The sequence below is a fragment of the Halichoeres trimaculatus genome, unplaced genomic scaffold (assembly GCF_033239565.1).
Source record: "Halichoeres trimaculatus isolate MK-OKI-2021-1 unplaced genomic scaffold, fHalTri1.1 fHalTri1_scaffold_15, whole genome shotgun sequence".
NCBI classification, from domain to species: domain Eukaryota; kingdom Metazoa; phylum Chordata; class Actinopteri; order Labriformes; family Labridae; genus Halichoeres; species Halichoeres trimaculatus.
The window spans coordinates 22,566,318-22,620,289 of NW_027437193.1; the positions used below are offsets into that span (position 1 = coordinate 22,566,318).

Here is a 53,972-nt window from a genome sequence, read left to right on the forward strand (position 1 = left end):
TCACATGTGAGTCAGTTTTTAAGATTCAATCAGGGGGCTCTAACATCTAATTTTTTTCCCTTCTAAACAAAGAGTAAAATGAAGGACTTAAATTAAGAAAAAAATAGTAATTAAAAAAAAAAGAAGAAGAAAAAACAACAACAATGCTGGAACAAAAAATCACTATTTCACTATCACTATAACCCAGCTGAGAGGCTGGGTACACCCTGGACTGGTCGCCAGTCAATCACAGAGCATTATTTAAAATTGTTAAACAAAAAATACCGATACTATGATACATCGATTTTTTGTCCCCTTAGATACATTTTTAGGGTTCAAAGGGAAGCTGTCACAATTTAATACTGACAAAAGAAAATGTGCAGCATTGACAAGTGAGCAGTCTGTTTCCTACACAGCTTCTCCCAAACTGTAGATTTTAACCAAAAATCTGCCTCCAAAAAAGCAAACAGAAGAGTTTAGTGTCACGGGTTGGAAGTGAAGGTGGCTAATCTGAGATCAGTTGTGGCCTTTGTGGCTCATGGTCATCCTATGACTATGACAACTATGACTGTGCATTTGTCTTGACACTAGTGCAAGGGTCTTCAACCTGTGGCCCTCAAGCCTCATGTGGCTCTTTTTTATTTTTCTTACAGAGGGTATTGATGATTGAAGACACTGACACTAAATAAAGTCATGTGTTAACATTTTGTTGGACTAATTATTCATCACATCTTGCAAATAACCTTTAATATTGTTTTATTTTTTTTAGATGTTTACTTTTTGGAACTTTTGCAAATTGTTTGAATGCCAATTTTTTTTTGTTGACATTTTTGCAAATTAAAAAAAATGATATCTTGCACCTTTTTTAAAAGTTTTGTGAATTTAATTCTTTTGAACTTGTGAAAATTTTGCAAATAATTCCAATTCCATTTTTAAACTTTGCAAATTTTCAAAATTACAGATTTTTTTTTTTTTTTTTTTTTTTTGCAATTTTTATGAATTTTTGGCAAACTTTAATAGTTTCAAAATTTTGTACTTTTTGCTAACTGTGGCACATTTTTCTTTATTTGTTTCATTTTTTTTTTCAATTTTTAACTTTCTGAAAGATTTTGCAACTCAATAAAATTTAATTGGTTTTGCAAGTAACGGACATTTTCGACATAATTTTTTTTTTTTTTTTTAATATTTGCAAATTTTAAAAATAAAAAACTACAACATCACATGTACATTTATTTACTAGATTTTACAATGTACAAAATAAGATAAAGTAGATTTTGTGGCTCCTGAATGACTTCAATCCAGGTAAGCTGAGTAAAAATGACTGCTATGAAAGTAAAGTTTACAGACCCCTGCACTAGAGGAAAGGCTAAAATAGATTAAAAAATGACATCATTGTCGTTACCTCCTACTGTTTTGCCACAGGTTGCTACAGTCAGTGCTCCCTGTGCTTTTCTGTCCTGGTTATAGAAAAGGGAAGATTCCTCTCGAAGGTGACTCTTTTGCAAATTCCACTCAAGGCAAGGTCTCATATATAGTGTCATGTGTCAGACGCTTGACTGATTCTGAATCTTCACCCCTGTCTAATTTCTCCATGCACATGTGCTGCTCATCTGAAGTGGAGAGATAGTTCGGCTGCCAGAGTGTGAGTGCCGCATGAGGCTGCTGGGTTACATGTGGTGCACAGGCTGTATAGGTAGCTAGATGGACAGAAAACAGGTGTACTCCAAATGCTGTCCCTTTGTACTGAGACTGCTATAACTACAAAGTAAGAGAAAAAGACATAAAGATGGAAAATTGAGGTTAAACAGGAAAAAAAATGAGCAGAAGACTATTGCTGGAGGACAGAAAGTGAAAAATGAGCTGTTTTTAGGTTTTTAGGTCATAGCATCTGGAAACATTTCTCACTTGTTATGAACTTTCGCTGTCCTCCACTCCCTCGGAGGTGCCTTATCATTTCTATGCTCTTTAGCACAAGAATAGTTTTAATTCAGGATGCAAAAACAAGAGAAAAAGTGATATTTTAGATCAAAGTCCCCCATATTTAGCTGTCTTGATTGATGTATTTCATTTTACTAGTTAACATAAGTGCAAAATCTTATCTTATAAACTAAAAGATCATCACAGAGTAAGTTGAAATGTTCAGCTGTATGAAAGTCATACAGAATATCCTTCAAAACATGTATGAAATCCTGGTGCAGCACCGCCCCCTGCAGGACAAAAAGACAACACACGTTTCATGTTGGATTTAAGTTTATTCCTGTGTACTAAATGTCAATACGACAAGTTCACAATCCTTCATATAATTTAGTTTTCTGCTATATGACAACACAACCAGACATTTTAGCTTTAACATGACTTTAATAACGGTTTAATTAAAATGAGCTATGATATGACTTCATACATGATGCAGACGGTGTGTCCGGTGCTGCGATTGTTCTTCAGAGATTACACAGAAATACATGTCTATTTTTGTTTTAACTATCTATCTGTTAGTATGTATTGGTCTTAAAACAATACGATCTCTAGGTTTCACAAGTTCATCACAAAGAACTGTAGATATGAGTACATTTAACAACTGTAAGTGACAGGTGAAGACCTGGAGGACAGGAGTTGTCTAATAAAGGGTGTCAATTTGAAAGGCAGCATTTCAGCTTTGACTGAAAAAAAGTGTACAAACTGTCTGAGTTAAAAAATCCCACATAACAAACAGGGATGTGACTACAAAAAGCCAGTACTGTGCACTTTAAAGAGATTAGAGCTCTGATTAAAGTTACATCGTACTAATGATGATTAAATGTGATAGTTCGGCACTTGCGTGTTGAGTGTCACAGCAAAAAAGAAATTGCATTGTTTTCATTTCATATAAGGCGATCTTTGAGGCAAACAGGAGTGGCTTTAATAAATGATGATGATGATAAAATGAGAAATAAATTCTTGGCCTAATACCAGAGGTCACATGAGTCAAGCAGCTAAGACCTTTTCATGTTTACAGCTTTGGTTTGAGTTTAAAAAAAAAAAAAAAAACAAGGTACAAAAATTACTGTACAGCTGCCGATTGTGGAAAAGGGAGATTTTGCACAATGAAATGATTTTTTTACTGAGTGTAAAGTTCTTGGCAAGTTCCTGGTTCTTCAGAGACTATAAATGTAAGTTAACCATGTGTAAAACACTGCATAATATAGTAACAAGTTGTTTTTGGTCCATGCTGCAGAGAGAAGTGTCTCAAAGACTGAGAGAGATGAAGACAAACATGACAGGCCCACAGAGGGGATGAGATAACTAGGGATGGGAATCGAAAACTGGTTCCTGTTGAGAATCGATGAGAAACGTTTCAATCCATCGATATCGTTAGCATTTGTGCTTAACGATTCCCTTATCAATTCTTTACATTGTGCCAGAGCCACTGGGCCTTACGTTACTGGGTTACTAGTCTGCTGCAGCTATCTTAGCTTAGCAGTGAGATAACGTTTCCCAAGAAAACTCTGATTCAGGATTTTCAGCTTGAAGTTTTACTGAAGAACTGACTTCATAGAGAAATGTACATTACTCTCTCTCAGGAGATTCATTTTCAGTACATTCCAAATGGTATAAATCACCTTATTTACCAAAATAACAAAATAGTGCAAGTTTGATGTTAGCGCATATGGAAGCCTGCACTGATATGCTAGCAGTTAGCATACATCAGTATAGCTTCAGCTTCAGAATATAATTTCAACTTTCATCACAGAAACATATCACATCAACTCTTTGTAAAAAATACTTGAATTTCAAATGTTGAAAGCTAACAGACAATTTAAAGGCTCATGGCTGACTTCATAACTACGGAAAGGTTCCAAACAACTTAAACCATTGCTATAACCACTTTGAGACACGAGATGACCTACTTGAATTATTAATACATTACAACACAATACATCAACGTCACATTGTGTAATATTTTTACCTGTTTCTGTTTCTCATGCCCAGAAATATCCAGACTCAGGGACCAATTACATTTTATTCACTTACAGTATAAACTCAATTAAATGTTGACACATCTGTAAAGCTACTTTTTGTACCAAGAAAACTCACAACAGGAATTGATAAGGAAATCGATAAAGAATCAGATCGATAAGCAGAATTGATAAGGGCATCTGTATTGACAAAATCTTATCAATTCCCATCCCTAGAGATAACCCGGTAAAAAGAGGATAAAGAGGAAAATGGATTACTGGGTGTGTGTAATGTTGGTTAATAAGGTCTGCAGGGAGAACGTGAGGAAGAAGTGAGAAGTTTTAATGCAAGATCTGTATGAGGAGGCGTTTAAAGTCTCCACCACAATCTGAATCCAGAGCGTCCTTCAGGGTGACGTCGTATTTCTCCAGGTACATGTCCTTCACCGTCTCCAGGTCAATCTGTGGGTGAATAAGATACATTAAAATTATAATTTACACAATACACGATACATGATACACATTATAGTTTTTCTAAACAAAGATTTAAATAAATAAATCATTCTATTGTTCCTACAGTAGAACATACAGTTTAATGTATGTTTAACTGTTTTGTGGGACTAACACATGCATTCCTACTTCTGAATAAAACTGTTTTGTTTCTTGAGCTATAATGACGTGACAAAAGGTGTTAATTCCACACCACTTGGCACTTAACTCTTTCATGCCCCTCTATGAGGTTTAAGAGAAACTAACAGAGCTGAAAATGAATTTTAGTGACAGAAGCTTCATTATCTACTTTTTCTTCCTCAGAGAATGATCTTTGACTTAACACAGTTTTTTTGGTCTCAATTCATTTAAAGAAAACTGTCTAAACCAGTGATTCCCAACCTGTGAGCTGTGGCCCCCTGGTGGGCTGCAAAGGTACTGCAAGTGGGCTGCCAAAGCTTTTCCAAAATAGTTTGATTTTTGTGGGGGTGGGGATGTAATTATGTAAAAATATAATAATAATAATAATAATAATAATAATAATAATGATAATGATAATAATAATAATAATAATAATAATAATAATAATAATAATAATAATAATAATAATTTTATTATTTGTATAGCACTTTTAAAAACATTGTTTACAAAGTGCTTTTACAAGCATTCAGCACAAAATACAAAACAAACAAACTAACAATGAGCACAATAAAGTAAAAACAAAAAGCACAGCTTAAATTAAGACTTAACAGAGAAAGACAGTGTCAAAGGACATGAGGTAAAAAGGTCCTTTCTATAATTTATACTACTTAATAGGAACCCAGACAATATAAGAACCATCCAGCCTAAAAAGAGACCATGAGGACCAAACATAAAAAACATAAAATAGGAAACGCAAGTTAAAATCATAATTAATAGCACATGTAAACTTTGCATCATGTTATAGATGCTGTGTTAGTGACTGTGGAGCCTCCAACATGTTTCTCTTGTATTCAATTCAGTCCTTCATGTTCAATCTTTATTTTAAAAAAAAAGTGCTCTCAGAGCGCATCGTATGGCTGGGTTTCCGCTACATGTAAAGGATCATAGCGCACCGCCATGACAAAGTAAAAGCCGCCATGCCTTCTGAATTATGATCTTTTCTTTTTCCGATGTTTCAGACGTAAATTACATTGCACATGGCTCTTGTATGCAACAAGAACTTTAAGAGTGCAGTTATCTTTCAGAAGCCAATCATCTCTCTGTGTTCTCACATGAACAAACTCACACTCATGGTTGGATCATATCACGGTCTACAATGATAAAACACAGAGCTCTGGTGGGTATTTGCTGCTCACAGTTCTCAGCTCTAACTCTATGGTTTATATTTGCTTTAAACATCATCCTGATCAGTTAGTGCAGCCTGTGATGGTGATCAGTGCGGTGCTTATGCTGAGTTCACTCCCACATATTACACAGTAGCTGATCGCTATTCCTTCTCCCGCTCCTCCAGGAGTCACCTTTCTGCTCTCTTTGGGACAGAAGTTATATTTTTGCTGTTTTCCTCTCATTCTTTAAAAATCAGCAGAGGAGTTTTCCTCTAGCTTTTAGAGATCAAACCTGAAAGCCTTCATACCACACTGTACCTCTGTGCAGGCCAGGGGCACGTCCAGACTTTCAGACTGGGGGGGCACAATGAGAGCAGCAGCTTCACTCTCAACTTTAACTATGAGTAACTATGATTGCATTATAATCCAGTGTATGATTTTAGAATAAAATGTATTATATATTACTGTGCATCAGTCTGTCTAATAGATTTAAGATACTTTTTAAGCCCAGATAAAAAGATTGAGCTGACTGTAAACTGTGCCATTAGATAAGGCCAAACTATGTTTGTGTTAAATAAATAATTCATCTAAAAAGGTTTTAAGTTGCAACATGTTTTTATGTAATTACCAGTCGGGGGTGGGCCATGAAAATGTTTAAGACTTAAAAGTGGGCCCTGAGTTGGAAAAGGTTGGGGACCACCTTAAATACAGTCTTGGACAAAACTTTATTCTGAACATAAAAATGTTTTTTTTTCTCGCTCAGACTTGCCTCAGAGCGTCCTACGATGATGCGAATGAGCGTGTCTTCGTCTGTGCCTGCTCCCTTCATGGCGGCATTAAGACGTCGAGCGAAATACAGCTGAGGGTTCTTGGCACACCTGACTAAAAACACAGATAGAACAACAGCACCATAAATAAACTTAAGCTATTTGAATCTGAATAAAACTTAAAAATGTCTCATTTTGTAGACATGTCTGCATCATCATGATAAAATCTACCCAGGGTGATGTAGCACTCCTTCAGAGTCCCTGTTGCCTCAGAATCAATGGTGTCCAAAATGTCTTTTCCTGAAAGCTGTAAGACAAGGAGTCAAATGAGACACTATAATACAAACAATACAAAAACCAGTGATGTGATTTCACTGAGATGGATGCAGTCCTCACCGTCTCATAGATCTTAAACGTGGCCTGGAGCTGCATGTAGTTCCTGTGCGTCAGAATGAAGGTAAAGGTGGACTCATCAGTGCCGAATCTTTCCTCTCCTGCCTGACAGGGAAAAAAAGAGGAAATAACAGCAGAAACAGGCTGATTACATTTACCTGTAGTTAATTTTCTCTCTTTAAATTCATCAGGGGTGAAATTTTGGTTCATCTCATGGAGGAATCCTGCAGAAAGGAATCAAAGCACGACTCATGTATGATTATAATCTGGGTTATATTTTAAAAAATTAGACATGATTCCAGTTCATGTCTCACATCTAAGGTGTTATGTGTGTTACTGAATATATCAAATTTAATGATGGACGCTGGACCAACAGTCTGCAGACATACAAGCAGCTCAGGGTCTGTACTTGTCACATCTAAGTTGCTAACAGGAAGGATGTCAAATGTGCATCACAAAGGAAGAATAGTTTTAACCACAGGTTTTCCAAGTTCTCTGCAAAACTGAAATCTGAGCTGTTACGCTGTTACACTTCACCTGACAAGTTTATAAAAGTCTCTTGTTTATAATGTTGAAAAACAAAAAAGGTACAAGGATTGCTTAGAAAAATCTACATATGGGGTAAGAAAAAATGTTTGTAAAGTTTTTCAAAATGAGACAAGGTATCTAGACAAGAAAGTAAAGTAGGACTTTTTCCTGATCCCATTGGCAGTTCTCTTTTTTATCTGCAAGCAATTCAGGTGTCATCTGTGTCTTTTAAATACAAAATTAGACATTTGCTTTGTTTTCAGTTTTTGCAGTTTGAGTGTAATGACTGTCACCACCTTTGTTTTACAGCAGTGGTCCCCAAACTATTGTCCAGGGGCCGGATACAGCCCGCCTCCACATTTTGCCCAGCTCCCTGAACAATACCAGAGGTGCATTATGATTTTTTTTTTTTTAGTCTGGCTACGTGATCGAGACTTACACATGCACAGAACGTAACTTTCTATTCCACCCTTCTGCAGCTTGTGCCCTTTCTGTAACCCCTCCCTTAAAAAAATCCTCTTATACAACCATGCTGGTAGTGAAATGAGATGTGCTGGTAGGTGTTGTATCATTTAGTTTGGTTTCTTAGCCTGCTTGCTTTCTGGCTTTCACAGTAAAGTTAATGAGAGAAAGCTGCAAACAGTAGTGTCTGCAAGAAAGTTTTTATTCCATGGTCTTTTTTTCTGTGAAAAACTCGAAAAGGGTTATTTGGTTATTATTTATTTCATCAATAGTGTTATATATTTAATTAATAGTGTTATTATCTATTTTCTGTTTTTTTTTTTTTCATGTCAAGATCCCAGAAAACAATATTTTTTCCTTAGTGTTTACACAGTATTTCACTTTTTTGCACAGCTGTCTCCCTCTGCTGGCCATGAGGATGAAAGCAACAAGCCCTGGTCCAGTTCAAAGGTGGTATCCAAGCAAGTATTATTTTTTAGTAAAAATAGTCTATTTTTTAGAGTTAATATGAGCCACATTTATCTGACAACTCTAGGAAAATGTCTTATTTCAAGAAATCAAAGACAAAAATAACACCTGGGTTGTTTGTAAAGAGTGAAAAAAAATGTGCCAATGGGATAAGAAAACTGTACCTATTTAGTTTCTGTTATTAATATTCATATATCAAGAAACTAAACAAGCAATATTTCTTACCCCATAGCAGACTGTTTTGGTCTTTATAATCAATTCAGGCATTGTTTTTGCCTTTTAATTCTTGAAACGAGTCATTTTCTAGACTTTCGGGGAAATGTGGCTCAGATTAAGTCTTATTAGACATAAAAAAGACAGATACCTGCTTAGATTTCAGTTTTTGCAGCATTTTGAAAGATTTAACACGTTTCTCTTTACATTTATTCATATTTGTGTCATTATGCAACTTAAATGTAAGATTCTGCAGAGATCCAACATGTCTGTCAGCAATTAAATCCACAGTGCAGCACGACCGCAAAAACATGCCTTGATTTTAAATTCTGTTTTTGTGAGACACTGGCTTCTTTGCTTAACCATTTTGAGTCCTGGATGACACTTCTTTGCTAAACACGGGTGGTTTTAAGGGGAAAATGTGAATAAGGCCTCAAATTTGATGGTTTTACCCTGTAGAGATATGATATGTGGAGGTACCTCAATCAAAGCTGCAGCATCCCCTTGGGCCAACTCTTCATCCACATCAAGGCTCTCGTCCCTGGCCGCCTGCAGAAAAAGGATAGAAAAGAAGACGAAGGAACATGAGGGAATAAAAGAGCAAGAGAGTAGTTAGGAAGATGTATAAAGTCAGCAAAATTTGTTGAAAGAGTGAAGGAAAACATTGAGCGAGAGAAGACGAATCACAGTAAAAATAATCCAAAGCGTTTAGTTGGATTACAATCATCTGCTACACATTAGGGAAATATGTGAAGGCCGTGGAAGTGGCGGCGCTTTGTAAAGACATTGCTATGGAACATGAGTCACACTGTTTGTCTTTATTTATGGGGAAGGAAAAGAGAAGGGAAGCAAAGTAGGGTGGGAGCGCTGAAAAAAAGGCTAAAGCATGCCAGACAATGATGTGATGTGTGACCAATGTCTCAGTGGGCGAATCACAGCCGGGAGAGCAAGTCAGCGAGCAAAAAGACAATAGAAGAAAAGTAATGTCCTCCCTCTTTTCACAGCCTTCATCCAAATTCAAGACAACAAAACTTAAAAAGAAGCAGCTTTGTTTTCTGACTCTGTTTTTCACTAATACTTCTGAAGAGCTTTCTTTGTGAAATCAGGCCTGTATGATAAGTGTTCAGTTTACCTGCAGCAGCGCCACCATCAGGTTCCTCACATCTCCACTAGTGTCGCCCTCAACGTCAGCCTCTAATTCACGCTCGTGCACTGAAAAATCAGGAGCAGAAGAGTCCCAATTTAAGTAGCTTCTTCCTACATTTTTAAAGCATAAACATGTGCTTTACAGTACAGGATACTCTGTGATTGAAAGAGGCGGCAGAGGATGAGGGGATCAGGCTGTATTTGTGGTGAGTGAGTTGGGAAATCATGTCTCACTACAACATGATTCACTCCATGAGGGAAAACACCCTCTGCATGAACACTAACATAAAACTCTGACTGACCACAAATTCCAGTATGAGGCTTAAATATCTTTATGAATGACTCATCGTGGGTGAGGACTCACACTCAGCATAGGCCTCCTTGTACTTCACGATGTCCTGGAGAAAAGAAAATAGTAGATTAGATTATTTTTGTTTTTGCAGCAAGTGTTACTGCTTAAATTTACTCCTGCTTCCTTTCAGCACTATTTACAGCAACAGGGAATGCTTTCAATTAAAACACTGACAAAACATGTAAATTGTCTCCCTGGAGAACAGTCAGTGTTAGCAACTAGCAGCTGACAATATAAGCGGGTTCAACATCTATACAGACTGTCTTTCCTGTCAGAGCCGGTGACATACTATCGTCACACTGCAAAAAGCTGAAATCTTACCAAGTGTTTTTGTCTTATTTTCGGTGAAATTTTTTTTTAAGACTTAATATGAGCCACATTCACCTGACCAGTCCAGAAAAATGTCTTACTTCAAGTTATGTAAAGACAAAAAGGTCTGAATTGCTTGTAACAAGTTGCCTATGGAACAAGAGAAAAGATACTTGTATTAAGAGATAATTCTAGATTCAAGCAAAGTTTTCAGCAATTTTTTCTTATTCCATTGGCAGAGTTTTTTTACTTGCTACAAGCAATTTAGAGCCCATTTTTGTGGCCACAGTTTAATCCTTTTTGACCATGACATGTCTGGGGCTCTTTAATCTTTAGTTTCATCAAGAAAAACTGCTGTTTTTTTGTTTATTATTATATTATAGATTAGTAAAGTTGTTCATGATAAAAAAACTGTTGGGTTCATGAAAATGCAGCTTGTTTACATCTGCCACACATGTCACATAACTTGTTTATATGTTTTATTGACTGCTCTTGCTGAAGACAATTTCTGCAGATCATTGAGACCAAGACCCTATAGGAAATGATCTGTAATTGAGTAAGTTTAAAGGTCCCATATTATGCAAAAATTACTTCATTAAGTTTTTTAGTGAAACTTGAGGGGTCTTTGACTTTCCTCCCAGCCCACAAAATATCATATTCAATGACAAAACCTGTACTTAGTAGAGCTTGTGAATGTAAAATCCTGACCTAAAACGAGCTGTTTGGATTTTGGGGATTTGCTGACGTCAGCAATTCCCTTTTTTGACCAATCAGGAGCAAGTCTGACCTGATTGGTCCACTGGAGCAGATACCCCAGGGAAATCTCTCCAGCAGTGGCTGTAAACATCCACATTGTTCCATGCACAAGCTTCCCATCTTGGAAGAAGATAATACTAAGTGGCTAGAGTTCATTTATCAAGGAAATGTGCCATCTACACTCAGTAAAACTGTGCATGTGTGTGCTAGTTACTTTACTGCCAACTGCTTTTCCAACTTTGGACAGTACAACAGAGGGCTAGTGAATAGACTGGTCCTGAATCCAGGTGCATTACCAACCATCCACCAACAAACCTCGGACCCTGGAAATGTGAGTATTTTAAATGCTGTGTGCTGTGGAGCAGATGCAAGAGCTTTTCCTCAGTGTCCCCCCTGTCTCTGTGTTAGCTTCAGAATGCTAACTTTAGCTGCCGTTAGCCTGTTGTTTTAGCCTGTTGTTTTAGCCTGTAATGTTACGGTAAACGAGCTTCGCTGTTTTCTAAACATTGTGCACTCGGAGCTTGTGGCGCCACTCTCAGTAACGCGGAAGAGCGGGGCGGTATCAGCGGTGGCTCATTTACATATGAAGGTCACGCCCACTAAATCAGACCTTTCTGAACAGAGGGGCTATGAGAGCCTAGAAACAATGCTGCTGTGCTTGATTTATTGGCTTTTTGGACCAAAACATGTTACTACCATTTCATGAAGACATCAATGATCCATATTAAAGTGCAGAAAAGGAGCATAATATGGGACCTTTAAAACAGTGACTGAGCGTCAATGTCTCCATAGTTCACCAGGGGGAGCTCCAAAAGATTTGGCTTTATGCAAGATAGCTGGTGTGTTGCCGGTGGTTAGACAGTCTATAGTTTAGTCTTTTTTTAGCCTCTTGTCTTAAAGTGGTATGAAAATAAGGCAGTAAAATCTTTAAGGACAAAAGTAACTCCCCAGTTTCTGAGATTGTAAATGATATGACTGAAATAAACCAAAGTTAAAGATGACATGGGTGACAGTAACTATAAACATCATCATCATTAGCATCATCACCATCACACTGACAGACCTCATTGCTGGCTGTGCACAGGATCTCAACGAGCACTGCTTCATCTGTCCCTGCGCCCTTCATGGCTCTTCTCAGCTCCTTTGCGTAGTAAACGTGGAGAGGGTCCAACATGGCAATGATGGCTTTCTCAAAACTCCCCGTCAGCTCGCTCTTCAGGACCTCCTCCAACTCCTGAAGGCAGGCAGGGTTAACACTGAAGTCACATAACACAACGTTTGCATGTGTTAACACTGAGGACGCTACAAGCAGGTACTCACATCGTCGTACTTCTCAAAGTAGGCCTGTTTGATCTCCAGACGCTGAGCTGCTGAACGATTGGCCATGATCTGAATGATGGCGTCTTCATCTGTGCCTGGAGAAGAAAGAGCAGCATGAACATAGAGTTCAGGATTCTGACACAAGAGCTTAGGTGCCAAACCACAAAAGCAATGCTATGCGCTAAGTTTATCCTTGACAAGATTGCAAGAGCATAAGAGCAAATTCAGTTAGTTAACCTAATTTAACAAAAAAAGGCTACTCTATGACTTACTGAAGCTTTTAACTGTCATATATTTAAATGAAAAGCTTATAGTAAGATAGTTTAAACATAACAACCTGTTCATAAACGCGCTCAAAATGCACTGTTTTTATAACTGGTGGCTGGTTTGGTTTGTTTGGTTTTTAAACCTCATCAACTCATTAAATGTCTGCAGTCAGAGGAAGGGAAGAGGCTGACGCCTGCCTTACATAAATTTTGTCTCTTTGTTCTCAAAGATCTTTGCAAAGCCAGATGACTTAACATGAAATGTCATTTCTGGATGATTGAAAGGACAAAAAAAGTGTAAAATTAGGAAAAAAATCCAACATATAGATAAAGCTAAAATTCTGGTAAGGTCCTAATGTTACTGACAGATTGCCTGTAAATCTTCTGTTTGATGTCTGCTAACACTCAGCACACATAAGAGACTTCTCAACACACAGAGCCAATTAAATATCTGGCTGGCAGAGCAGGAAGCAAATTCACAAATGTATGTGCACTTACCCAAACCTTTACATGCTTTTCTGATGGCCTTAATATCAGCTGTGACATCAAAGTCCTCATATGGGACGATAGTGGGCTGGGAGATAGAAAGTAAACACAAAATCAAAACAAGATGTTTGCAGATGTGAAAAACAGTTTTTCTATTTTCTTTTAAGTAAATCCCAGGAACGTTCAAGCTACAGGCCAGATATCTTATGTGGACGATTTATTCAGTGTGCCATGAGAAGAAAAGAGACTTATGATTTGGATAAAACTGACTGAATGACAACTCATAGATAAGCAGTGATAATTAAAGACGGTAGATAAGAAAATCTTAAGGAAGGCAATGTAGGTGTGCTACTGTGTTATGAATTAGTCTACTGTGGATCATATGGATCTGTGTATTGCATTTTTCACAAAAGGTTTAGAATATTGATCAATAAAATGTGTTTCTAAGGTCTTAAAATGTTCAGTGCATGTAAAAAAAGATGGAAAGTGTTTCTTCTGAAAGTTTAAGACTTTTTTTCAATTCCTGGAGCCTAGAAGATAGTTGAGACGATGACGTTGTCCAAATAAAAAAATTTTTTACCTCTTTTTTGTTGTCATTATGTAAATGCATCACACATCAATCAATGCACAACAGTAGCAACACAAAATGCTTGACAAAAGAAAGGAAAAAAACAATAATCATAAGTGACCTGATATCCCCCATAAACACACACAACAGTGTACAACCCACACCCCAAGTAAACACAATTTAATTAAAATCCGTGCAGATGACCCAAGGAACTGTGGGACATTACTCATATAAAATCTAACCTCACACTTTAAGAGACATGTAGAGTGCTTTGCAGTATAAACTGCTCATTTAATAAAATCAGAATCCAACAAAGTAATATATAACAGTTTCAAAACAATCTAACGCTATAATTAAAAGCCAGCCCACTCAGGCAGATTGGGTCTCTGGAAATGATCGTACGGTTATTTCATTGCATTAAGCCAGTTTATCCCGCAGGAAAGGGTGCAGCCCTGTGATCGAGCTGAGTCATGGAGCAGGAGCAGCAGCAGCAGCAGCAGTGTGTACTGTACAGTGTCTCTCCTCGTCTGGCCTCTAAAGCACACAATGCGGCCTTATTGATCAGAGCCCCTCTCAAATTCCTACTGCTGCTGCCTCCTCTCCTCGGCCTCACAGGGAACCTCCCTTTGACCAAGTTAACTGCGCAAGTTTTGCTCAAAACAGTCGCAGTGTTTACACAAAATGTCTTTTTTGGAAGAAATTTATCCCCTTGATTCAACCTTTCGACTCAGTCTGTCTTACTTTGAGAGCTTCCCCCTTGGATTTATAGCAGTGATTTTCATTTTGAAGCGACTTTCGTATTACATCACCGTTAAATCGCTCTTTTCGCGCTGTCATTTTTTGATAACGATGCTCCGGTTCAGAAATGGATACAGAAGTTTTCAAAAAGTTACTTTTCCTACCTGAACATTCCCCATGTTGGTGTTCCTGGCTGCTGTTAGCGGAGAGAGAGTGAAAGCGGAAAGCTGCGTGCAGTGTTTGGAGGTTCGGCTGCTCTGGAGTTGATGTGGTATGGATAAAGTCAGATGGGCTGTTCCTGCGGGACGCAGCCCTGTCTGCTGCAGCAGCGATGACGTCACTACCGCTTATTAAGTTAGCAGGATGGAGGAGGTGGAGCTGCTTAGGTGGATTGAGAGGGTAAAATAATATTTGATCCTGTCAAATTATCATTGGCTCGAGTTGATAGACCTGTTCGACTCAACGACTCATCACGTTTGCCTGTACTTGTGAATAGGGGTGGATCCACAGAGACACTGGTTTGGTCGGTTTGATTTTGACATTGGTGGGGACATAGCGAGCATCACAGCCCCCCACCCCACCACCAAAGTTTAATACAGTGACTTTGCATTATACATAGATTAACGGCAAAACACAAGTATAAAGGGATTATTTGTTTATCAACACTGCGGATGCGCGCGCAACTTGGGTACAGAAGCACTGCTGAGTGTAACGGTTTGTCAACCAATGTGGAGAAGTTAACCACCAAGAAGATATTTTTTAACTTAATGTCATCACATCACACATTTTTGACTTTCCAGTTTTGCCTGAAATTCCATGAAATATGTGTCCCCGTCGAAGCCCACGCCAACCCAGGTGACAAAAATGCATCCTGAATCAAGTCTGAGGGATAAAACCTGTGTTTTGGGTTTTCCCAAATTGAGCTCAGAAAGTAATGTCCAGACCTGAAATTTGGAGCCAAATTTTGACTTTCCAGTTTTGGCTGAAATTCCATGAAATATGTTTCCCCTGCCGAAGCCCATGCCATCCCATGTGACAAAAAATACATCTTGAATCAAGTCTGAGGGCTAAAACCTATGTTTTGGGTTTTCCCAAATTGAGCTCAGAATGTAAGGTCTGGAACTGACATTTGGAGCCAAATTTTGACTTTCCAGTTTTGGCTGAAATTTTATCAAATATGTGTCCCCCGTCGAAGCCCATGCCATCCCAGGTGACAAAAATGCATCTTGAATCAGGTCTGAGGGCTAAAACCTGTGTTTTGGGTTTTCCCAAATTGAGCTCAGAACGTAAGGTCCTAGAAGTTTTTTAGCCCTCAGGCTAAGTTTTGTGGAGTTGCAGCCTATTTGTTGAAAGGCTCAAAAGAGGCCTTATTCAGTTGAGAAATATCCCGCACCGACCTGCCTTTTTTCAAAAGTTGGACCCTACATCCAGTTCTGAGTGAACCCACTGGGGATGCTCCTAGGGACCTCTCGGACGCACCCTAGAATTTTCGGAGCCCTTGAGCTACGTTTTGTGGAGTTAAGGCCCATTTGGTGAAAGACTAAAACCAGGCCATATTTCCCCCGAAAAAAAGCCCGCAAGAAACTGCGTTTTTCTGAAAGTGGGACCCGAAACCCTGGTTCTGAGAAAACCCACTGGGGACGCTCCTGTGGACCTCACAGACGCACTCTAGGAGTTTTGGAGCCCTCGAGCTAAGTTTTGTACAGTTATGGCCCATTTGGTGAAAGACTAAAACCAGGCCTACTTAGCACTTAAAAAACTGGCCCATTTGGCCAGAAAACTGCATCACAAAAGAGAACTGCACCTAATTCATCAAGATAATACTGATTTTGTAATTTGGATGTACTTAGGATTTTACTTAGGTGATGACATAGGTTGTAAAGAGATCTGGGCCTGAAAGCAGTTCAGTTTTTGGGGATAACCACAGACCGTAAAATACAATGTTTTAAATACAGTATGATAACCATAACACAGCTCATTTCTCCCCCTAGTGGACAAACTAAAGAGCTACTTTTTTCCACAACTCACCACCTCGTTCCTGCTCATTCTGCCTGAGCTATCCAAACTCAAACAGTCACAAAAGGTTTAAATACCTTAGACATTTAAAGGGAACATTTAGCTGAGCTCTTTCTTTGTATGTGTCAAAATAAGACAAGAGACAAACACGGAACTGTTATTAAAAATGGCACATTTATTGCTACATTACTGTTATATACACAACAGTTCTCAATATCTACTTTTTATATAAAAAATAGGAAACTGGAGGCACTTTGAGGACATAACCTACATAGATGTCCTCAAACATGAGTGAAGACAAAGTTCTGAAGCAGGTCATCTGTTGTGGAGGACATGAAGGGTCTGTTAACAAACAACATCAGGCATATGTTTTGGTACGTTGATACCGCAGACACTTCTGTCATATAAAGAAATACAAAAACAAGTCCTTAGCAGTCGCTTTTCAGATCACAACACAACGCTCTTCCTGCTGAAAGGCTGAAGTTACTGACAATGAAAATAATATTTGGGGCGAGTCCATCTGGCAACATTTGTCCAAATGCTGAGCAGAAGTAAACCAAATACTGTTACATATCAACATCAACTTAGAATGATAAAGCCAGTAAAAACACACTCTACAGCTGCATACGCTTTTTTGATGCACATACTAGCCAAGGAAAAAATAATGAACAAAACGGGTTCATAAAAGATAAGAAATTTCAAATGCAGTTTTGTCAGTCAAAACTGCAGATCAAGTTATGAATCGTTTTACATTTCATGACCAATCATCAGCCTGAAACCCTGCATGTCGATGTTCTGATACTGAAGGATGTTGCTGAAGTATATGTGGCTTTACACATCTATACTACAAACATGATGCAACCCAAAAGTTGTTAAATGCAACTCTATCCATGATGAGAAGTAATCAGGCACAGGTTGAATAACCATTATTAAAATTTCCAAATCAGGTCAATGACTAAGGCCACCCTATTTGATTTGTTTTATGTTTCATATCATAACAAAAGTGAATCCTGTCAAAGACGTTCACACCGACCCCTTTACCCTTTCATTAAACTACACAATAGGCGAGATAGCAAAGAAGGGGGTTGAAAGAAATTCTTGTCTCACTTTAGGAGAAACTGTCTCAAATAGGACAAATCCAATTACAACTGGCCTGGCAGTTTTGTGTTTAAACAGGCATTTAAAAACAACAAATGAGAAATATCACAACATGTGATGTTACAGCCAGATAACTTTTCGTCATTGCTAACATTTCTGGCACAAATGAAAACCACACTTTGTTCCTGGAATCTTAATTGAGACTCATGTTGAAATTAATGTAAACACAAAAAAACAAGCATCCCAAATGATAAAAACAAAACTCATACATCTATCTTACAAAGTGTAAATAAAAAAACAACAATGATAAATCAATTCTACAAAAGGAAGGTCCTTATAACAGGCTTTGCAATTGCTCAAGAAAAGAAAAAACAAATTAAAACACCAAACACTGCTCATCACAGAGCAACAACCACAACAAGTCAGTCAATGATGATCGAGTAACTTCTCCACAAGGTGGCAGTAACACTCATGATCCCTTTCAATACTCATTATTTCTTTTTTTTCCTTTATTTTAGAAATCAAAATGTCAGTCACCACAACCAAAATGTGGTAAGAAAGTTAGTTCACAATGCTGTAACAGAGTCTTTTCGTTTGATTGGACAGGAGCAGGCTGATGTGACACTGGCTCCATTAGAAGGTTCAAAGGGACCACTCAGCTGAGCAGCGAGGATGCTGTCTGTATCTGCTCAGCAGCAGCCTCACAGAGGGGAAGGTAAAGAGTCTTTGCTCATGTGTGCATCGGTGGTTGGTCTCTCTTTAACAGCCTTTCTTTTTCCACTCACATGGCCACAATAACAGATGTACAGGACTTATAGAGATAAGACTCAGAGATCCACAGTTACAAAATAGAAAAATAGCCTGCAAAATGTGGAAGTCTGTCACTGTGACACTTTACAGCCACGGCAGGAGATTTTACAAACACAGCCAGAGTTACGGGCTTTTCAAAATGAGAAGACAGCTCTTTGATTGGCCAGTCGGTGGTTGGACATCCCCGAAGTTTGAACTCAGTCATCAAATGACAGGATTAGAAAACCCGGCTGATTTCAACCAAACACTGTTTTTTGTTCAACCATAAGGTAAAAACCCCGTCGTCCCTCTTTGCTTGTGAAGAATGTAAGACCTTCTTTTCAGATGGGAATGCCAATAATTATCCTACAATATAAATCCTAACTCTGCTCATGTGAGCAATTGATCCAAAAGTTTTATTTGATCCAAACAAGGTTTGCTCCCAACATGTAAAGCAACTCTCCAAAGTGTCTTATAAAAACATGATCAGAGGAGTGTCCTCATGTCCAATTTCCACGTTCTCCAAACTGATGTCCTTGGTTCAAAGTTTTGTAAAGATTAATTCATCTTTTCCGCTTTCAACAAGAGTGTGCTTGTTATTTGTGTGTCATCGTCAGGAATGTGGCCACCTGCCTTGTCAGTAATGAGGTGTGTGCATGTGTGCTTTCCAAAAGTTGATTAACACACACTGAGATGCATGACAATGAAAGATTAAGGCCACGTGTTCTTGGGCTGTACAATCACCAGGAACTGAAAGAGAAAGGAGACAACAGCTTAATTTCTTGATGCCTGGCAAAGCACTGAAACTAATGCATTTATTACACACTGACCAGAGCACTGCTCAGGCGGTGTGGACTGACCTGAGTATTACATATGTCCGTCTCCTCCAAGACCAGGGTGACCCCCACCAAGCTGCATCTGAGGGTCTACACCTGAAACCTTTTCCTCCTCTCTCCTCTTGAGGCAGGCAGCCTTTGGGTTCAAATTGCGCTCTTTGGAAATTGATGGAAACATAGATTAAAAACAGAACCAAATGATGGAAACAAATCTTAACTTCTCAGTTAGATAAAACAGGTTTCATGCGGTGAGGGCAGTAACAGAAAGAAGGAAATCAGGAAAACAGGAGAGCAGGACAGGAAAATTAAGGAAGGATGAGGGGTGGAGAGTTTGGCAGAGAAGCAGGGATGTTCTTCCTTAAACATTCTCCTTATTTCTTCTTTCTCAAAGCAAATGGAAAGCCAAAAGAAATGCTAAATACCATGTGAGAGTAAATTTAGGAAAGTCTCTTCCTGGCGATGGACTTTCGTCCAGCTGTGAGTGGAGATGGTTGGTTTTCTTTGTAGATCAGACCCTGCTTTATTGGCTGACATACCTCGCACCTGCTTCTCCAGGCCCAGTATGACCTGGACGGCCTGTTGCAGGATGATCAGCTTGGTCTGGGCCTTGTCGCTCTGCAGGTGGACCTGACACATCCTGCCCAGCTCTCTGAAGGCCTCGTTTATGTCCCGCACGCGCACCCTCTCCCTAGTGTTGTTAGCGTGGCGGCGCTCTCGCTCCCTTTGCTCCTTCTCCTCGGCAGTCATGTTCTCATCAGTCACCGTGACAATGCTGCAGCCAGGAGGAGAAGGAGGGGAGAGGGGGTTGGAGGGGTTGGATAACAAACCCAAATCACAACCCTCACTGAACCCGTTTTCCATACAGCTGCAGGTATTCTACTTTAAACCACTAACACGGTGTTTAACTTTGTGCTTTTTCTCATCATATCCTCTTGTCTGTTACTGGGAAGTAGTTAATCCTGTATGTCTATCTTAAATACTAACAAATTTAATCTCATAGTTGGAAACAGGACCAGTAGAAATACTAAGGAAGATCCCAGTGGAGTGGGCTGTGGGAGAGTGAGCGAAGAGGAGCTGATAAAAACTTTTTCCCCCCAAACTTAAAAGGAGGTATTTCAAGTCAGGTATAAATTTACTGTAGATCAGAATTTTACGGTTGACCTAACTTAAGAGGTGTTAAAAATCTCCCCTGAGGTCTAACCAGCCAAAGAAGATTTTCTTTTGGGTCACTGGAGTCCAGGATGGAAGTTGAGGGGGATGTGTTGACTTTCCAGCAGAATGAGAGAAATAATGAGGAGGGGGAGAAAGGAAGCAACACCCTCTGCCGTTACAGAAAGAGCCACAGAGAAAGAAGCCAAGAGGAGAGGCGGAGAACATTGTGTTAAATACATCCGCAGGAGTAGATGTATTTATCTGAATGTGAGGCAGAGAAGGTCACTGTTGCATCTGTAAAAAGAAAACAACACTGGAGGGAGGAATGAATGGAGGTTGGGTGGGGTGGAAAGGTTTGTCTTGCATAATGAAAGGGTTAATGCTTGAGAGGCAGAGACGAGCTGATGCCACAGCAAAGCTGAAGACATGACAGGTCAAAACACAGGACTCATGCTAGTCAAGCTGTCAGTGAACAAACTCTTGATGGCATCATGACGCCGAAATAACTAATTGTGAATTAAAAGGACGTTGTCAATAGTTAAAGCATAGAGAGGCAACAGCAGGAAAAGCAAATGAGCATTCAAACAGATGTGTTAATCCAGTCAAAGGGCGGGGCAAAGCATTTTCAGACAGCCAGTTAAAAGACAAGGCAACACATAGCACATCAGAACAAACAGCCGTCCTGTATGTGTCACCAGGGGACAAACAGCTCAGAGGATGAACTGGAGAATGGGTATGTGTTGAAAACACTCACACAGCTTCTTTTCTCATCTCCTGTCCTTACTTTAGATCACTGCTGGGATGCATTGTGCTACAAAGAGTATGATGCTTAAATTGTCTGTTGTGATATGTCGATCACTAATACAAGGTCTTTGAAAATATTTCAAACAGTGAGCAAGACGGAAGCTGGAGAGGGAAGCTGTGTGTGAGTTTTATTTTGAAAAGAGGCTCTACCATCCTCTTCCTTCCTCCCTGGACACCCACTGACCTCTGACTTGCTGTTCCAGGTTGAGTATAACGTTTACGGCCTGTTGCAGTACGATCAATTTGGTCTGTGGTTTCTCATAGCTCATATGGAGCTGACACATGCGGCCCAGCTCCTTAAAAGCCTCATTGATGTCCCGCACACGAAGCCGCTCACGGGTGTTGTTTGCCAACCTCCGCACTTTCTCCCGTTCAACCTTAACCCCCACTGGCAGATCTGCATCGTCTTCTTCGTCCAGTCTGGCGAAGAGCCGATGGCACACGAGGATGGAGGGAAACAACAGTATGGGGACAGTTTACTAAAAATTGGTTCCCAGGTAAACACAGTAACTTCTTCGCTAAGTGTCAACACCTCATTGAAAGATTTATTCCAGAGTTACATCTGGACTAAAAACTCCTACAAAGGCTGGCAGCGGTTAAGTTTGCAGATGGTTCTCAAATTGTTTCCTAGAAAGCCTGTAATATCAAGTGATCTGTGGCTGAGTCTTGTCTGTAAACATGATGGCTTTACTTACAACTTCGAGCTCCATCTCATGAAGTGTTGACTTTGTTCTTCCGATCAATGCTTATCAATTTTTTTCTGTCTATTAAAATACTCAAAATGGTCACTTATTAATTAACAACAAGTGTCGGAATAAAAAAAAGACAACTAAGAGAATCATATCTATCCACACAAGTTAAAAGCTGATCTCATAACACAACAGATTTAAAATACTGCAAATATTAATTTTCAATCAAAGAGAAAAGTCTGATGAGTTAAAGAAGAAGTGTTAGACACCTTGTTCCAAGGTGGGCCTTCATGTCTTTCTTTTCATCCTCAGATTTGTCGGTAATAGAGCAGTTTTCTTCCTCCTCCTTCTCCTCTCGTTTCACCTCAGGAGCAGAGGAGCGGTTATGGCTTCCCATCAGGCCTGCACAGTTTATTAACACAAAAGCCGTGTGAGACACCAAAAAAGGCAAAAGTCACTAATTTAAAATCTAATTCATCAATATATGACTATTTTTTCTGTAAAAGTTATCAACAAAAAGTGTACAGATTAACTGAAAGTCTCACCAGCAAAACCTTCAAGCTGAGAGCCCTGCTGGACTGATACAGGGCCACGGTGGCCATGCATAAGACCTCCACTAGAGGGCAGACTGGCAGAGTCTTCATTGTGACTGGTCACCTTCAAGACAAAAATTTAACATGAGATGTTTCAGTTTTTTTCTGTATGATGTGCTGATTCAAATTAGAGAGCAAACAAAACATGCATTGTGCTCTCACTGTAAATCAAAAAAGCAAACTTTAATCAGTTATTCATGTAGTTATTTACTCACCAGTCCAGGCAGGCGACCAGCCAGTCCCAGGGCTGCGTTTGCAAAGGCTGCAGGTAACCCCACTCCAGACATGAGCAGACTGTGCATTTCAGCCAGGCCCGGTCCCCTATGTTCACTGGCATGACGCTGAAGGACATTGATGGCTTCATCCAAACGGTCCTCCACTTTACTTGGCTACAGAAAAAAACAGTGGACCATGATGCAACTGTGACTGAATGTGGGGGACATTTATTTATTCATCCATTTATTTCAAGTGTTCTCAGAAAACTGGAAAAGGAATTTTAAAAAGGAGCAGTGGACCCACCATGGAATGAATTCCCTCATCGATGTTAGGTGATGGCGTGGCCTGCCCTGATGAACGGGTCCACTGGGATGCAGGGCCTGAAGGAAAGACCGCAGGGTTTCAAGGATTGAGAGAATGAAGACAGAGAGTATCTGTTAAACTGATAGAAATTTGATATAAAGTCAACAGGAATTTATTTGTGCTAACTTATGTAACTCATTGATTTCCAGGTTTTATTGGGGACAGGATTATCACCTCTGCCCTTCTGCATTTCTGTCACTATGAGCCAGCAGCAGAAGATGATGTGTGAGCTGTTTGTGATGAGCTCACTCATGGGGAAGTGACTCCACCCTCTTTTTATTTTTACTGTATTTTCCCTTCCTCTCTCATAAGCTATATTTGGATGGTGTGCGTTTGTGTGTGTGTGTGCGTGTGTGTTTGTGTGTGTGTCTCTAAAAGATCAAGAGAAGGTTGTACTGTTTGAGGTAAAAAGCATTTAAAACTACTACAAGGTTTTGAAACTAGAATAATATGGGAACTATACCTTTACTAAAATTCAACCTTGGAAAGCTTGTGTTGTTAAGGGTAGATATTTTTAAGAAGTAACATATGCTGAATCAGATGGTCTACATGTTAATATAGTCTTTGACGTCAAACTTGTCTATGAGCTAAGTTTACTCAGAGCAAGCATTAGAAAAGGTCTGACTGAACTCAGTGACACAGGTGAAATGATGGCTCTCCAAACTCTACTCAGGGATGTATGCCTTCATTCAATATAAGATGTGCAGACACATGTATGTGGGTTTTTAACTGACTTATATCAAATGATCATGTTTTATAAATCTGTTTTAATGATTGCCACGTGGCCTCTGAGGTTTCATGATTGCATTCCACCCTTCTTAAACAAGAAAGTGTAATTCATCAGTCCAACCAAAGCCAAATCCAAATATACACTCATCTATATGCTTTATATTTCATGTTTCATTGATAAACTGTAGAAATCATTAACATCCCTTAATCTACCAAAGAAAAGAATTTAAAAACAAGTGTTTTACTTCCACTTTTAACCAACAGATGGAGCTACATTCACCAAGAGCCATTCAGGCTAAGTCAAAAATAATGATAACACATGCCATCAGACATAATGACAAACAGAACTGTAACAGAAGCTCTCTGACCTCTAGGCCTCTGGAAGAAATGACTCAAGTGCTTCTCTCACCTGACACAGCCTGGGGGGACCCGGAGGGAGTTGATGGAGACGGAGGGAAGGCAGAACTGTCTGAAGGATAGATCTAAACACAGAAGTTTGCTTTTTAATGATCTAAATCATGGGTGCCCAAATTCTTTTCAGTGAAGGGCCAAAAACATATTAGGGTGGAGAACAAAACATTCATGTTGCAGTGCATAATACAATTATGTCTATAGCATAGTAATACAAAATAAATACTCATTCAAGTAATTTTGAAAATGAAAACACTTTTCTTTACTGTATTTCACAGCATAAAGTTACTGAACATCCATATGGCACAAATACTAGGCCTACGTCTTTAAAGACATTTAGCACAATATAACCTAAACAACGTGAGACACAACATGCTCCTATGAAACAAAAACAGTGCTTTTTCCATCCTTGTAAAAGGAGGAATAGTAATAAAACTGGACACCTGCTTTAGAATTTTTTCCCTATAATTGACTACTGTATTTACATTACTTTACATTGATTTAAATATATGTGCAATAAAAATTTGAACATGGGCAGTGGCTTAAAAAAAATCACTCATGGGCTGACTTTGGCCCATGGGCCCATATACCTTCAAATTTTGGTGTAGATAACAGAACAAAGCGTTACATTAGAAGTCATGAATGAAAGATTTGTCTGAGTATGCATTTGACACAACTTACAGATGCCAGGGCTTTTCCGATCTCATCGCCTGAACTTCCAGGCACTGCTCCTCGATTAGCTTTGAGAGAAGACAAAATTCAGTTAAAATTACATACAATGAACCTAAAAATGGTGATAAAATATTCTTTAACACATAATGCACTTAGGGCAAAAAACACAGCACACTTTTACCCATTATGGTGTCAGTGCCAGCAATAGGGGGGGTGTGGCTGGGGACGCCAAAGCTGCTGGAGCCGGAGTGGAAGCCAGCCGGATGAGCCCCGTTCACATCGCTGCCATGCAGGGGGTAGTTTTGGGGCGAGAGGGGCAGTGGCTGTCGTTTCTGGGATGCAAAGTTAAAAAAATAATTAACTGAAGGAAAATAATGTGTTAGTCAATAGGTGCTTAAGACTTCATTATGTTTTCAGAGAAAATAAAAAAATCCTAAGTGTGAAAGCAGGACTTACCAGTCTGTCTTGGGGGTTAATGGCAGTGAAGGGGCCATGCTGACTCAGATGGGGGGAGTTACCCAGCATGGCAGAATAACCGGGCTGAACCATCGACCGGGCAGAGCCCCATGGATCAGAGGGTGGGTGGAGGCCGTCTGTTAGCAGGCATCCAGCAGAGGAGGGAGTTGAGGGGAGGATAACCAGCCAGAGAAAATGTGAAGACAATGAAGGCCACATATGAGACATGTCACATTACTGTGATGACTTCATTCAGCTGTGATGTACTTTTCAGCGCCACATCACCACAGGGTGTTTGGTGACATACAGCTACAGCATGAAGTTTGTCATCAGAAGCTAATTTCACAACCATTCTTACTATAAGGCCAAAGTCGGGTCCACTATAAGCTGTATGATATAACCAACAGCATTGAGCAACAACAAGTGTTTCTGCTTGACTGATCTTTTCAACCACACACAGCTGACATGAGGAGGATATGAAGGGAGTCTGGCTTGCACTGACCTTGCATGTAGAATGATGGAGGGTAAACATTCCCTGCCTTGGAGGGTGGATAGCCAGTGTTGTCCCTGTTGAAATCCTCTCCTGAGGCCGATGCATAAACCTACCAAAAGCAGACGGGTGAAACTCTCAAGCTTAGTGCCTCAAAGCTCTGTCATAAAGCAACACATCATATCTTAGGTAGCCTGCCCAGTCTGAATGCCACGAGTGCAGTGCATACTGTCTGTGTGATTTTCTGTTGACAAACTTCCTAGAAGCTCCTCTATATTTAGTCAAGACAGCATCTACAAATAAGATGCCTACTAACTTTGACAGAAAAGGTATTTGAATTGAAAACAGCTCCCATGAGCTTCTTCCCAAACTGGAGTCAATTTTTACTATCTGGTTTTACTATTTAATTCAATAAACAGGCTGTTGCAACATGTCTGCAGAGTAGAGCACTGAGCATTATGAGCTGAATGTGCAGTGTCAGTGGTTTCATTGAACGCTATTCCCCATCTCTGTGAGCCTTTTACATTGTATCTTGTTAACAGCCACACACTGTGAATGCTTTACAGATACATAATCCGCACTCTTAAACACAGCGCGGTGGCCATACAGTAAGAGCTGCAGTTGGGTTTGGTGCATAGTATAATGTGTACTAAAGAAGCAATGTTATGAACCTCCACATCTTTCTGAATCAGAAGTGTTGGAGTATCAAACTGTCTGCAAAACTCAAATCCAGTGGACTGAAGTTTTCTTGAGTAATTTGATGAAACAGAGAGAAAAAGGAGAGGGAAAAGAGGGGAGAGGAGAAGAGGGAACGGAGAGATGCACTCCTAATTACTGAACCATCTGCCGAATCCTGGACGGCGGCCAACTCCACTGGCAGCTGGGATAGAGGGATGGGGGAGGGAGAGGGAGAGTCAGAGAAAAAGGGGGGGTTGGGTGGAAGGGGAGGGAGGGAGGGGGGTTGGGCGGTGGAGAAAAAGAGGAGGAGGAAGAGGGGGGCAGAAAAAAAGGAGGAAATGGGGTGCCCAGAGAGCAGGAGTAGGAGGGAAAAAATGAGGTGGAGTAAGAACCATCAAACCCCAGGATGATTTCCCCTCAGCGGTCAGACGAGTGCACTCAGCAGAGGGGAAGAAATGTGGCCATAAAGTAAAGGACCTACAAATACGACACACTATAAATACATGCTGCAAATGAGTGACTGGCTGAATGAGAGGCTTTTTTTCCCCCTTTGCCTTTTTTTCTACTCAAGCAGTCCAGATACACAGCTGTAGGAGCTGGATGTTCTCTATAGCAGAGATTTTACCGCTTAGCAAGCCAGGGAGAGGCTCAAGCTGCCAAATGGAATGTGAAAGTGGGCGTGAAACATGAAAACACGGACTCCTGTGGACTGACTGAGGTGTATGGTGATGAGTTCCAACATTCGTGGCTGCTCGTACTCACCGAGGAGGGCAGGCCAGGGGGCACCTTCCTGATCTTTTTTGGCTGTGAATCTAAGCAGAGGGAGACAGACAGAAATCACATGAGCACGCTAACAAACACAAAGATGTTCACTTATCACAGAAGTGAAAGTACAACCACCAGTGAGGGATTTCATTTATGCAGCCCCCTTCCTTCTGAAGTTCTGCTGAACCAATCCATCCATCTGTCCTGTGACTACTCATTAATGCCTCATCAAAAGGTGTTTTAGCCTGACGTTGTTCAGCCACTTTCATCTGAGAGAACAGTTATTTTCTTCTCTATAACTAAGCAGATGTGAGAATTTTCAAACACCTTTTCAAACCTCGACAGTAAGAGTGATTATACACGCTGACATCAATTAAATATGAGGAATCGAAAACTTCTGCTCTGTGAAGATTCTCTTTGATAAACACTGTTCTTAAAAACCTCACCTATGGGGTCCTGTGTGGGTCTCCGGCGAGGGTTGTTACCCTCATAGGAAGGATAAAACTGGGAGTTGGACTTCAGGCCAGATGGGGAGAGAGCATTGGGACTGGTCATGGGTATCTCACTCGGCATAAAGCCCGGCTAAAGATGAACAAAAGTATAGGCTCATTAAGTGTAAAAACAAAGGAGGAATAAATTCAGATTCAAACAGGTATAGAAAAAGGATAGAGGTAAAGATCTTGCAGATAAAAAAGAGGAATAATGATACTGCCGAAGAGAACCTGCTTTTGTGAATGATTTACCTGTGTTGGAAACGACGAGTACGGTCCTCGCTCAGTCTTCCCTGTTTGGGGAAAAAACATCAGGTCATGACTGTGGGAACTGGGCCTTCATGTCGATATTAAATCTCAATCTGGCTATTCTTCGCTCCCTATGTGGGTGCCTTCCATCTGCTAGGTGAGTCTACGTGATGTTGTGTGGTATTTATGGCCGTGATCAGCAAAACAACAACAAATTGGCGTATTATAAATGGTTCAGGGACAACTGTGCCCAACCTTAGTCCCCCCCTCCCCTGACAGTTAAACAGAGTGGAGCTATAGTCCCTCCAAGTCCCGGGGGAAAGCCTTGTTTGTGCATGGGTGCCCTTTACACCCCCATTTTCCAACCCCCTCCTGCACTGAACACACAAACAAACCCATCCTCCCTGATTACCCTGCTCCCTTCATCCACTGCCACCTAAGCATAAATATGGTTTGCCCTAAAGTGGTAAATTAGTGTCTTACCAGTGAGCGGCTGCTCTCTCAAACAAACAGCCTATTGTTCTCACTCAGGCACACAGTCCACTGAAACAAACTTGTACATCTCAATCAGCAAGTTTGTCCTTCACTTGGGCCTATAAATAGAAACTCTACACCCAACTTTCCTTCATTCTCTGGCGTTTTCAGAAAGACACTATGTGTAGGTTGTGGTGACTCAGCTTCAACAGCTTAGTTGCATTTGGACTTCCTTACCAACAATCCCTGATCCAAATACAGGGGCCGAGGCAATGCCCCCCTGGTCGTTGTAAAGGTTATCTTCTCCATAACCCTGAGGAAAGAAATAGAAGAGTAAACATATGTTTTATTTTCTTTCCAAAATCTACTGGCATCTACTTTCCCACTTTACAAATTATCTATCGACATGTTTTTCACTTTAAAATCAGTAGATCTGTTTGACAGTAACCATGATCTGAATGTCAAGTTAAGACTTTGCAGTCTGGTATGTACTGCTAATATCCTGGGATAGGGATGGGTACCGAATTAGGTACTTTTATAGGTACTGACTAAATTCTGTCAAAAGTACAGATTCACGTGAAAGGTACCATGTTTAGGTACCTAAATGCATCCTTGTGACTGTGAGGTACTGAAAGAGAAGGCGATTTTCCATGCTGGACATGAACACATCATTGCAAGGTTATATATTGAAGAATAAATTTGTTAAATTGAAAAAATGTCTTACTTTATTAGTAAACAAATTGATATTTTTTACCACATCAACACAAAAAAATATTGAAAATTGGTACAGTTGAGTACTGGTACCGATTGCCAGGTACCGGGTATCGGTACCGTATTGTTTCAAATGTGAAAGGTACCCATCACTATCCTGGGACACATAAAACTAGGAAATATATAGAGTCTTATGAAACTAATGTGTAGTTGTGACAGGGCTGATAGCTCCCTCAGGAAAGATAATCCTTACAACAGTGAGTATAGGGGATGTACTATGACTTTATTACACAGCGGGAAAACTAACAGTTGTTTATCACATGTGGAAAAACATCTTAGTATGGGTGTTATCAATCTTCATTTCCAGTAAAACTTGAGAGTAGTCACATTAGCTCAGTTTATCAAGCTAATGCTGTGAAATACGCATCCTGAACTTTGTGTGTGGTTGTTTTGTTGAAATCATAAACCAAACCTATGTTGCATTTCTCTCAGGCTCTACATGGTGGTGTCTTCATGCCAGTTTCAGTGGAGTAAGGGGTAACGTACCCTTCCCTGGTTGAAAGACGGGCTGTTCTGTTGTCCTGGCCCCCAGGAACTGGACCCACTCCTCTCATCCATTCCTGACGGACAAAGAACTAAGTTAGACGTTATTACAGACACATTGGTAAAAGGTGTTAATACTTTGCAGAACTTCGTCTCACTTGGGCGGATAACAAAGTTGACCTGCTTTGATTCAGGTTTTCCAGGCTGCTCAAAGTTACCCTCATTAAAGAGCTTCACTCCACGGCTTACACAGTGACAGCATAGTGACAGCACTGTCACATAGCATGGATATGAGCTGTAGGAAGTTTGAATAATTAACACCCAGTATGAGACTCCCAGAATCATCCTCGACATTCTTCATTCTCCCACTCGCCTTTACATTTACCATGGCAACAGTCATTCTGAAGCCGTTTATTCTTCCCTATTAGGCACCTACACCTTTGCCGAAATGCAGACGAGAGGTCTCGGTCTAAATCAGCTGACAAACAGAATCCGTCGGCTGCAGAGTGCTGCAGCTTTCAGAGAGGTAAACGGATTTGGAGGGAGTGATTTTAAAGATTGGTGAAGCAGAAATTCTTGTCCATCCCCTTTCCCTCGAAGTCTCGGCTCGCACTGCAACACAGCTTCTCTGGGGAAAAGCTGAGGCTTAATTGTGCACCAATTTGCATAATTGTGCATATTAATGAAGCAGAGCTTTATGAATATTCATATTTTTGTTTTGTTGTCTAATTAAAAAGCGGATAGGGGAGAGGGGAGGGGGGGTAGAGGCGGGCTAGAATCATGACAGGATCAGGGGTACAACAGAATGATGGGTCCACAGCGCTGAGAGCTGCTAGATTGCCGTGACAACTGTGATCTATACGCACGACACCAGCAGAATAAGAGATGAAGGAGACAATGTCTCGTCCCCTCTCTATGGCTGACTGTCACTCTGCACGTCAATCAAAGACGATAAATAAAATGCATGAACCATTGGTTACCGCTGAGAGCCGTCAGCGCCCGAGCTGACAAGAAAATGCCTCGATTGTGTTTGTGAATTTATCACAGTCTTCTGGAAATGTGTGTTAGAGGTAGCAGTTAAACTGACAAAACAAGGTAAATCAACTGGATATTCAAGAATTGTATTTAAACATGTCTGTTGTTGCTGCTTTATTAAATAAGCCAGTCAGAAAAATAAAATGAAGGTTTACTTTTATCGGTGCTTCTGTCTCAAAGTGATCACACCTTCATCATAAACACAGACTCAGAACCATCAGCATATAAAACAAGATTCAGAGCTAATTAGTGAGGCAGGAACATGTGGTATTTTCCTCCTTTTTACCAGGACTTAAGTTAAGATTGTTAAAGCTCTTTGAAAAGAAATATGAAGCATGTCTGTTCGTTTCACTGATTGAAGGAAGGAATCTGCACTCTACAGATATCTCCACATCTTACGTGGAGATATCTGTATGGTACTTCCCATTCCCAGGCATTCAGGTGCAGAATAAGCAGGTGTTATGTATGAATCCAGACACTAATCTATTGGAATCAGTGGATTGTGAAAGGGAATAATGGGGGATTATTCACACCTAAGGGGATGGACTTATGAGATAAATGTTAAGACATGGGAGAGTGGTCTTAAGATGAACTAAGAGGCTTTAAAGCTTAATTCAAATTTACCCACATATTTTCATCAACATACACATGATTTTAAATCTGATCAGGTTCTTTTTAATCAATCAGAATTTTGTTTTTAGGACTGACTCCCCCCTTTTAAAAACTGATGAGTAAGGTTTTAATCATAGCACCAAAAAAGTGTAATAATTTAAGTGGATATGAGTGTATCAAATCTGAATCACCACAACACATACAAGCATGTTTTCATATGTGTATGGAGATCATGTGTCACCACAGCATTGTTACTCTCCCTGACTGCCTGCCTGACTCACATTGTTCAAATAAACAATACTTGTGCCGTTTTACTTTGATGCTTTTATCCCACACCTCAGCTGCATCCGTTGATTGGTGGAAAAGGGGAGTATAAGAGTGACCACAAATCATCTCCAGTAGCACTGGTACCAGCTGAAGAAAAAACATCACGTGTAACTGGCCTCACTAACACACTCGCTGTGTTTTCTGTCAATGCGTTTGATTTACACTTGACGGGTTTCCCCCTCTGAACTGCAAAATGTAAAACCTCCTTGAAGTTGTTTTCTTGAGACTCACTTTTATGTGGTCGTGTCAATATATGTCATCAGCAAAATACTTTAAACATTCAACATCCTCAATAGAAATAAAACAGATGACATAAAAAGGCTGTTTTCTTGAAGCTAACTTTTCAATCTCATTTATTTGCTTTGATCCTGGAATACAGCAGAATAGAGTTAACTTGCACAGGGAGTCCACAATCCAAAAACTCTACCCAGTTTGAAGAATGAATCCAGACAAAATGTATTAAGATTAGAGATGGGGGATATATCTAACATATGTAATGTATTGCAGGTTGTTGCACATAATGGCTATTTCGGTACCATCAAGTGCAAACAGTCACGTAAATGCATTCAGATGGAGTTATGCTCCTTTCACTCTCTGCTGCTCTGCTGGTGCTCCTCTCACAGCGGCCACCACACTCCCCCGCCCACCCAGAAATCTCTCTTACACGTGTGTTTCTGTATCAAGAGAGGAGGGGAAAAAAAGTGGCTTGCACTTTTCATCAGTTGCGGGTTGTGGCTTCTATGGACTTGTTTTGTAAAGTGTAGTTGCTTATTTGGGCTTGCTTTGCAACCTGGATGATGATCCCTGCCTAAATCTCTACCAACTCTCCACAATGAGAAACAAACGCAACATGGTCTTGAGTTTCACTTTCATTTCTCTGTGCACTTTCCCCCTCCGCCCTCTCCTGCTTGCTGTTCAGTCACGGCACTCAGCTGTGCACTGCTTGATGCATGATGGCAGAGAGAAGCTTAGTGTTATTTTACAGCTGAAAACCAAAATACTGTAGGCTGCAATGTTTTCGGAAAACAAATAAGGTTCTGAGGCAACATCGTTCGTGTTATTTTTGAAGTTTAATTTTTACAATATAATATAATATAATATAATATAATATAATATAATATAATATAATATAATATAATACAATATAACATAATCAGGCAGTTGAATAAATCAGAGTGAATTATTTTATTGGAACTACAAATATCTACATAGTTCTAAGTTTGGTCTGAAATAAAAAGTTTTGCTGAACTTAATCTTGTTGGGATTTTCCCCTTTTTACATTCACATTTTAAAAATCCAACTGAAGGGTCTGCTTGAGTCACTATACTTGTGCCATTTTAAGCATCAAAGGGTTGATTTAAAAATTAATTAAGTGATTTAGAGGAGAAATCAAAATTAGAGATGTATATCGTGATACAGCCTAAAAATACAGAGTTATTGGTTTTTGGCCATATCATCTAGCCCTAATCAAGATCACAGTCTTTGTCATTAGAGTCAATTATTTGATACATAATGGAACTATAAACATGTCTGAAATCTTTTTGATGTTCTCAGTGAGCTCAGACTTCTTTATAAACTTTTTCTGCAGATGTCTGTTCTCTCCTGTAGGATTTTGTGGGTTTGTACTCGTAATGTTCCTGATGTTAAATCACTTCCTCATTAATCTGTGCACAGCTTAACATGTAGTTGAAATCTGAGGTGCTTCAAAAAGTTCAAACTACTTTAGATAGGAATGAAAATCACTTTTTGACTGTCAAAATATTATGGATTTCACATCTGGATTCCCATTAGTGCCATAACCAGTGCCAAAACCAATAGGAAACCATGAGTAGTGCTCGACTCAGACTAACAGGACTAGAGAGAGAAAGATGAAGAAAAGACTGAGTAACATCAGACAAATTCTCTGGTGAACCCCAATGCACTTCTCCTCCCAGCATGCAACGCCCCTTTAAGCATGGCTAGTCTATAATTACACAGGAAGAGATACTGGGAACAGACAGCCAGCCTGAGTCATAAGCTTCATGAGCAAAACTCTGGCACATACATTGACCCAACTTGCAGACAAGCCCTGGTTTTTACTGGAACATTGCCCCAGGCACCTATAACTGCGTGTGCCTCTTTGTCTACTCACCTTCTTCCTTCCCTTGGCGAAATGAGTCACACAGACACAAAGCATGATGTCAGATCAAACCTCAAGAGAGTGAACACTGCTAATGAAATACTGAACAATGTACAATAACACAAGGTGGGTTGTTTTAACCTGTGAGTCACCAGAGACTTCTCCAACACCAGTCTGCTCTCATCCACTGACAAACACAGATTACATTAGACCCTATGCCAAATAACATACATTCCAACCAACCGTGTGTACAGGTTTTAAACAGAAGAGCACTCGCTATTCACATCTGGTTTAAATATGGTACATTTTATGTAAATTACAAACTTCCCCCTCTTGTATTTTCGTCCACGAGAAACTGTAAAAACATATTTTTGGATTCTCAGTTTCCAGAGACTAACAATGAAAGTAAACTCACATGGACTGAAAGGATACAGAGATTATTATTACTGATGGTGCTCACAGGGAGGAGCCTTACATATTAAACCTCCACATGTCCAAAACCCTAACCACACCAGGAAAAAGTCGCTGCATGGCAGCTGTTTAATCTGCCAGCCAGATACCTCACTCTGCTATCCTGTTCAATCTAGCGTTGGGGTTTGCTGCTTTCTGCTGAAATAACATTTGTGCATGTAGGAATGCAAAAATGGCAACAGCGCGAAAAGTAACAGGAGATCCCCTGAAAAAAAATGAGTAGCTTTACATTCATCTGCCCAGCACTTATATGCAGGATTTCTGTCAATATGCTGGATATATGTATGGATGAGCAGATACAATCAGGGAGTACAGGTTTTAGTCAAAGTCTTTGGGTACCTAACTTCATCATCCAGGAGATATTTACCCAAAAAAAACAAAAAAAAAAACAAATAAATAATAAAAAAAAACATCAGTTGTTTAATGTTAAAAAAGTTGGGTGTAAAAATGGGAAAAACTGTTTGTTCATCAGCTCTGGTGATGATTTTTAACTCTGAAACAGTAGACCACAGACATTTCTTTTTGACGACTTATATTACCATTGACGATACTGATACCATGCTGTTGTTGCTTTTTGTACTCTGATAAAATACAATTATTTTACAATAGAAACACTTATTATTTAATGAACATTACAGTCTAATACACATGGCTGATTAAAGGCCTTTGCGCTAACAGGGAAAACTGCGACAACATTTGGAGCCGTCATATTCAATCTCCCCCGCTTTTCTCTTCCAAACAATGTCTTTGTAATTGTTGTCTTTGTAGTTTTTTGTCTTTTGTCATAAAGAAACAAGTGCTGGGACACAAACACAATTAATGTTGAATGTTTTGGTATGTGACTTGTCAACAACGAGCATTTTGATTGGTCGGATGTGTACTCGTCGCAAGCAAAACTTAGGAAAAATCGACCTCGCTCTGAAAAAATAGAAGCCACAATTTTGCTCAGCGAAAGAATTTGGTTTGTGTGAAAGCTTGCAGTGAAAAAGAGTAGGTTTGAAAAAGAAAAAATAACGTGCGCAATAATCGCGTGAAAAATGTGCATCTGGTGTGCAAAGGGCTTAAGTCAGTAACCTTAATCAATACTTGCTAAAGGTTTCAGATCATGACCAATATCATAATAAAATCAACAGTAAACATCGTCTTTTTATAAATCAAAGCATGTACATAAAAAAAAACAGCTGAGACCTGTTTAAATCTAAAATGCCAAAACTGTTTATCCAGTTGGACATGTTCCCCATCCCTGAATGTCTGAATAAATAAATTAAAGTAGACAGTTGTAGCTGTCCTCCATTAGGGCATAAACTGGATTTCCATATGAGAAAAGGTGAATGTCTAACTCTTAAAAAATTAAAGGACTATAGGTGGAGTATAATTTCTGAGCTGAGGAACAATGCCAAAAGCAGACTTTGAATTGATAACATCAACATGTCTCCTCTAAAGCACACAGAAAAGCATAAGCAAGTGGCCCTCCAGAGAATAGAAGAAATAGAGACCCCTGTACTCCACCCTGCCATCACGTGCCCTGTCTTTCATCTTGACTTCAATATCCTGTTTCAGACCAGAGACCTACTGCACTTCTAGAGAAGATGACAGAGAAAGGCTTGTGTAGGTGAGTAGATCTGTTGAAGCACAAAAAACTAACAAAAAATACTATAAAATAAAATCTGATCCTTAGTTTCTCTGAGGAGTAAGCTGTTATGATGAAGATGGTTAATAGATGTGAGTGAGCTGTCAGATGGTACAAAGCAAGAGGCATGAAGATACACTCTGCCAAATGGTAAGCAGAGGACATTCACTGAGATGTTCCCATCAACCCCCACCCTCCTGCCTTTGTCCTCAAGTGATTGAATAGCAACAGCTGAGAAGGTGAGGGAAGGGACACCTGCAAGGCGAGGATGAGGGAGCGTAAAGATGACGCCTGAGCTACATAGCACAAGACAAAACTGTCAGTCTTTCTGAGGTTTTTCCAAATATATCTGAAAAACCTGACTAACACGAGAAGATGAGAGCCGGTCAAGTGTGATTCTCTTTGACCAAACAAAACGCCCTGAATGAATGGGGGTTGGGGTACTGACATGTCAAGAGGCTTTAACAGCACATTACTGTCATGATTTACTGCCAGGGTGTGTATGAAGCGCTGGATGATCCAATCAAGGCAGTTCAACATGAGCTCGCTGTTGTAATTTATTCAAACCTTTCTTTAGTCATGAGAAAGGTGTGTTTCTTAAGTAAATTTAACAGTCAGAAAATCAAAACAAAAGAAAGAAACAAGGTTGTTTTTTTTATCTCACCTGAACCTCCAAACTGACTGGCGAGAGTAGTTGGCCGATTCTTGCCGTTCGAAACTGGAAGCTCAAACATCTGAAAAGACAGAAATGGTGATGTGAACAAAACCCTGTACATCCATACCAGACATTTATTCTTCCTTTTGGACAAATGTTCATCAGTTGGTTGTTTAAAATATTCAATCCTCTGTCCTACCCTCATGAGCCAACACCTACAATGGGCATGACACAATCTACACATACCAGTTCTGACTGAGTGACAGCTAAAATTACAGTTGGCTGATGTAACAGCACTGCAATTGATCAAAGCCTGACCGACTGACCCAGTCATAGACGCCCTGAAATTCATTCATATTTTAACGTACAACTCCCAAACAGTGATCAGGAACCATTAATCAAGCTAAATGGACATGTTACTCTGAGAGCGTAGACTAAAATATTCAACTTTTAAATCATAAATCCAAGTAATGAAAACCTTACCGCGCTAAAATCCAGCAAGTCGTTGAGCTCCTTGTCTGTTTCCACTGTAGCCATTCTCTGCTGATGTTCACTCGTGGCTCTCGGTGTCAGCAAGCGGCTTTAAATGAAGATGAGGACAGTGTGAGTGTAGATGAAACATGATGTGCCAAAAACAGAAGGACCAGATTTCCCCACATTCAAGAGTTTGGTCTTCATGTGACCACACTACGGCCTTTAAACAAAATGTCACACTAAAACTGAGACTGAGTGCAATGAGCTTGAGGTAAACAAGCAGGTATGTAAGTTAAAAAATAATATGCATATAAACCATGGTTCCACTCAGCAAAACAGCAGCCTATAAGAGGAAGGGATTACATCCCAGATATGGTAGGGGGCAGGTAAGCAGTTTCATAACACTTTGGGCAACTGGGCACTTAAACCAAAGACATGTTTAAACCTGTCTAGGTGCTGGAGTTGTTGCACCTTGTAAAAGTCTGATTTTGTTGCTTTGTCCAAAGTGTTTCAGCAATAGAGCTGCTAAGCAGACAAAAACATTACTAACAATACCACTGCACTTTTATATGAAACAATTATTACTGAATAGGAATGAATGCAATACACACAATGCTAGACAATGTCCAGACTTAGGTCACAAAATCAAGCTGATATCTACTTCTCAAGAGGCAAATGACTCAGGTAGATGATTTAAAGGTGGTTATTCCTGATGGCATGCTCCAAAAAAATCACTGTGTAATACCAAAATCATGTCAGCTTCCTATTTTATGTAATCTAAAAAGATCACTGAACCCTCAATACCTGAAGCTTACTGACCAATCAAAAACACAGAGGAGACCAGCAAACAAAATCGCAGCCACTTCTAAGAACTGACCAGCCTGTCAACATCAAACATGGTCCAGCCACAGGCCACACACTGCACCCGTTGTTTGTCCAACCCTGAGCTCAGGCTGCTTCCTCTACCCCAGAACCCTACCAGCTCCACTAGCTGTTCTAAAAGACACACAGAGCCATCACACACCATACCAGACCCTCAAACAGCTGACCATGTACTAATGATGTAATGCACTGTTACAAGCCTGTATCAAAGGGATGACAGGTCATGTGAGTACAACACTTCAATGCATGACACTTTCACACATTTTTAGTGAACCAGAAGGGAAATACCCAGTATTAAAGTATCATACTTTGATGTGAAATCAAGTGAATATTAAATTTCTCTGCTAGGGATGCACCAATCCAACTTTTCGACCGATACCAATACTGATCCGATACCAGAGTTAATAATAACCTGCATGCCCCACTGTGGGATAAGACTGGTAATGTTTTAGGTGAAAGGCAAAAAATGAGTATGGAATTACTGAAGTTAATATTTATTCAAATATAAGATATTTAAATGTTTTCCAGCAAGTTTGGTAAAAAAAAATGCTTCAGAATGGGCAGAAATTAATATTTGATGGTAATATGTTTTACCCTGTAGACTGGTAATTCAACAAAAAAACAAAGAAAGTGCATCAGAGCAGAGGTAACATTCCAAATGAAGTATCCAAGAGCGCCTGTAAAAAAGAAAAGGGTGAAAGCTGGTTGATCGGCACCATGGATCGGTCTCTTCCCAAAGATACAGGTCCAGCTTTGAGGGGGACTGATCCACTGATACCTGATACCTGGATCAGTATCAGTGCATCCCTAGTCTCTGCATGGTCTACAGGCCATTGCTTTCATGAAATAATGCTTGCTGAGATTATTTTTAAGACTTACAGTGCTCAGGAATGAAACTGTAAACTGTGAAATGATAGCTGGCCTAAACAGACTAACCCTACATTAACTGATATTGACACTTAGTACTTTAAGCAACAATATTCAATAATTAAACTGCTAATTCATCAACGTGTTAGTTTTAATATTACGTTCAAAGTCAAAAAAGAGCATTCAGTTTGGAATTTTGCTTGAACACTGACACTCAGTCTCTTAAAACAACATTTATTAACAGTATTACAAGTTATAACATCAAACATGTATTTGATCATCAATGAGCTATCAACACAATCTGATGATTTATTCCTTATGTCATACCTTATAGTCCTGTATGTATATATCTGTTACTATTTATAATCACTGCTATGCACTTCTGATTAGACGCAATCTGTATTAAGTGGCCTGTTCTTATGACACATGTAATGACAGTGAAGTTAAAAGATTGTAAACATACTACTACACAACCTTTAACTTTAACTATAGGAAGGTCTGATTTTACTGGCCTGGAGTTAATAGTTTTATTGAGATTCTCACTGCTAATGCTTGATAGCTTTGATCAATTTGGAGCTAATGAATTAAGCATAGATTTTAGTCAGCCATAATACACTTAAACCGTAACAGGTTAAGCTATTTGAGTTATTCATATAATACTATATTACCAGCAGCATTAGAAGAGTTTCTAATTTGTATGCCAATGTACGATGAATTACAGAAGTGTTTCATAAAGCAATACTGAAGATATATGATGTCTTGTAACTATGATAAAACATAAACACTTTGTTTATACCAGCCAGCTGCAGACATAACATTGGACTGAGTCCAGGGTGAAAATGCTATGGCAATAGTAGTTCAGGTAATACAGTAATGTTAATTAACAAACATTGAACAACAAGAGCAAAACGTGTTTCCATGATGAAAAAAGTCAAACTTCTTTGACTACATTATCTTGACTTTTCAGCATTTCATTGAGCTAAGGTCAAAATGGGGGATAAGTGTTTGGCCCCTCCTAACAAATGGAAGCTGCTCGTCTTGAGCACCCCCACCTCCGGTCTGCCCGTTTGGGAAATAACATTGTAAAGCCCATAATGCCACATAACTCTTCATTGCTGTGGTTTAATATGAGACGGGGTGTTTTCAACGCTTTGTTGGAAGGGTTTAATCCTGCAGGACTCTTTACATGGCCTAAAACCTGTTGCCTCCCCCTCATGTCAAGCTACAGACCGGGGGCACTGATGAACACAAAGACCCAGACCATCAAAGTTTGATCTGTACAGTCAAAACCAAGAAAAGAGATGTTTAAATGTTTTCTGTAATAGACTAACTCATGCAGGGTGCAGGTTATAAAGCTTTAACTACTTTCCTGTTAGTGGTGGCTTGTTATTGATAGAGGGGGTGAGTGGGTGAAGAGCGTGTGTGTGTGTGTGTGTGTGTGTGTGTGTGTGTGGCGGGGGGGGGATCCCAGAGTTATACTTTTTTAAAATAAATATAAGTATATAATTTAACAGTCTACGTTTAGCACAACACTGAAAATTACCCTATTCAATACAATGTAGCATGTTACCATGTAGAAGACATTGCCATTCACTCCAAAAGCAGGAATGATAGTTAGCCTAAATAAACCTACAGCCTTTGTCTGATACGTCAACGTTTACGTTTCTTTACTGAAAACGTTAATACTCCTATCAGCGGCTTACTTATTGAACAGCTAACCCGGTCCGTGTGTCTGCCAGTTTAGTGTAACGTTAAGGACCACTGAGGTGAACAAAGCAGTCTTTTCCACCACAAATGTATAAGCTAGTAATAGTTGATGCGCTACAAGTTCGCCGAGGCCGAGGGGACGAGAATCCGAGACCCCGCTTTTCCCGGCTGTGCCACTCGGTTACAACTTGAACGATGCGCTTAAAACTTGATCATTACTCCCGTCCCAGCGTGTTAGATAACTTGTGTTTCACGTGCATGTGTTTCATATGAATGTGAATCAAAATTTACGTTTACCTGAGTTCAATTGTGTGGCATCCAACTGGGAGAAATCAACGGCTGGAGTAGGGAGAAAAACAAAGTTAGGGATCGGATCCTTCCCCCCGTGGTCCGGACTGTTGGCTTGATGAAAACCGAGCGGAGGCAATACGAAATAATCCTCCGTTGCCTCGTCTCGCTGTCGTATATGTCACGAAACTAAAAACCCGTCCCCAACACAAACCATAACTCTAACGTTAACCCCGTTTCCGTATAGTTAGGTAAATTGTAACCATTTCATTTTCCAAGTAGACATTTTAACAGCCTCCACATTGTCGGTTCCAAGGATATCACTCCGCAGCACTGCCTACAAGAGGACATGGACGAAGAAACATCAGCGGTGTCCAATGTCAACGAGCGCAAGGAAAACCGAATTAGACAAGTTTAAACAGTCTTTTCCCTGACACGAAGAATAACAGTGTGATCGCGAAATGCCACAGATAAATGGCTGTTCAAGAGACACGCAATGAGCAGTGTGGACCACCGATTCGTGGGGGTCTATATCTACTAGCGGAGGGAGACAGCGGAAAGCCCTACAGCAGAGTGGCAGAGGATGGGATGATAATATCAGAGGGCGGGCCAATAGGATACGACGACAAATTGATGGGCACGCGGAGAAGCCAAATATGTTCTATCGCAGACCTTTAGGGCAGCCTCATTTTGCCAACGGGCTTCGTGCTCTTAAATTTTGCTCTCAGCTACAAAAAATGTCCGTGTGCGCGTGAGCATTAAACGTGGGACTACTATTCAATGGCCCCCTAAACTTAATACTTAGATTGCAGTAAAAAAGTTTCTTGGGCGTGCTGTTGAAGGATATTTTTTGTTTAAAACACACACTATTCTGGATAATTCTGGTATCGAAAACAGTTTAACGAGTCCTTACCTGAAAACCATACACCTCAATGAATTAGAGCATCATGGAAAAGTGAATTTATTTCACAAAGCTGGGCTTCCACAACACTTGGGCAGAACTGCAGGCTGTTCACCTCGATGCCATTCGGCATTAATCCAGTAATTCATGTAAAAGGAGCCCCGACCAAGTATAAGGGAGAACATGAATGCTTCAGTAAGTAAAAACTTTTTGTTTTAAAAATCCTTTTTTATTGGTCTTATGCAATAGTCATTTTTCTAAGATACTGAATTTAGGATTTGCATTAACTTTAGGCCAGTCACTGCAATTAAAATAAATAAATGCTTGAAATATTTTAACCCGTGTCCTGAAACTATGTATGAGTTTTACTTTTTGATTGAAGAGCTGAAATAACTAACTTATACTTGTTGTGTCATTCTATTGTTCCTCACTAGCATCACTGTATCACTAAAATCCAGAAAAAATGGACTGTTTGTCCAAACAATATAAAATCATACAAAAAAAAATATTTGGAAGTTATTATAAGAGGCTGATAACAAACTTGTTTCAGTTTTACATCGAATTGCGTTAAGAAAACCAAATTTATTTGAGGGTAAGAAATACAGGTATTTTATGTGTAATAAGAATTTAGACTGGAAAATAATTTGAACCCATTACAGTGACCTGTATACATGATGTTATCAGAAATATTTCACTTAGTCCTACTATTCTACTTAAGGTTTGAATGGAAATGGACATAAATGTACATAATAACAACAACAATAGATAAAATTATATCATGCAAAAGCTACTTGTTTCTCTAACTAGACTGAAAAAAAAATGCACCCAGCGAGTGAGACAGCGTTTTCTCTCAGTAGGAGCCTGACTGGTTTCATGAGCTCTACCTTGGTGGTTATGTAAACAAGAATGCAGTTAATGTCAATGTTTTGTTTTGAGACTTTCTAAAGAAAACCTCAACTGGTTTGAGGGGAAAAAACCTAAATAACATCTGTGCTGGCCTTTACGAGAAAACTCAGCCATCCACTTTGTGGTTTACACACACACACAAACACACACATGTTCAGCATGCATTGCACACATGCAACCCAAGCTCATGTTTGTATACCTATCACCAACAGCAGGCTATCATACCTTTAAAACCAATGTTAAAAAATACCACAAATATGTCACTTACTATGAAAACAGACTACACATGAATCGATGTGTGCATTTTTTTTTTTTTTTTACTGAGAAGCAGTTGGTTAAGCCATTTAAAAAGACTGTACTCAGCCTTCTTTTCATCAGGGTGAGAAGAACTCAGTTCGGGAAGACGAACCTCAACCTGACAAAACTGGCTCAAATTATGAATTCACTGCATACACCTGAGGAAAGATAGTTAGTGTGCTTGTCATGGAAGTGATTATATCACAGCTCTGTAGCAAACATCAAACAGTGTTTAGTCTGCTGCCTCTTAAAAAGTAGGACAAACAGCATGTAAGCAGAAGAAAACCAAAGTTTATGGTTAAACCCAAACTGCTATATTTAGAGTGAAACTCCATTTTCCTACCCTATCCTCCGCCCACGCTTTCTTCTTCTCCTTCTTCAAGTCATCAAGTCAAGCACCATAATTTTGTAAATGGGTTACCCCCATGCAGCCACCCACGCATCAGGTACAGTATGACAACCTGGGGCATCCTGTTATGACTTCTGGTTTCCTGTTTCCTGTGAAAAATACAGCCCCCTCTCAGCAACACAAACATTAGCACTCACATACTCCACAGCGTGTCACACAACAGAGCAAGCTGGGAGTAGCTTTTCACTCACATAGTATGTGACTGTAACCTTACAGTATACAGACTAAGAAATCAGGGGTGTGGTCAGTATTTCAGGGCCGTGTATTCTGCAGCATTATGAGAAAGCTATTATGCTGTTAAAGTGACAAGAGCAGCTGTTTTCCCCAGTTCTCTGCAACATTTCATTTGTTTTATCCCTTTATACACATCCCCATTTCACATGTCAGTGGAGGAAGATGTACACTGAAACAGCAATAACAGCGGTGTGTACTCGTGTGTGAACAGTAGGCCCCCTGTGTTTGACAAAAATATGAAAAAAAAAATGTTTGTGACACACAGCATGCTGCCGCTGCACACACACTCACCCTGCCGAGATACCTGAGCATCTCTCTCTACAGGGGTCAACCACATCACACTTAATGAGCAGAAATCTTTCCACCTCTCTGTGGTGACTGAAACCTGTCATGCTGAAAGCCTAGTGGCGGTGAGCACGGTTAATTGTCGCGGCACAAACTCACAGCATGGTTTTCTGCTCTTTTAGTCTTCTTTGAGTTTGAGTGTGTGCTCTTTATTCAGCTTTAACATGAGAGTTGAATCTGTTTTTCAATAACTGAAACTTGAAAGCAGCACTGTTTGTCTTTACAATGGGGCTTTGAAATTAGACAGACTCCTTCGGTACTTTTTGTGACAAAAAAGCACAATACCCCACTATTCTTTCTCCTTATTTTTAGTTCATCATCCCCTCCCCCTTTCTTGCAGTTTTGAATTCATTAGCAATCAAAGAGCCACTGACAAACGCCCAATCTTAATTACCCTCTCATTTGCATGTTTGCATATTAATGACTGCAGACTTTGCTGTTTTTCTGCTGCAGTAGTCTCCCTCCTATCTGCTGCTCAGACTCCCCACACACTGCAACACTACGTCTTAGTATGCTCACAAGGCCTCACACTTTCAGCCTGAAGTTCACAGACATTTGTAGAAGATGTTCCTCTGTCACTCACACATTGAGAAAATTATATCACTGGGTTTATAACTAGAAATGGGAGATCATGTATTTTTCATCAGCGCTCTATTATAATTTCTACAAGCAAACTTTCCAGCAGCAGTGTGTACAAAATCAAAACTGTGTTTTGATGTTTGGTAGCATACCTGAGCTAGCAGTTCAACCTGAGGAGGTCCTGTTTGTGACTGAAATGCCCCCCTCTTCTGGTGAAATAAGGCAGTAAAGAGAGCTTTGTCTAAAACCAACACCATCATTTCTGCTGTGATGCAGACCATTTATTGATAATTCAGACTTCTTTCAAATCACTTAAACCAAATAAAGAACATATTTTTGAGCTGTTTTAGGAACCAAACAAAGGGAGCCACGTGTCACACTGCAGAAACTAAAATCTAGGCAAGTGTTAACACCTTCTTTTTGGTATAACTGGTCTATCACACTTCAAAGCCACAATCTCCTGACAATTCCAGAAAAGAAATGTCTTATCTCAGAACATTAAGAGACAAAAATGATGTTTCTTCAGCTTTTAAAGAGTAAAACAATCTGCCAAGAGGGTAAGAAAAACTGACTTAAGTTTCTTAAATCAAGACATTTTCTTTCCATGAAGCTCAGCAAAGACATTTTTATGTTGCAAGCAATCCAGGCACAAGTTAACTGTCACTCTGTTTAACTAAAAATGACATTTACACTTGGATCTTAGTTTTTGCAATGCATTATCTAGGAATGAGTACCTAGAACACCATTTCCATTTAAAGTGAGGGCACAGGGTACTTAAAGGTTATCATATTTTATTTTTGGCTTTGAAATGAGGGTCATGCTAAAATGTTTAGTACATTGTGCTTCACCTCAAGACATCTTCAATTGTAACAAATGCAAAAAGTAAAAAAAGAAAAGTTCATTCCAACAACACACACATAGCCCAACCTACTCATCTAAGCAAACTCATGTTAACAGTTTCTTTTAAATGTCTTTGCATAACCGTATTGGACACGGATGGCCTAGTGCTGTAGGTTGTGCCCGTCTTCTCGAGGTTCACCCTCAAGCAGGTGGCCCGGGTTTGAATCCAGCTAGTGGCCAGTTTCCCACAAGTCATTCCCCATCCTCACCCTGTTTCCTTCTCTAGCCACCGTCCTATCTTCTCCAATTAAAGGCAGAAAAAGCCTGAAAAAATAACTTAATAAAAAGCAATTCATATCTGTATCTGCCTGTACACATTTACAGATGCTGATCCATGATAGTTAGAGCTGGGACTGACACACTGTTACTGTAAGACTCAACACTTGTGAGAAATACACACTTTCACACTGAAGAGTACGATAGAAAAAATACAAAGCTGTATGTTTTGATTCTCCTTGGGGAATTATTTTTCCGTGGATGGACAACCAGCTATGAAGAAGTGTAAGTCCTAATAGCATCAAGCAGTCAAAAAGACTGAAAATGGGACACATGGCAGACCCTTAACGAAAAATGACCAAACAGATGGAAAATGCTAAAACTTGTACAGAAGTCCAGTCTTACAGCTCTCCTGGTTCAATTTTTCTTTCCCTTCAAATAAAACGTTAACTGTAAGAATATGAACCTATACTTCACTTTGCACAATGTCTAATGATCAGTGAAAAAGGATGGAAACTGTGCAGTATATGGAAGCAAAAAAGAGACATTAATATTTGAATTTCAACAGCCACTTAATTTTAAATGCTGAAATAAAACCACCACTGAATTCATAACGTTGAATTATTCGGCTTTAAATCCATGTATCTGAATTTATTTGTCTATTTGTCCTGAATTCACCTTTTAAAAATTCACTTATCAAAAATTCAGATCCAAAAATTCAAGTCTCATAACTCAACAACAAAAAGATTTGGAGTGCTCAAATTCAACACCTGGGCTACCAAGGCCAGGACAGGCAATATACTGTATTGATACAAAAACAAGAAACCTTTTTTCATTTGACAATCATGTGGAAAAATGGGGTTGTTATAACCAGTCTAACATTGACACATGCTGATAGTTGTTTAGGGTCGCTACATGACTGCGACAGTAGTCATGTAGCGACCCTAAACAACTATCAAACAAATCTCAAGCTTAACAATAACATCAGTGATTCAAATGTAATTCTGATGACAGCTCTGGCAATGGGCATGCCTTTGTTACATTTTTCAATAAACTCACACACCCTCATGTCAGTCTCTTGGAAACGTTCACACTTCTCAGATGATCTTTTAGTACGCGTGATCTTCGGATATTACACTGCGAAACTCCATATGTTTTAGCTTGGTCCAATTTGCTCTGGAAAACCACCACGCCTCTCCATTTCTCATCTCTTGTCCATAGCTCTGATAGCTCCTCTCAGTGTGTCTACTGTGATTGTCACCACAGCCACCTTGAGGTCACTGGCACTCTCTACTGTTGCCGTCATGTAGCAACCCTGGACAACTATCAGCGTGTGAATGGTTACACCTTGATTAAAACAACCCTGTTAATCCACATTATTTTCAACCAGGAAAAAAAAAAATGTTTCTCATTTACTCGTCATCAAGTACATTGCTTTTCCTGTCCTGGGTAGCCCAGATGTTGTGATCTGAATTTTTCAACTTGAATTTTCAGATCTAAATTTTGACGAGTTGTATTTAGAACTGAGTTTAAAAATGGAATTTGAGCATGCTGAATCTTTTGGTAATAAAACTTGAAATCTTGGATATACATTTTTAATAAGCAAATTTTTTGGATCAAAAATTTGGTGAAAAAGGTGAATTCCGGACAAATAAATTCAGATACATGGTTTTCATGGCAAAATAATTCAATACAATGAATTCTGTGGTGTTTTTATTTCAGTATCTAAAATTCAGTGGCGGTTAAAATTCAAACAGTTGTGCCTCTTTTTTGCTTTCATAGCAGTTCCTTCCCAAACATGACCAGAGTTCATTGGAAGAGAACTCCAAAAGCTCACCTGAGCAAGGTGTGTGACAAACAGGGTGTGAATGTGGGTGTAAGGATTTGAGTAGCAGCTACTCCATGATGTAGACACACATTGGGAGCATGTCAGGAGTGTGTGTTTATTCTGCAGTGCGTGTGGGAGTTCTTGGTTGGTTCAGCCCCACAGTTTTACAAAGCCAGCCAGCAAAGTCGACCTCCTCCACCTCAGACCGCTTGATGAACGTGTGGTTCTGCAAAATGACAAAACATTAAGCATGTATTTTAACTTTGCTGTTTCAGACTCCATCTTGACCGTGTGGAAAATAAAAGAAAGATATGTTCCACCCTAAATCTGAATCAAGGCAGGGATCTAACTTATGACACTTACCATCAGCATCTTCAAATCTGCCCTGTCGGCTGGATTTTTGATGAGACTGAAAACAAAGGATAAGGAAACCTTTCTTACATTCCTTCTTTCACTCCTTTGATTTAAAACAAAATTATAACTTCTGATGATTGAGAACATAATAAATAAAAAAGACTGGTATGAAAGAGGTGTGACTAAAAACAGTTTCCTGGCCCAAAAAATTGCCTCACCACTTCGTCACAAAGTCCTGAAAATCTGAGGTGAAGACTCCATGTGGAAGTTTCGGAGGGGGCTGGAAGAAAGAGAAATGTTGAATGGATATTTTCTGATGTTGCAGGGTCTCAGTAAGTGCTTAGAGTCAGAGGTCAGTTTTTATTTGTTATTCATAGATTCTTACCTCATTTACTATGTAGTCTAAAAGCTCAAAGATGGCCATTACAGGACCATGGCCTGGAAAAGAAGCCAAGGTAAGAGCAGATACATGTATGTTTAGTATTTCCAGTAAGACTTGTGCAAAACCATATGAATTCTTCCTTCTTGTATCACACAGTTAAAACAGTCTATGCTGGAATGCATTATGAAATTTACCTTTATAAGTTTGCATCATCCCTTAAGGTTGTGCGAAAAACTGTGTAAAATGGCTTATCTCAGCGTAAAACTGCCCACTCACCACTGACAGGTCGACCAGGTGCTCTGGGCCTGGGTGAGGTACCGTGCGTCTCCCCCTCACTACCATCCAAAATGGCACGTCCAAATATGGCCTCCAGTTCCTTCGCATCTGGAGGAGGGATGGGGAAGCGTCCGATTGACAGCTCTACGAGGGAGAGCCCCATACTCCATACGTCTGACTGCACAGAGTAGTGCGTTCCCTGCAACCTCTCAGGCTACACGGGGACATAAACAAAGCAATTTTAATGGCATACTGCAGCAGGACTCTTACTGTAGCACAGAAAGAAAGAAAGCTTGACACAAAGACAAGAGAGATAAGAAATGTTGAGGATATATACCAACATACCGACATGTAGGATCTTGTCCCAACAAAGGAATTGGCCATGGAGTCTATGAGCTGCCCGCTTACTCCAAAATCACAGAGCTTTATCTCCCCACGGGAGTTCACCAAAATGTTGGAAGGCTTCACATCTGAGGAACAGAAACCTTTTGTTATTGCACTGGTCACCATCATGTTAAACAAACATACAGGACCTTTCTAAATGAACCATTGTGACTTCATATATTGCCCTGACACATCTTGATATAAAACACTTTTTCAAGAGAAAAGCTTCATGTTATGAAAATGAAAAATGACTAAATTTACCTCTATGCATGATTTGGTGTTTTTCTCTCAGGTAGGCAAGGCCTCTTAAAACCTGTTTCAAAAAGAGGAGATGTCCACTGAAACAAGTCTAACTGATCATATAAAATGTGTTCAGACTGATAATGTCAGAGTAGGGGAGACCGGGTGTGGTTGAAACACTTTTTGCTTTAGCATCGCCAACGTACTGAATTTCTGTGTCAGACTTCTCAAACTTTAATGCAAAGTACTCAAATTTGTTGACTACAAGTGGCACCAACTTAAACCTCTGCAAGAATATCACAGACCTCACCAGGTGATGTGAAATACATGGTGGTCCTTTGTTACAACCTACCCCACTACAGGGGTAGGTCGGGACACATGCTGAGGTAAATTGTAACAGTTGGATTAAAAAAAAAAAACAGAGGTCATGCCCCTCAAAAAGAGGTTTATTGATATAGAACAATCTCGAACAATGTTTCTCTCTGTGAGTGACCATAACTCACTTCCTGTTTGACTCAGGAGTTAATCCTTAACAGTTTGTATGCTCAAACACTGCAGTGTAGCTGTGTAAAGAGCACATGGGTCTAACAAAAACAATTTGCGTGTGTGTGTGTGTGTGGTACCTCAAAATTAGTTTTTTCCTCTATAGAATCTGCATGCGCATGTTTCCAGCTCTGGCAATCACCATGTGTGATCAGGGTGGAAGTGGATAATTATTCATATGAAATTATCATATAACTCCTTTCTTATCCCTGATTGGTGGAATTGGTGGTGTTGCAACTCTCCCTATGTTACAACCATCCCGGGCTCCCATATTAGATCCAATGACTGTTTTCGGTTATACATTTATGTACAACATGGGTTTAAGGTCTTTAATTTAATCTTTGATAAAAATAAAAGTTTTATATAAACAGAAATATAAAGAATGCAGCCACACACTCACAGCAATGCTGACTTTCCCCAAAATCTCTTCAGGGATCCTCCTTGCTTCTTTTAGCACTTGGTCCAGAGATCCCCCATCCTACACAGTGAAGAGAGGTAACAATAAAAAGAAGAGAATGGATATTACAAAAGAAGACAACATTCTGTGCATTAAGTACATTTTGGGGTTTATGTCAGATACAGTCATGCATATTTCTACATTGTAATCAACACAATGATTTTGATTACATTTCTACTTAATATAGCACTTAAGTTTATTTTATTCATTTTTAACTAATTGATCTGAGGTGATGCGAATGGAATTTTAGCCATAAAGAAGAGAGAAATATTTGCTTATGAAATTACATGAAATTCCTGTGTGGAGAAAAAACTCTGATTGGTGAAGAAAGACGTGGTGCATGCTTCAGTTCCCTCACCATGTGCTCCATGCAGATACTGATCTCTCCGTCATTGTAAAAGGCTCCGTAGAAACCCACGATGTAAGGAGAGTTACACTCATGCAGCACCTGAAGCTCTCTGATGATCTGGTTTCTGATAGCAGGTTTGATTTCAAGATGAATGAGCTTCACAAGAGAAGATGATAGTTAAGTCCAATGTGTTATTGTGGTGTAACCATTTGGTTACCATCATTGATTCATTCAGATTCTAGATTTCCAACAATAACAGTAAACACCTTCACTTGTAAATATGTGATGAATATGATGGTTCAACAGTGTACCTTTCTGGCCATGATTATTCCTGACGGTTTGTGGCATTCCTTATTGACAACTCCTCCGTTGCCGGCACCAAGCTCACAGATGCGCTGGAAATCATCATCTTTTAACTCGCCCACCTTGGCCTTCTGGGTAAGGAAAGCCTCTAGCCTTTTCTTTTGTTGTTCATCTAGGTCCAGCTCTTCCAATATCTTTTTAAGTGCTTCTAGATTGGCCCTAGAAAAGTATTGAAAGAGAAGAAATATAGCATTTTTCAGATGACAGAAATACTGACTGCATATCAGAAAATGATTATTTGGTAGTAGGATATCTTACTCTGATGCAACTTCAGTGTTGATGGAGGTGGATAACCCATCAGTAGCAGGAGCAATGTTTAAGGGTACTGGTCTCTTTTTAGGAGCCATGCTCACTTGGTGATTTGGATCTTGTTTTGCTGTCTCCGGATCAGACTTGTCCGTGGTGGTTCCCCTTTCCGCTGAACCTCTTGTTATGGAAATCTTGTGTGATCGTTTGCAGGTTTACTCGCGAACACCTGTAATCTGGTGGACACTATCTGCACTGGGACCACTGAAAATCGTTACGTTTCCTCTTTAATACATGAGAGTGACAAGGCAGGACAGCTAACAGGGGTTAACAGTAGCCAATCACTCACAGACTTAGCCCCAACTCGGTCAAGCTGATCCAGATGTTATTGATAACCCAGGGAGCTATCAAACAAGACATTTAAATTTGAGGGGTAAATCTGTGCTAACGTTAGCGAATATGCTACCAGGCTTGAGGGATTACTTCATAGGAGTGGACGACACGATAGCACGATAAATAGCATTATGTTCACGGCACTTAGGTGGATTTCAAATTCCTATACAATTTACTAGCTACAACGTAGCGGTAGACTGAATATCTTCAAAACCAGAGCCATTCCTGTCAGCCTTTCACGTTAGCAAGGTGGCTAACTTCATCTGCTAGCTGTTTCGTGACAGCCCCACTGTTGCGTGATAGCACATTTAACGCTAAGTGACAGCGAACCCCTATTTTATTCTACAAAACGCTCCCTTTATTATCTCCAATCCAGCAGCTTAGTCTGAAGAGTCCAAGTATTATATGCTAAAGTGGCACCCCGGTTCTTCTTGTACCTTCCCTTTCAGGTGTGGTGTCACTGCAGGTACAACCAGGTCCAAAAAGCAGGAGCAGAAGTGGGGGCTCGGCGAAGTACGCTGAGACCGCGGAGCCAGTCTCGCGATACTTCAGAGACAGCCGTTAGGTTGCGTCAACATGTCTGAGTAATAATCGGACTAATAACAAATCATACCATAGACTGCACGAATCATACTCATCACACTGACTCAGACTCATAAGACTTTGATTCCTTCCATTTATCAACTTACTCCTCTATTTGCGCCATGATCAGTATATAATTGTATTTTTGACATTGTGTTGAAAATAATAACAACAGCAAACTTTATTGTATCGAACTTTTTAAAACAAGGCTAAATAGTGGAAATAAACGAGGAGGAAAATATTGTAACCAGAAGAGATAACAGAAGAGAATCAAACAACCACTGGATAAAAAAAAATCTCAGAAGAACAAAAACAACAAGATATAAAATTAAAACAACAACAACAACAACAACAACAACAACAACAACAACAACAACAACAACAACAACAACAAAAGCTAATGATCCTGCCTGAGAAAGACTAAAAGCAGCATTTCAAGGATTAAGATATTATAATATTCAAAAGAGAACGAAGACTCTGCCAGTCTCTTTAGGTAGGTTTGTTCTTGGGGAGTCTGTAACCTGTGGCTCTTTGACTTCTTTGCAGTGGCTCCTTGTAGCTTATATACATTTTGTTGAACCAAATTTTCATTACATCTTGCTATAAAGCCTGCCATTGCTCCACTTCACCTCTTACAACATCAACAGCCCACCAAGTTTTACACCCCTGGTAAGAAAACTTAATCTACACAAAGACAAATCTGGAAAAAAAATACTGATTGATTTAACTGCATACATGCCAGGAATACACGTGCTTAATATGGATAAGAAATTTGCAAAAAAAAATTTTTTTTTTTTTTTTTTGGGGGGGGGGGGGGGGGGGGGGGGGGGATTTGTCTGTCTTTTTTTTTTTTTTTAAAGTAATAAACTATCACATAACAAATAGAATTTCATAACCCCAAAAACTTCTTGTTTAGATAAATATACATTCGATTTTTTTTGACTATGCATAAATTTTATTACACTGTTTTGTGACGATAAAGTAGATTTTGTGGCTCTGGAATGACTTGAATCCAGGTAAGCTGAGGCAAAATGGCTCATTTGAAGTAAAGGTGCAGAAAGAGGTAGCTCTGACAGCAAAAGGCCGGTCACCTTGGGACCTAAGCCTTCATTTTGGGACAGTAAGAGTCAACAGTAAGGAGGAGAAATAAATGCATGTATGGTCACGATGATTTTGGGATTAAATGTACATAATTTTTTATACTGTTCTCAGCTGCATAAAACATCACGGTAGAACTAGTTTGATGTGCTGGGTCACACTGAGGTTCTCTTCAAAGATAACTAAAAAAACTAAAATATTCACAATATTCTACCACTCTGCAATGCAAGGCCCGAAAATTGGTTGTTCCTATCAAACAGGAAAACAACCAAATGAAACTAGCACTTAGCAGTAATCCTTCTAAATCTTAAAGCTTTTATTCAACTTTTGCTTCAATGGTAGAAATTCAGATAGTTCTTTAAACGTAGAAAAAAACAACACTTTGATTTTGTGGCTTTTAAAATGTCACAGTGAGTTTTATTTGTTCACAGCCGAGATTGGCATTAAAATGTAATTCTAGACATTATTACATAGTTATTAATGTGTATCACATGGAGCAATAAAAAAAACAGTCTTTAACCTATATTCATGGTTAGAGACACTAGATTACTGTGTCCACTTCTAGCCATTGCAGTGAAAGAAATAAAATGAAATTCAGTAGTTTAAACCAGCCAAATCCTTTGTCAGCAACATAAACAAAATAATTTCATATGTTCCCAGCCTACCACAACAGACAGCAAATACGACCAAAAGGCAAAATCCTTTCTCTATCTGAATCATTACAAAGATTTCAATGATGACAAATATGCTCATTCTTGGTGACTGAAAAAAAAACCTTCCGTCTGATTGCTTCTGTTTTGTTGATCTTCTTTCAGCAGAGGGCACTATTGTTCAACTCTTTACAGCCTTCAGGCACTTCAGTCTGGAGGGAAGTGGGTTTCTTTTGACAGCTGAGGCTTGTAGATACAAAGAGAAACAC

The 53,972-nt window shown here is 39.6% G+C and overlaps 4 protein-coding genes across 6 annotated transcripts in view; all 4 read right to left on the reverse strand.

Moving 5' to 3' along the window:
• Positions 1-2,222: 2,222 nt before the first annotated feature.
• LOC141803983 (annexin A13-like) lies at positions 2,223-14,895 on the reverse strand. Of its 2 annotated transcripts, none has more exons than XM_074688156.1 (11): positions 14,644-14,895; positions 13,186-13,261; positions 12,422-12,516; positions 12,165-12,332; positions 10,049-10,082; positions 9,671-9,750; positions 9,019-9,087; positions 6,871-6,972; positions 6,706-6,781; positions 6,477-6,589; positions 2,223-4,373 (listed from the first exon to the last, which is right to left on the reverse strand). In XM_074688156.1, exons 1-11 carry the CDS (start codon positions 14,656-14,658, stop codon positions 4,254-4,256), a joined length of 948 nt encoding a protein of 315 aa, XP_074544257.1. In that variant the 5' UTR covers positions 14,659-14,895; the 3' UTR covers positions 2,223-4,253. The 2 variants fall into 2 exon arrangements, with proteins under 2 accessions (XP_074544257.1, XP_074544256.1); XM_074688155.1 differs by having other exon boundaries at positions 12,165-12,335; positions 14,644-14,882.
• Positions 14,896-16,650: 1,755 nt separating this feature from the next.
• On the reverse strand, positions 16,651-41,313 carry tcf3a (transcription factor 3a). 2 transcript variants are annotated; one of them, XM_074688153.1, is made up of 20 exons: positions 40,781-41,313; positions 37,037-37,133; positions 36,563-36,632; positions 29,708-29,781; positions 28,688-28,763; positions 27,980-28,020; positions 27,683-27,818; positions 27,234-27,283; positions 25,806-25,905; positions 25,304-25,440; positions 25,029-25,179; positions 24,857-24,915; positions 24,174-24,246; positions 22,976-23,052; positions 22,672-22,845; positions 22,409-22,520; positions 22,133-22,265; positions 19,755-19,990; positions 19,243-19,374; positions 16,651-19,132 (listed from the first exon to the last, which is right to left on the reverse strand). In XM_074688153.1, exons 2-19 carry the CDS (start codon positions 37,088-37,090, stop codon positions 19,250-19,252), a joined length of 1,878 nt encoding a protein of 625 aa, XP_074544254.1. In that variant the 5' UTR covers positions 37,091-37,133; positions 40,781-41,313; the 3' UTR covers positions 16,651-19,132; positions 19,243-19,249. The 2 variants fall into 2 exon arrangements, with proteins under 2 accessions (XP_074544254.1, XP_074544255.1); XM_074688154.1 differs by lacking the exon at positions 19,755-19,990 and adding an exon at positions 21,359-21,594.
• A 4,256-nt stretch (positions 41,314-45,569) lies between these two features.
• Positions 45,570-51,899, reverse strand: map2k2b (mitogen-activated protein kinase kinase 2b). The gene is made up of 11 exons (XM_074688797.1): positions 50,993-51,899; positions 50,683-50,893; positions 50,381-50,527; positions 49,966-50,043; positions 49,044-49,095; positions 48,744-48,868; positions 48,399-48,612; positions 48,126-48,178; positions 47,959-48,020; positions 47,750-47,795; positions 45,570-47,612 (listed from the first exon to the last, which is right to left on the reverse strand). The coding sequence occupies exons 1-11, from the start codon at positions 51,079-51,081 to the stop codon at positions 47,502-47,504; spliced, it is 1,188 nt and encodes a 395-aa protein (XP_074544898.1). The 5' UTR covers positions 51,082-51,899; the 3' UTR covers positions 45,570-47,501.
• Positions 51,900-53,544: 1,645 nt separating this feature from the next.
• Positions 53,545-53,972, reverse strand: part of LOC141804578 (organic cation/carnitine transporter 2-like) — a 6,855-nt gene continuing 6,427 nt past the window's right edge. Inside the window, exon 10 of the mRNA XM_074689074.1 lies at positions 53,545-53,949. Within this exon, the coding sequence (XP_074545175.1) occupies positions 53,865-53,949 (85 nt within the window). The 3' untranslated portion in view covers positions 53,545-53,864. The remainder of the gene's footprint in view (positions 53,950-53,972) is intronic.

Excerpts from the sequence above, each read along its gene's own strand:
- map2k2b (XM_074688797.1), bottom strand. The coding sequence starts at position 51,081 with ATGGCTCCTAAAAAGAGACCAGTACCCTTAAACATTGCTCCTGCTACT. Across the intron at positions 49,096-49,965 it reads TGGGGAAAGTCAGCATTGCT|GTTTTAAGAGGCCTTGCCTA; the intron begins GTGAGTGTGTGG and ends TTTTTGAAACAG. Across the intron at positions 48,021-48,125 it reads TAGACTACATAGTAAATGAG|CCCCCTCCGAAACTTCCACA; the intron begins GTAAGAATCTAT and ends TCTTTCTTCCAG.
- tcf3a (XM_074688153.1), bottom strand. The coding sequence starts at position 37,090 with ATGGCTACAGTGGAAACAGACAAGGAGCTCAACGACTTGCTGGATTTT. Across the intron at positions 25,906-27,233 it reads CCCCTGGCCTGCCCTCCTCG|GTTTATGCATCGGCCTCAGG; the intron begins GTGAGTACGAGC and ends TGCTTTTGGTAG. Across the intron at positions 25,180-25,303 it reads TTAACCCCCAAGACAGACTG|AAACGACAGCCACTGCCCCT; the intron begins GTAAGTCCTGCT and ends TTTGCATCCCAG.
- LOC141803983 (XM_074688155.1), bottom strand. Across the intron at positions 9,751-10,048 it reads CAAGGAGGCCTATGCTGAGT|TGCACGAGCGTGAATTAGAG; the intron begins GTGAGTCCTCAC and ends CTGATTTTTCAG. Across the intron at positions 6,973-9,018 it reads ATGCTGCAGCTTTGATTGAG|GCAGGAGAGGAAAGATTCGG; the intron begins GTACCTCCACAT and ends TTTCCCTGTCAG.